Genomic DNA, 60,948 nt, shown 5'->3' on the forward strand with positions numbered 1-60,948 from the left:
ATGTTAAAACTCAGGCTTACAGTAAGGTGACATTTTAAATGTTTTATTGGGTTTGGCTTTTGAAAATAAATTAACACAAAGTACAATGCTTCACTTTTATTGCAGACGTAGCAGTTTAGTCTTATGCAATGCATCTCTTTACATGAGAGTTCAGGTTTTTGTATTTTTTTTTTAAAGGGGAACAAACTTTTGCAGCTGAAATGTTCGGTACAGTACAGCTTTAATGAAGTTAAAAGCAGTACAGCTTTTAACATGAAGTCTCTGCGTTTGTTTACAGAATGGCGGCGATGGCGAGAGCCTCGAAGTTGGAGCTTCCAGAGCTCGGTTATGAGAGCATGAGCCACTTCATCATCGATATCGATGACCTCGCCGACACACTGAGAAACATCAGCTTCTGCTGCGGTATGTCGTTAACGTGGTTATATACACATTTTAAATAGTTGGAAAACAAAACAAAATCCTCACATGGACTAAAATCATTGACCTGAGCACATTAAAAACCACACTGAAGTTTCAGCACAAATAAGTTGAGTCTGACGTCACTCTTATATGAGGTGACTTCAACATGTTTGTGTGTGTTTCAGGTGTGGCGGCTGATGAAGAAGATTTTGAAGAAGTTGAGGAAGATTTGGACTTTGGCTCCAGATTTTAAGACCGAAGAGCAAAGAAGCTGATCATTTTTGACTGACTTCAGTGGAGATTTTTAAACGTTGTCAGAGATACTGAACGAACAGCTTCTGCAATCGATAAACTGGAGTTTTGTTTGGCCAAGGCTGGAGAGTGTGTGCGATTTTGGTATTGAAAGTGTCAGATTCCTCACAGTAGTTATTCCACTTCTAGTTCTTGCCCATCAGTCGTAGAAGAACAAAGTTTGCAGAAATATAATCACATTTTCACAATTAGAGGACAGAATGTATTTATGAGTTTTAGCTCCAAGGACCAATTTTAATAGTTTATTTAATACTAAATTTGGGAAATGTGACAAATGTTCATTATACACCTTTCCACAATAAATAGGGAATGTGTTTGAAACAAACAAACAAAAAAAAGTTCCCTAGAGAAGCTATAACAATGTTTATATATTGTAATAATTGTATGATAAAGAAAGGGGGTGTTTGTACTTCTGCTGAGGAGGCTACGTGATTGGTTTGTCTGTTTGTTACCAGGAGTTACTCAAAAAAGTCAACAAACCGGCATGAAAATGTTACCAGAGGTGAGCCTATGATGCAAAATGCCAAAAATTGGACATTTTGCACCATATTTACAGAAATATGCATAAAATAAAAAAGAAACAAAGAAGAAAACCCATATTCACCCATGTCATGAAGAGAATTTTAAACCATAGTTGTACTAATGCTCGTGTTTACTGGTGGCTGTGGAAACAGAGGAAGCTCATTTTTGATGCTTTTTGGTTTAACTTTTTTAATCAGGAAGTGAAACTCTTGAGATTAAGAATCTCCTTTTTGCAGCAGCGTCGTGGGACAAGCAGGATTAACCCAGCATGCTTTTCACTCACAGACTAATTTGCTTTGAAATTGGGATGAGGATCTCAATATTGTTCCCATCCCTGCTTTAGTCTCAGGTGCTGAAACACATTTGTTTTGCTGTCGGATTTTTGCAAATTACTTGCGCATTGGTGAAGTATGGATATTTCAAGAGACCGACATTATGCAGAGAATCCTGAATTAAAATCAGAGGGAGTGTTTTAAAACTGTATTTTGTGGCAAAGTCATTAAACTGTTTTCATGTTTCTTATCTTTGATTTGACTGGATTTGACTGCTGAACCCATACATGTAGTTTTTAAATAGTATTCAACAATAAAATGTCAACTATTTTAGAAAATGCTTCAATTTTCCAGACGTGTTAAGATCACTGCCGAGTGGTGGGTCCTGCTTGTAGAAGGACATTAGTAATGTAACTGCATTTTTTCCTCATGTTGCTTCATTGTCAGTGAATATGTTTGGTGGCAAAGTTCACATATTAAACAAATGACATCATCTCAAAGCTCATCTCAACACCAACACTCGGGTTGTTCTGGTAATATTCCCAGGTCATGATGCTTTTTGATAACATTCAGAATCCACAATTCTGACCAAAAGTATTGACCTTTTACAGAAACTGACAAGAGGCACTGACTGTTGAAGATATTATTACTATTATAATATTCACTACCAGTCAAAAGTTTGGACACGCCTTCTCTTTTGATGGTTTTTCTTTGTTTTTACTACTTTCTAGATTGTAGATATATCAATTACATGAAGCAAGATATTTGGAATTATGAAGAATTACGAATTAATTAAGAAAAAATTGATTACCTCCCCCAACTCTTACATTTTAGATTTCTCAAAGTAGTCACTCTTGGCTTTGACAGCGCTGCAAACCCTTGGCCTTGCTCTACAGGTTCCCACCGTGAAGCATGGAGGAGGTGGTGTGCTACCACAGCATCCTGCAGTGACATGCCATTCCATCTGGTTTGCGTTTAGTGGACCCTCATTTATTTTTCAACAGGACAATGACCCCAAACACACCTCCAGGCTGTGTAAGGGTTGTTTGACCAAGAAGGGGGAGTGATTGAGTGCTGTGTCAGATGTCCTAGGCTCCACGGTCACCTGACCTAAACCCAGTCGAGATGGTTTGGGATGAGATGGACCACAGAGTGAAGGCAAGAGGGCCAACACGTGCTCAGCAGCTCTGGGAACTCCTTCAAGACTGTTGGAAAACCATTTCAGGTGATTACCTCATGAAGCTTATTGAAAGAATGCCAAAAGTGTGCAAAGCAGTAATTACAGAATCAAAAATATAAAACATATTTTGAGTTATTTCCCACATTTTTGTTTACTACACAATTCCATATGTGCTCATTTATAGTTTTTGTACATTCTCACAGAAGACACCATGTAAATAGTCATTTAAATAAAGAAAAACCATTAAATGAGGTGTGTCCAGAATTGTGACTGGTAGTGTATAATTGTTATAGGTTATTGTCTAATATAGAAACCTCTGCTAAAAATCATTATGTGTCTTTGTTTTAAATCAAGTCCCCTCTTCATCTCACAACGATCTTCGTCATAGCAGAAAGGAAACCTGATTGGTTCCTTTTTTTGTGAGTCTGCTATCCAACCAGAATCCTAAACATATTTCTAACAGTTAATAGTTTCAGTTTTATAACATCAAAACGTTTGAATATGAACTGTAGGCTGAATAATTTACGTGACGCGGTGACCTTAATTTTATCAGAGTTTAAAAGAAGCTTATTGTTGGTTTCAGCAGCAGACTGTAAATTTGCAATGGCCAGATTAAGGAGACAACTATGAAAAACGGAGCAAGACTAGAAGAATTAAATGTTGCAGAAACTGTGTGGCAGACACTTAATCTAATTTGTCACACTGGGCATTAACTAGTTTTTGCATTAAAACTATAACTACTGAACAGAAAAACGTTGTATCATACCTGCCGTAGATGAAGGAAACAGTAAAGTTGCAGTTAGCACAAACAGAGTCAGTGAGAAAGAATTCCTGTATGAAATCTTGGTGGTTTGAGGTTAAAAGTGCAGAAACTCTGAAAATTTCTACAAATGCAAAAGGAAAGAAAAGAAAAACATGTCTGATCGCTTCTGACTGAATTAGTGCAAATGTGTCAGAGGCTGTTTGTGGAGGTTCTTGTTGCTGTACAGAGAGGATGTGTGAAAACATCTCTAACAAGACCACTTACGTAAAGCAGCGTGAAGGATTCCCCTCATCAGTGTGTTTATGCTGATTCAGTCAAAAGGCTGCAATCAACAACAGCGTCCTCCTCCTCCTCCATCCGTGCTGCGTATGCGTGGAGTACAGGAACATGAGGCCGAGCAGTTGGAGAGTCACTGGTGATTGTTCAGACGTGGGATGGTGACACTGATCTCATGATATTTGTCTTTTGTTCTGTACTTGAGGTCCCTGCAGTCCTGAGGGAGGGAAAAAACCCACAGAGATGCAAATAGATGTTTTCCATAATCCTCGGACATAAAAGACCACATGAAATCACACATTTATGTACCTCTGTGTTTCCTCCTGCAGCAGCAGATGCAGGGAGGACTGACTTGGCCACATATCTCTCCTCCCACATCATTTTGTTTAGCAGAAGAAGCCAATGCATTGTGTGTAAATATATCTGTGTGTGTGTAACTCACAGGAAATGCATCCAGTGGATTTAGCACTGTGTTCTGTGCTGTGGGTGGGAAAGGGAAAAAAGTCTTTTCCATGTGTTTTCTTCAGGATTAAATCTTTCCAAAAGCTGCAGTACAGCTTTTAACATGTTAGGTAAATTTTAAGAGAAAATAACGTAGAGATTAAAGTCAGTGGGACCAAATGTGTGTCTGTATGTCCTAAACCTGGAAATACAGCAATAGATGATTTTGTTAATATCTGGAACAAACTGTTTTTAAATATGTAAATGGCAGGATATAAGCAGGGATGCTTTATCTGCTGCTTTTAGTTAAAGAATGAATGATCATTTATATCGTCACTGGTAAATATGAAACAAAACCAACAAAGAATTGATTTTCCTAAAGACAAATACTCTTTGTGCATCCCAATTCTGAGAGATCTAATTCTTCTGTGGCATTCCAAAAGCTATTAAAAAGGCATCAATGAGCAATGCTGCCGGAAATACCCACTAGAACACCAAATGTGTATTAATCCGTGGCTGAAACTGGTCCAACAATCGCACAAATTTAACATAAAAAGCCTCAGAGCCAGGATGATTAAAGACATTCGCTCCATGGGTGGGAATGTTGGTTGATTCACCACTTTGGTTTAGACCAAAATATCTCAACATTTATCAAATGGATTGCTGTTGGACCATGCAAAGATGTTTATAGTTCCAAGTAGAGTTACTGTTTTATTATCAATTTTTTTTTTTTAGCATTTTTGAAGTTACAGAGAAGGATTTGAGGGTGGTGCAGGATATGTCTGAGGACAGTGGTGAGGTGTGCTGTAGGAATGACAGATGACAGGCTTCAAGGTGAAGGTGAGGATTACATTACGGATTGACTCAGAGCCCCTTCTTGTTTACGATGGTGATGGACAGTTTGATAGTTGAGGGCAGGCTGGAGTGGACGATGATGTTTGCAGATAATTTTATAATGTGTAGAGTAAAAAGCAGGTTGAAGAAAGCCTGGAGAGGTGGAGGTGTGCTCTGAAGAGTGGAGGAATGAATATCAGTAGAAGTGAGACAGAATAAATCTGTTGCAGATGCAAACACATGGAGTCACACATCCAAAGAAAAAGATGAAGTGCAGGATGGAGTGGGTGGAGATTCGATTTTATTTATACAGCACCAAATCACAACAACAATGGCCTCAAGGCACTTTATATTGTATTTAAACTAATTAAACTAGAGTAAATGGTGAGGTAGACCCTACAATAATACATACAGAGAATAACACAACAATCATATGACCCCTATGAGCAAGCACTTTGGTGACAGTGGGAAGGAAAAACTCCCTTTTAACAGGAAGAATCCGGCAGAACCAGGCTCAGGGAGGGGCGGCCATCTGCCGAGAATATTTGGGATGATGAGTGTCAGCGGTGATTTATGACAGAAGGATACCAGCAAGAGCGTAAGAGAAGGTTTTCAAGATGATAGTGAGACCTGCTGAAGTAATTTTTTTGGAGACAGTGTCACTGACAGGAGACTGAGCTGCAGGGGGCAAAGCTGAAAAGGATAAGAGTTTCACTGGGAGTGACCGGGATGGACAGGATTAAAACTGAGTGGACAGCTCAGGTTTAGCAGTTTGAAGTCAAAGTTTGAGGGGCAAGGTTAAGTAGGTTTTGATATTTACAGAGGAGGGTAGTGTGAATATACTTTATTTGACAAAGGATGTCAAATATGGAGCTGCCAAGCAAGAGGAAAAGAGGAAGAGCACAGTGAAGACTAAAGGATGTAATGAAGGAGGACATGCAGAGGGCTGGTGTGACAGAGGGGGGTGGTAAGGAAAGGCTGAGATGGAGGCAGATGATCCACTGTGGCGATCTCCAAAGGAAACAGCCAAAAGAAGAAGTAGAAGTTAATTAGCCCTGTGATAGACTGTCAACCTGTTCAAGGTGTACCCAGCCTCTCACCCTTTGACAGCTGGGATGCCTGTGGGAGTGCCTGGCAGACTCAAACCTTTCTAAACAAAAAAAGAAAAAGAAAACCAAAGACACAAATGTGTCTCTATGCATACTATGTCTATTGGACATATTTTACATTTTATATTGTATATAGTATTGTTGTGATTTGCTTGCCTTTCTTTTAGCACCAATGTGGGGCAGTGCCAGAATGTCAGTGTGCCATTGTACAAAGTATAATTGTGCAATGACAACAAACGTCAAAGTGATGACAGTCAAATGATTAAACAAAGGTATAATCAAGTTACAAAAACACACAAACACAATTACAGTTTTTTCTGAATGCTTAAACCCTAACTGTGATTCCTGTAGCACAATCTCTAAAACTATTCAGACTTATAGCAAAACCACTCACTGAGTTTGCAAAACTAAAAGCACAAAAACTGCTTTGCACTCAGTTTGCAATTTTGTAACACACACTTTGCAAAACTGTAGGCACAATTCACTGCACAACACTCAATTACCAAATTTCCAACACACTCCTAGCAAAAGTATACACATGTATGGCTATCATTAACACTAATTTGCCTACTGTCTGGCACACTTTCACATGTGAAAACTTTTTTAGATAATTAGTTCACTTTGCAATCAGCCTAAGCACTATAATACAGGTAAGCTGTGTGTGCGGAGTACAATGGAGGGAGCAGAAAGAGTGAGAAGTAGAGGAGGCCGAGGAAGAGGACGTGGAGGTGAAGAAGTAGGATGAAGAGGACGACAAGGACAAGGAGGAGCAAGAGGAAGACGAGGAGGGGGGGAGAGGAAGGGTAGGAAGCGTAAGAAATAGAATTGCTGATGACATCAGAGCTACAATAGTGGACCATGTAATCAACCGTGGAATGACCCTGAGGGTAGCTGGCCAACGGGTCCAGCCTAACTCGAGCCGCTACACTGTAGCAAGTACCATAAGGACATCTTGAAATGAGAATCGGTTAGTACAGTCACTTCGCACAAAGATTTGTAGCACTGCCATATGCCAATGAGAAACACACCAATACCATTGATGTAAAAATACTGAAATTGTTACTTTACAGAATTGCTAGATGACCAGATGCTGGGGGCAGAGGAAGCATGTTCACTGCAGACCAAGTAACCCATATAGTCATTATGGCGATTGCAAATAATCCTATACTTGGAAATAAACACTTGTGTTTGTTTTGATGTGTTTGAATAAACACCAGTACTTGAAGTTTGGATCCCTCTATGCTTATGGATCTATGACAGAGTATGAGCTCAAACTGACATAGCCTACCTTGTGCACAGAGAAAGCAAAAGCCAGATGTGTTTTCTATTCATACCATCAGTGTGCAGTTGGCGCATTGTGTGCTTAGTAGATGATGGCTTGTGTGTACTGTTTGATACGGAAACACCATTTTTACGAAGGTGTGAAGAGTTAATCTAGCTGTGTTTGCTTTTGCAAGAGAACTACAATGTTTTGATGATTGGGTGACAGGTTTTCTTATTTGTGTGAAGAGTTTTGCAAAATTAGCCAATAGTTACAAAAAATGTGCCTAAGCAATCAGAAAAAACTGTAAAAATAATAACAATTAGCCACACACTGACTTAAACACAACTTGGGATTATAATAGTATGGCTGATTATCATGGGAACACTTTCATGTTTGGAGAAAGACTTGTAGATGTGGATTTGTTTTCATGTTGTGTGATGAATGTTAGAAATTTTGAACAAAGCCACAGTTTTTTGTTTTTTTGTTGATGCTTTTGTTGTAGAGTGAATTGACTGAACCATGAGATACACAAGGATGGTGGTGACTGGAAGGAGAACTTTCAAAGCTGGTGGCAAAAGTTATTCCATGATTTTACATTTTCTTACCTTGACTGCAGGTTTTGACGTCAGCATCCGTCAGCCCTCCTTCACTGGTTCAAGCCAGGTCACAGTGAGTCAGCTCTGAGAGATTAATGATCATGCTTCTCCTACACCAACCAATGCATTGATTTTTTTTTGTAACAATATTTTCAATTTTTAAGGCTTTGGTCAAAAATACATTATTGATCTGTTTTCCTCTCATTGGCTGGTCCGTGATTGGCATTTCTGGGTCAAACCTGATGGTTTTTGGATATTAGCTTTTGTGGTCAGGACAATCAGACAGTCCAACTTAAGGTACATGGAACTTTTTCTATTTCTGTATCTAAATACCACAACACACACTGTAGATCATCACTTTGTTCGAATCACATTATTATTAATAAATGTCAATATAATTTACTGTACATTTTAACAGGTCTGTGTTATATGGATTCATTTAGAATAAATGGATATTTGCTGAACCAGGGGACAAAGCACTGTCACAAGAAGCTTCTACGTATAATAATATTAATAATATTAACCTCAAGGATGCTTTACAGAAGAGTAAAAATTAACAAACATATATTAATAAATAAAACATCTTAGGATTGCAAAGTAGCATCTAAACAAAACACAAAACGTCTGGAATGTCCTTTAGACAGGCCCGAGCAAAGTAGAAATATGCACAACAGCACAAATACAGCTGTCAGGCTGTCAGGAGGGGTGATGGTTTGGGCTTGTTTTGCAGCCATAAGGCTTCGGTACCTTGCAGTCATTTAACTAAAGATGGACTCCAAAGATCCAAAGCGTTTTAGGGTGAAATGTGAGCATGGTTGAAAATATGTTACACAACCATCCCAATGATTCAAATTCAAATTCAAATTCAAATTTTATTTGTCACATACACAGTCATACACAGTACGATATGTAGTGAAATGCTTGGACAACTGCTCGTGACCTAAAGAAAACAAAAAGGAAAAGGCTATGAATAAGATGGGAATAATATGAAAAATTAAAAAGGGTAAATTAACTAGGAAGGAATAAAATATAAATTAAGATTAAAAATGAAATAACTGTACAACACAAATTAGAATGAAGGGTGAATTTAACTGGGAAAGAATAAGATAAAATATATAAATTAAAGTTGAAAATAAAATAACTGTACAACAAAATACACAATACACAATATAGAACTATATAAGAATGTATGAAGAAATCTAAATATAAATAAATATATACACAATAACAGCAGCTGTACAAGTATTAACCGGAAATGAAGAATATAGTGACCAGTGTTGTGCAAAAACAAAGTCCAGAAAGTCCAGTGTGTGTAAGAACCATATGTGTGGGTCAGTACTGTGTGGTGGTGTGATTGAGAGACCGTATCGCCTGCGGGAAGAAGCTCCTCCTCAGTCTCTCTGTGTTGGTCTTCAGGGAGCGGAATCGCTTTCCTGACCTCAACAGAGAGAACAGTTTGTTGTTGGGATGGCTGAGGTCCTTCACGATCTTCCTGGCCTTGGTCCAGCACCGCCTGCTGTAGATTGAGTGCAGGTCAGGGAGCTCGGAGCGGATGGTGCGCTCAGCTGACCGCACAACCCTCTGTAGAGCTCGTCTGTCCTGCATGGTGCTGTTCCCGAACCAGGTTAAGATGTTTCCCGTCAGGATGCTCTCTATGGTGCACGAGTAAAAGTTCCTGAGCACCTTGGAGGGCAGTTGGAAGTCTCTCAAGCGTCTGAGGTGGTAGAGACGCTGTCGGGCCTTTTTCACCACGGTGTTGATGTGACAGGACCATGACAGGTCCTGCGTGATGTGAACTCCGAGGTATTTGAAGCTGTCCACTCTCTCCACTGGGCACTCGTTGATGACAGGGGTCTGGTAGTTCCTCTCCTGCTTAGTGCTGAAGTCCACTATCAGCTCCTTTGTCTTACTGACGTTTAGAAGGAGGTTGTTCCTCTGGCACCAGTTCTCCAGATTCCTAATCTCCTTCAGGTAGGCCGTCTCGTTGTTATCAGAGATCAGGCCCAAGCACTTCAGCAAATCTAATAGAACGGCTGAAAAAAGAAAGAAAAAAATTGTTACGACGGCCCAGTCAAAGCCCAGACCTCATCCCAGTAGAAATGCTGTGATGTGTAAGTGAATCCTCACAAACCTCAATGAACTGAAGTGTAAACGAGAAAATTCCTCCAGAACAGTGTGAGAGACAAATAATACAATGATACTGAATCATCAAATTATTCATTAGTGAATTCAGATGATGTCATTCTTGGAGAGAGATGAGTTGCCAAATATGCATAAGGGGTGGTTTTAACGTACGTGGGTACACCACCAAAGTAATGTCTATATGTGAGAAACACTGGCCATGTAGAACAGTGCCATCTGCATAAACATGTACATTAAAATTTTTCTTGGCTGAGGTAATGGCTTTTTGTGTGTGGAGTTCAAAAGAGGTCCAAGAATGGATCCTTGTTGAACACCTGTTTGTCTGATTCCAGATAATCAATCAGTAACCATTTAATGGATTGTTCATCTAGTTTTTCCAGTATTATCTATTATCTGATGTATGCAAATGTATTTTTTTTAGAAAGGTCTTTGAAAAATTAGCCACATTTTTAACTATTGTCCAAGGCTTCAGTGATGTTAAGTACTGTTATACTGCTGCTTTTTTATACACACATAATCTACATCCTGACTACTCTGATTTCAGTTTATATGACCCCAGACACATGAGAATTTAAAAACTTTATGCATGTATAATTAAAAAAGACAGGAAATTTTCACCAGGCCCAATCCAAAAATATCTACTATATCATAAATAAAATAATACATGACTTAGCATTACCTCATAATTAAAATAAGTATAAGTATAAATGCTTGTTGGCCTTATTTACTACTTGAACACATTAACAGAGTTTAAAGAAATACGATAGGTTTGTCTTTCCTTTGATGCACAAAGTGAAGTGCGATGGCATTTGTGAGGCACAATGTACACACTCACGCAGACAGCTGGTGAAGAATCAGCCACACACCCACAATATGGACTGAGTCATAGAAACACAGGACCCAGAGGCCATTTTCACTTCTGTGTTTGTTTCTTCTCTGTCTTATCATGTTCAACAACTTGGACACAACTCCACTAACTGTCACTTCTATCAAGCCTGAGCCTAATCAGCTGCTGCTCCTATGATGAGATAACAAACTACTTAAAAATGATGACACATTCTTCGCGGATTTTCTTGATATATTTTACTGGTGTCCTTCAACAGCTGTTCTAATTCAGTACTTGAAACTTCACTTAATTTGCTTATTAGAATTTCTGTCTTGAACACAGTCCCAGGTTAAGACCTAATGAAAACAAGCTTCCCAAACAGAGCCTCCTTGTATTGGACCTAAACCAGAAAGTAAAAGCTGAATGCAAATGTAAGGCTTTTAGATTGGAGTGGCATCAGAGAAAAATCAATGGAGGTCATTTGAATTCAAACTAAGGCACCTTCATGACTGAAAAGTTTAGGGCGGGCCTATGCAATCTTTGGTAAAATGTTCCATTACAAAAAAAAAAAAAAAAAAAAGACTATGAAGAGATGCAAATCCATCAAAATAATCATAAAGTCCTGCACAGTAATCACAAGGAGATGAAATATCAAGATAGGGAGGAAGATTGACTGCCACTTGTTTCATAATCATTCTATGGACCAATAAACCTGCCCATTTCTGCCCTTTGGCCAATGAAGGCAGGAAATAACCCTAAACTACTGTAATGTAGACAGTGAATATGCTGAGGAAAATTCCAAAAATTGCTGTAATAAACACTTGATGACACTTCATCAGAGTATGAGGTTGTATTTTATGATCAATACACACACATAGATGGCAACAATAACAACATCAAAGGCATCCACTTTTACTTCAAACTTTTTTATTACAAAATATAAATGGCAAAAAGCTTTGTTTTTTTTTCATTTGCTAAAACAAAGAGACTGGTGTCAGACATGAATGTTACAGTAAAATTAAGCATTTTTTTTCCTTTTTCTTTTTTGTAGGTTACCATGCTACAGTAGATACAGTACAGGTGATAGTGCTCCCGCTCAAAGAAAAATGACAGAAAGGGGGGAAATTAATGTAAAAGGTAATAGCCATCTGTCTATTGAGCTTGATCAAGAGACAAAGTGATGATATACAAGCGAGTTGGGCCGACAGAAAAAAGTTTGAAAATGTGTCCTCTGGTTCTCAACAGTGACAGAAATTTAACTTTGGGCAAGCAGATACAATTTCTACAACTCTGTACAAACATGTAGTTTGCTTAAACTAATCTAAATGAATCTGAATGTGCATTTGTATTACTTTATACTTAACTAAATATGAATAAATACATATTTTTTAACATTTGTGGCTGCTGGCAACCATAAACTCTTTCTTTTAATCTGTCACATCTACAGCATTCAAAGGTCAAACTAAAGCACTTCTCAGTGGGTTCATAGATTTCCAGGTCAGCTTAGTCTTTCTGAAAACATTAAGCTTACAACACATACACACAAACTGCTTAAACAACTTATTTTAGACATCAATTCATAAAGAAGTGTTGATTTCCAAGTCAAACCACATCCAATACTTCAAATAGTGAAAACGACTTGATATCCAAGGGTTTTCCCTTTTTGCCACGAGTCCACCACAAGTCCAGAGATTAAGAGGATTGTGTGTGTTTGAGATGAGCGGGGTTCTGAGAGGTCCTTTTCCATATCTTCCAATAATGTCTTTAAATAACATTTAAAACATTTTACATTTTAATGACAGCTGCTGTGATGCGTAAAATGGCACCAAATGTGCGTAAAATGATGTGGAGAGGAAGGCAGGCGCACGAACAGAAACTAATGTCAGAGGTCTGGAATATTGATACAGCTTCTGGGCTCTGTTAAGGAGGCATTTTCAAAAAGAAGCAGAGATTTACTTCCCCACCTCGTCGAGCACTTTGCGGTTGAGCTGAGCCTGCTCTCTCTGGCTCTCCATCTTGGCCATCTGGATCATATTCCTCAGCAGGTGGAAGGTCAGGTCGATGGAGAGCGGCGGCTCTTCGCTGCGTTTCAGCAGCTGCGCCGCGGTCCTCATAGCCGCTTCCTCCGCCTCCTCGCTGTCTTCTTCTGGCGGGAGCAGGTGGAGACGATCCGGGTTCCTCCTCTGGAGAATCCTCATGATGTTTTCGCCCAGTAGATCGGAGGCGGCGTTGTCCCCGGCGGCAGCCGCTCTGAGGAGCACCTCGTCCAGTTGCTGCGTTTGAAGGCGACCGCTGCCATTCATCCAGCCAGGGAAGGTGCGCGGTCTGCCGGCGGCTGGACGGAGGTGTGATGACAGGAGGACCGAGGAGAGCAGCAGGAGAAGGGAGACTGGCTTCATGTCCTGCAAGAAAATGAAACATTTAAGATGACATTCAGGTTTAAAAGTACGTTTCATAGTGTATCTGGGAAATGTTGTGTTTTATTTACATTCTCTCTGAGCTAAGCGTGTCATTCATACACTTTTAAAACTTTAAAGTTTGGTTTGGGTCGTGATTCGGCAGATGTAAAGTCTCATGTTCGCTCCAAAGGCAAAATAAATGTTATCTGTCAATCTGATGGAAAACCTAAATCTTCTAAAACATTTACTTGAACTGGAATTAAAATTACAAAAGAATATTTAATGGCAACATTTTCTTTTGTAGCCAAAGATTGTTCAAGCTAAAGCGAATAAGATGACGAGCACCTCACTGCGCGGTTATTAAAAAGTTTAAATGATGAACACAACTTTAGACTGAATGAAAGAACTACTGTTCTTACTTTACTGTCTCCAGATGCTGCAGCTGGACTTTGCGGTCGGCCGGTGAGATTCAGCAGAGTCTGAAAAGTCCCTGTGAGCGGAGACTAGAGGGGACCGGAGGGTTTTATACGTCCTGCCCGCTCCTTTGACGTCAATGTGAGCACAGATAGCGCATTGGAAACCGGACAACTATCGAGACGCAAAGCACAGAAGTCCCGAGGGACAGCTGGGGAAGCTGTGATGGACGGCGAATAAAGGACGTGATTTTTTTTTTTACAGCTTCATTTCTTTTTCATCCTTGGTGGGTCATCAAGTTTGATGAGGTAAACTCACAGGGGTACAGGAGGAAGGTGCCAATAGGTGTGGGATTTCTGGGGCGATTCAGGAACCTGCCCAACTTTTTATTCTTATATTATCAGAATTATTTTGTTGTGCGTGATTATGTTTTTTCTTTGCAACCCGCACTGCCTTAAATTCTCTCTTAAATATGAATAATCTGAATAATAATAATATGAATCAAAATCTGTGAAGAGCCTGTCTCCCTGCACTGCATTGCTAAAGGGCTATTTCACTTTCAGAAGTTCAAATGAAAGAATTAGAGGTGAATTAGAGGCAGAAACTAAGCGCCGAAGTGATGCAAGAAGATGTAAAAGACAATAAATCAGCATTAATTCAGCTCACATTCACCTGCCTGAAGTTAAAACTTTATTTTTCACCAGGCTGTGCTCTAAAGCAAAGTATTGCTTTGGCCAAATGAGACAAAGAAATGACTTTTAAAGATTAAATAGAAGCTGTGAACATGAAAAACGTCTTTAAAGTCGGACTGAATGGGTGAGGGAGCTGTCTATGGTGCTGAACCTTCACGGGATTATTAGTAAAAGCTCACTTTTTATACCAGTGAAACCAGAATATAAAGAAATCCATAGTACATGTTATTTACTCTGAGTGAGTCACAGAGCTGCATAGTTAAATATTATGAATCACGTAAATAGGGGACAAAAGTAAATAAGGCCAAACACAAGTTTACATCCTCAAGTTCAACTTTTCTTTTTACAGACCTGAAACATTTCCCAGACTCACACTTAGCTATTCTTAATACACTGCACATTACATAAAGGTGGTCTGGCATAATCACAACAAAGTTTTCTTCTTTTAAAACACTTCAAATACTTGGGGTTGTTAGCTCTGTGTGCACTTGCTGTTCCCTTCTTTTTTAAAGAGGGAGATTATTTCTAAAGGAGCAGCAATTGTATTTCCTGTATTTGCATTTCCTCAGATTCATTAAACAACTCAGTTGTTTGACTCAATTCACTGTGAGCTAAACAAACCGACTTCTATGGTGTTAAATCATGATAGTAGATGAAATTAAAGAAGAAACTTAAAGAAGTCTAGTTTCTTTTCTTTCTAATCTCCTTAGATTACCTATAACATACACAGACAGAGATGAAATGTACTCCCTAAATGTTATCTTTGGGTTCTACAAATTTAGACAATAAGTTATAATATGGGAATCAAAAGAGCATTTTTGTGCTTTGACACACAACAATGCCTGCTAGCAACAGCCTGTAGAACAGTTTGATAAAGAAAATTTGTAAATATCATCTTTCATATGAAACTATGTTGCTGTTTTCACTTTTTCTTCAGGACAAACATGAAAATGAGGAGAAAACGACTTCTTTCAAACACTTTGAGGTCACAAATTATGTAAATCCACACAAATTATGAGCCAACATCAGTAACTTCAAATTACAGATCAGATCTCATTTTGATCACAGATGTCAGCCCCATCACACACTGTTTTCAGGTTGTGCTGCTAAAAAGCCTACACACTGTATCTTCGTTTAATTACTGGGCCTTAATTCTCAAACACAGCGAGCCTGGGAGATGAATTAAAAAAATGAAATCCAGCTTTCTGGGGAGAGGCTCATTTCCCTCAGGCAGGCGGTGGGGATATTTGGCAGATTTTCAATCGATTCGTCAGACGTTTTCCGCTTGTTTTTCCCTGATATGGACCATGAGTGTGTGCGTTTGTGTGTGTGGGGGGGAACAAAAAAAAAAGAAAATTTGTGCAGTTAATTTGGTTGGCAGCCCAGCTCAGCAGCCTCCACATCTCCCTCCAAACAAACAAACCCCACCCCATCCAAAGCAAAGTTAGCGAGGTCAAACACACCACAGACTCATAAACTCAACTCGTGTAAAACTTTATTAGCTCTTACACCAGACGTGACCTTTAATTATCAAAAATGTGCCCATTATGGATAAAGCGATTCTTCATATCCTGAAAAAGGAGAACGCAGCACTGACATGATCCTGGGTTATGTTGTGGATTAGTGGTGACTCTTCAGCAGCTACAGTTTAACAGAAAAAATGTGACGCTGACTGTTAAAGGAACAGTTTGACGTCTGAGTAAATATGACTGTCCTCGCAGAGAAGACTGATTTCACTCGTGCTTTTATGACACGTTATGTTAGTGTTGCATTAATGTATTTGCACTTGCATTCTGTCCTTACTGAACACTCAGAATGCTTTAGACTAGAGGAAACAAACTCCCGTTTATACAATGGTTTATTCTGTTCACTTTATTTTAAATTCTTTCTTGGGGTGAGGCAGCAGCAGTGTGAACCACTGGACCACAGTGATAACCAACCCAATAAAAGACTGGAAACAGGAGTAAACAGCTGCCTTGCTAACAACCACGATTTTAAAGCAAGTATGTAAATCTGAGTATAAATGTCTGACAACAACTGTCCAGTTGACCGTTTTCTGTTTCCAGCCTTTAAAATAGGATAAGCTTGGTGGTTGCAGACACCAGAGACGTATTGAGCTTGTATCATTCAACTCTCTGCAAACTATTCCTTTAACATTATGTTAAATAAGATAAGGAACAAGGCTCTCTCTTTACATAGCCATGATGTTAGATTAGGTACTTTAACCACAGGAACCTCGACCAACAAAATAAACTCAAAGCAGATAAGAGTTGGTGTAATCTGAGTGAAGACAAACTGTGGCATCTTGTCCATTTATATCAGCTTTTTCCTGAGATCTGTCAAATGTAGAAGAAAAGTAGAGACAGCTGACACAACCTCACCTGCTTGCAAACTTCACAGAGGAAAGGAGACAGTCTGAAGATGTCAAATCTGCTGCAACACTTCTCGAATGTAGAAAAACGTCACTACTCTGATTTTTTTTAAAAGAAAGAAAAAGGCCCCAAGCCAAATGAATTTAACCCAGTAATGCAGCTTTGTAAATGCTGCAGGAGGTTTGACCTCTTCATCTGTCAAATTAGGGGAAAATAAAGTAAAAGATGAGGCAGGTTTAGACAAAGCAAAAAAAACACAACTATGTAAACTAAAATCACATTATTAGAAACTCTGGAATGCACTTAAAATATCTGACTAGAAGTCCATTATTGGAAAAACACCAACACATAGTACAAAAACAATGATGTCAATACACTAAAGAGATTAGAAAAGTTTCCTTTGTGAGCAATAGGTGTTAATGTATGAGTGTGTATGTGCGGATACACTGCAGCACCACCGCCAAATCCCATTTCCATAAATAAGAAACTTTCACAGACATTTCTGCAAATGCAAGTTTGACTTTCATGTGTGAATTTGTCACTCGGAGTAGACGAGCCGTTTCTCCCGACCTTTACGCGTGACTCAGTCACAGCTTTACACATTGGAAATACCAGCAGACTAAGTAGCCTAAAGTAAGTTACGCCCATGTCACACACACTACGAATGAGTGCAAAATAATCATCAGCGAGAACGACACAGGCTGGACTTGTGAGCGTCCTTCACATCTTATTGGCCTTCCAGGTCAGGTAGGAGTTCCAAGCAACAGCAACGACCTGGACGACAGCCAGCCTGCAAGGAGGACGAAATCTGATGTGTCTGGTTTGGATGCAGTTTAAGTCTGAGAGTTTCATAAAGACGGAAATAAAGGCTTTCTGAGACACTTAAAGTTGGTTTCATGTGACATTTTCACAAGTGAAACAAATGATGTCTGATTTAGATGCAGAACTAGTAAAACTACAACTTCAAAACATGTTTTCAGGTTTAAAATAATCCACTAAGATCAGACAGAGTATGTATCCTAAAAGTGCAGAAATGACTGTGTTAAAGCAGTCGAAATGTAAAAATAAAACCCTTAAGATTTGACTCTGTACACAAGCTTCTTCTGCTCTCACTAACCTTCAAATATGATCAGAGCTCACTGCCTGCATGCTAATGAAGCCATCAAACTCTCACCTGTGGTGCAGAGGGATGAAGTAGAAGTTGGCAATCTGGACTGGAGGCCAAAGCTGAAACAACCAGGAAACATTCAACTGATCAGTGAAACATATTCTGAAGAGATAAAAAAAAGAGAGATTACACTGAACACTTACATAGTAATTAGAGATCAGGGCATCTGTGTAGTCCTGTGAACACAGAAAGAGAAATATTATCATGTCGGTACCAACTGAAATTACTTTAATGAAAAACATTCATGCTAAACTCAATTTATTACGAAAACAATAGAAAAGAAATGGTTATTTTGCTGCTTTCTTTTTCAGGTTCTCGTATTGTCTTCTGTTATAATCAGAGCATCACGCTCCTCTCCACTCCTCTGAAACCCCAAATAAACAAACATGGTCCTGACAAAAGTTCAACATGAGGTTTCAAATGTGAAGTTATTGTGTTAAATTAAGCAACTCTAAAACATAATTTACTATCCAAGAAAGAAGAACTATTTCTTTATTAGCTAGGTCTTCATGTGGAAATCAGAGGACGTCCAGAAGAAATGTGACACTGTCCTGTGAGCCTGTAAGAGAAACTCTGTTACAGATTCTAAACATACTTTCTTTTAATAAAAAGTAAACTGACTCAACATCAAAACAATCCCATTAAAGATGTGATTTGGTCCACAGTTAGCAGCACAGATTGTTTTACATAATTGAACAAAGATCTGTTTGTTTCTTTGTTCCTTCATCAAGCTCCTGTTCATGGATGAATATTTTATTTCACATTCACTGCCACAGATCCAAGCTTCTGGCCCCTGAGATCATCAGTTAGATCGTGGATGAACGAGTGTCAGAAGACTTCCTGTCCACCTTCCACTGCAGACACTGAGAGTACATTAATTCATGAAAGCTGCACTCCTCTCCCTCAGCCTACTAAAAAAAAAAAGACAAAAATCTTAAGAGGAAACTTTTAGTTGTATTTAAAAGACAGAAGTAAAGTGTTTCTCCACTCAAACATGACGGACAAACTCGTGACCTCCTGCTTAGGTACGAAGTTCAGCCCTGCAGCGTTTTCCATCAGAACAGTTGAAGCTGCCGGTGGGGGAGGAAGTGAGGAATGCTGATGTGTTCAAACTACAGCTGGTGAGTAGTTTCTGTCCAAACGGAAGGTAAACTGTATGCATGAACACCTTCATCAGCCACACATAAATACACTTTATTTCACTCATTTTGTTAAAACAAGAAAAATGTATTTACATTGTTACAATAAGTAAATAAATATGACGTGTTAATATATTGCTATATTGAAACTTCAGAGTAAAGGTTATATACCATAGTTTCCTTCTGCAGTGAAACAAAGAGCTTCACTTATTTATTTGACACAACATTTATCCACCTGTGTCTGCAAGTCGATTACAGGCTGTGCTGTCAGCACGCTGTCTGATCTATGAAATAAAACATGCTGCCCTCCTCCACCACCGCCATTCATTGAAGTTAATCTGAAATTTATACAAGTTAAAGTTGGATTCTTAAAAGCTGCGTGCAAGCGTTCATGTAGCCACTGCAGCATATTTACAGGTAGGCCCACATATTTTTGGACACTGACACAATTGGCTGTAACTCCTCTATATTTAATCAAATGTCTGCTTTTAAAGCCTTCATTCATCAGGTTCAATATACTCTAAAACCCTGACAATACTTTTACAGACCTAACTGGATATTACAGACGATTTGTGTCTGAAGTCTGTGTGTATTGTCTTAAAGCCCTTTGAATCATTGCTCTGACGTTAATGTGACAAAAATGATGCTGACAATATACCTAAACTTGCACATACCATTTAAAGAAAAAAGAAAAGGCTTCTTTTATTTGTTCCCTTATTTGACGTGGTAGAGCTCAGCAAAAAGATTATGAATTATACTTAAAGAAATGTTTTGGCGTGAGTGCATCGTGTAGTTTAATCATGTTGTTATGCTGGCGATGCAACCTGAAGGTAGAAATCAGGTGTGTGTTCTTAATAAACAACTTTCTCTCTCAAACACACGATATTACAAAACACACACACCGAGAAAAAAACCAACCTGTCTACTTAAAGGTCACCCTGACATCTCCTGGCATATAAAACCAACAAGCCAATGTTCCAGCTATAATATTTTTCTGCCTTTTTTCCAGGGTGAAAACAGTGTTTTAATTACGGTCAAACAAGCTAGTTTGCCACCTGGGGTGAAATTACGTCAATGTCTTTACCCACACAAGACGGGACCTTTCTTACCTCTTCTAGGAGCTTTTTAGGATGCAATAAATATGAAGTTTTGTTGTAAAACTTTAGTGAAATACTAAACCCCAAATTCAGCTAAATTATTCATTAAAAATGATCTAATAAGATTGTCTAAACTTTCAAGTTTTGGGATCCAGGTCTTCCCAGGGCAGCACCTGGAAGCTATATTTGTGTTAGCACTTTGTACACTGTACTGTATATGCAACATCTAACACAGGTCACACTTTTCTGCTCTTCCTGTCTTTACACTGTGCAGAATATTATGAATGTTCAGACTCTGATCAGTTACACAGCACAGCATGTGGTCTGACCCTGACATCGTGGAGTTGATCTTGGAAGAGAATGACGGCAAACGGAACAACATGCTTCAAAACCCCAACCTGCCAAGTGCCTCGAAAAACTGTGCAGTGATAAAGTTGTGATGTTTGAAAAACAGAGCCTCACACTTCTCACCTGTTTTTCTCACTTTTTCTCCAGCGTACTGTGCTTTATTTTTGAGTAATGACCAAGACTCTGACCAAACAGTTGCAGGTAAAAAGCAGAACAGGTAAACAAAAGAGGCAAAGCTGCGACTGGAACTCTGTCCAGATTTATCAATCACAGCGGCTGTTTGGTCAGAGGCTCCATTCATTTTCATCTCACATTTCCTCAGTGCCAGACCCCGTTGTAACGAGCGCATTTGTCATTTATTTTCTGTCCTTTGTGACATTTACCGGGTTGGCCTTTCAGGTCTGCGCCTCTCCTTTTGTAAATAATTGATGGTGATCAGCAGCATGTTGGGAAAGCAAGGCGGCGACGGGCGTTTGAGCAGCTGGCACAAGATGACAGTTAGCTCTGACCTGGCATACAAACACACACTCGCACACGTATATATGAAGGTATGAGTCACACTGGTTATTTCCACACTCCCTCCCTCCCTCTCTCTCTCGCCTCTTCCTCCATCACAGGAAATAGTTTCCAATAATAATGAGAGGTGAGTGTTGGAGGTCAGATGAAAACCAAACTTCCTCTCTGTGTACTGTCGTTTACCTGAGCTGTGTGCGTGCAGGAAGCTTACTGCTCTCTGACCAGTTTGTTCGTCTCAAGTTTAGTTTTAGTGCTTAAAAAGGTCAAATTCATGCCACACAATGACGACTGTAAAACTCTACACACGAAGAACAAAGAAAGGAGGGTTCGACGAAGACTTTGCATCTGAAATCTGAATCATAGATTCTTTTTTCTATGTATTTAAATGCAATTTTAGGGTAACACAAAGTAATTTATCTGTGCAATTCAAACTGATACCTTTCAGGCTTTGGATAAACCTGTTTTTACGTGACGATGTAACATTTCTAAATAAAAAATGAGCTGAAGACACATCAGGTCAAACTCTAACCTTTTACCTCAAGTGGAGTTTTTCAAATTGATCAACGTCACCTGGAAGATTTTCCACATCGCTACAATACTGATGGACTCATTCAACACAGGGTTAAAGGTGACCATTAAAAATGGTCAGAAAAATGTCAAGCAACTGTACCAACACCCCAGTTTATTGCCCTATCTGCTAGCAAGCTTCTTTTTGAGGCTCATTAACGCCTTTTTTCAGACTTACACTTCACAAGGGTCAAAGGGTGAGAGACACATGACACAGAGTTATTTCTAGTGTTTTGCATGTTATTTCCCATTTTACACTGGATTGTTTTTCCGCTGGGTAATGATGTTGGGAATGAATCACGACAGGGTACTGAAATAAAACTCACTCACCCTCCTGAGCTTGGTGACGTTCTCCTCGACTGTCAGTCCATTCAGCGCACCAGAGATGCAGAGGAAGGCTCCCAGAAAGCACGGCGCAAAACACAGCTGTAAGGAAACAAACCAAAAAAAACAAGAAGAAGAATCATAAGTTAATCATAAGTGTAACTGCTGTGGCCTAAATCAGCAGATTTCAGGTCAGTTTTATTTAAAAAGCTCCCCTCTGGCAGTGTGACATCAACCTAAACTGAGCCGTAAACGTGCAACCTAAAAACAGAACATGACTTTTGGTTATGAGAAATTGGGTGATAAATATCTAATTAATCTACTTGTGACAAAATATTTTCCTGCAGCATATCCGGAAAAGGAAGTCTTTAAAGAAACATCATGGAGGATGAAATCTTTCCTTTGCTGTCATTCTTCTTTTTGTCTTACTTTCTTGATGTTTCATTCATTTCGTTCGATTGTATTTGTTTTTCCGAGGATCTTGGGATGCTTAGCTGCTACTCCATAGAAGCTGATGGAGTCCAGAAACAAAGTAACAAACTGAGTCTATAACTAATTAAGTAATAAAATACATACCAGTGATAATCTAAGAAATCTGAAAGACTGAGGTTAAACTGTTCCTAGTATGAATCTTACATGAACAGTCACTCGACGCTACAGCTGCATCACCTTAAATCTTTCAAGTGCTGCTGTTTGTTATGCACACTGAGGTGAAGCGAGCAGTGCAGACAGTGCGACTGGATCACTATTCAAGCGTGCAAGTGAACCCTTTGCTCCAGTAAATATTTTATTCAGTAACAAACAGATACTGCTTCTTTTTTTTTTAACATTGTGCTCTGCTGCAGTTTCACTGAAACACAGCAGGGGGCAGCATGAAGCTACCAAAAATGACTCGTTTTTAGACATTTACAGAAAAGTTGCATTCCAAGTTTATGCTATATAATTTTATTGATATATTTGTGTACCTTAATCTAAAGTTAATGATTCATTCAGGAAGCATGAGGTACAGATTATAGTTATGTGCAACTAGTCGACTGAACATTTAAACGTTGCAGCTTTTGCTACTCAATGCCAAAAATGATAGTCCGTTATATTCAGCAATATTATTATTTTATTAAATTACGACAGGAATTCCTGGTTCAAAGTTGTTCTACCACCATCGGCCACTCGCTGGGGCTGAACCCTGTTTCCTCTCTTTCTATGAATGAAGCAGTAAATAAACAGAGGCTTAAACTAAACAGATGACAGCTGTTCTGCAGCACTTATAAATCAATCAATGCAAACTAACTGTATATCAAGCTTTGTCAGAATAAACTGGAATATAACTAAGCAACCGAAGTCAGGTGTAGTCAAACTGCACCTGCAACTCTTAACTAATCTGACATCACATGTGTTTGAAACATTATACAAAGTAAACAACATTTCAAGTATGTTCTGCTTTAGATAGTTTCTTAGGTTTTTCTATCAATTAGGCTATTAAATCTTTTTTTGGCTGTCTCATGTAAACAACTAAATGAGCAACTACAAAATACCAGTGCTACCACTCAGCACCCTAGTAGATACACCTAAGGTATTAATTTGAAAATCCTCTGTGACTTCCTTCTTGAGTTATCGCATTCACAAACGTGGGTGTCCGCACCGCCCGCTCACCCTGTAGATGACAACGATACCCCACCAACCTACAGCTGAGGGGCAAAAACTGGAGCTCTGTTGCATAACTCAGCCTCTCCGCTCAGAAGCTTCACAAAAGGGGAAAACAGTCTGCTAACAAGAGTTTCCTCCCATCAGGACAACAAAGACTCATCTGTCAGTCAAAACGATCTCAGCAGTCAGGATTCATCCACTCTGTTTGCCACAACTAACAAGCTCAGTGCGAGTGGCGAATACACACTTACACACAGAGAGCTGTTTTTATTGCTGAGCTGGTGTTCGGTTTGCTTTGCTGAGAAGAAGAAGAGGAAGAAGAAGAAGACGACCATTAAGGGTCCTTAAGATGCTCGTCTCACCTGGTCGACCAGCATTTTCTTCATGGCAGCGCTTTTGGTTCCTCCAACAACCAGTCGGTCCAAAACCTTGTACCAGCTGCCGATGACAGGGCCCTTTATTGCAACAGAAATAAAATTACTCTTGAAATCCCCCACTTAATTCTCTTCTAATATCTTTAACTGCAATGGAAGCAGAAGACCGATGATGGATTTCATGAAAAATAAAAACATCAAATCTTTGCTTTTTGGTTTGTGCATTAAATATTCAGCCATTTATTCACAATGAACTCACAAAATGAACCAAAGTTAACAACTTGCTATGTGAACTATACAAACCTTTATGTCTAATTGCAATTTTCTGTAAATGTGTGTCCTTCACAAATCAACACAGGTCCACAAGAGAGAAACTGACACTGACATGGAGTTTGTTCAAAATCAGTCAAAATTTAACAATATTTCTACAAGGTGCAATCACAAAGTTCTAAATTGCTGCTGATAAAATTAAAAAACATGACCTGGCTTAGATTTGGGTTCTCTCCTCAGACTGCTGACAGCTCAGCTGCTGTTTTCAGATCACTCCTCCTCAAAGTCACATTGTTGTGTCCATAAAACTACAGAGTACTTCTTGAAATCAAATTCTCCAGCTTTTATAACGAGGACCATCACTTGTGAGCTCAGATGAACAGTCATTATTGTGAACAGTTGTACACCACTGTGGGCTGTGATCCTCGTTGGCCGGATCAAGGAAAGTATTTATTAACAAACCCATCATACTTGCTAGTTTTGGCCCACTGCAACTCCTTCCTGTTCCCAAAATAAAAGTTACAAAGATGGACTGACATAGTGGGGAACCAAGGAAAGTATAAGACTCCAGCTGAACACCAAACAAAAAACAGATGTCCAGAGGTGCAAAAAAAGATGATGTTGAAGATGAGATTGGATAAAAATCAAGTATTTTTTGTTTGTTTGGGGGTTTTTTTTATGTGCCGAGTCCTGTAACTCTGTGTTTGCATCTTGCAGAAGATGCACAAGTAACAACAGAACAGGAAATTCTTCTCCACTACCAAAAAATACAAAACTTAGGCCATAAAGGTACAAAAATAGTGTTTTATCAAATTTTTACATTAAAAGTTTTACATTTTAAATTAATGTCCAATTTTAAAAACATTTTCCAAAAGAACTCAGCAGCTTTCTGTCAACAGCTTCCCTCCTTAAACGGAAGCACGAGCAGGCTGGCTGAAGATAAACCAAATTCAACCAACAAATGGATGCATTATTTATGTGAAGGAGAACGATACATGATGCATGAATATAGGTGCCAATAAACATGTCGTCTCAAGTCCTGTGTGTGCTGAATAGCCACCCTCCAGACAAGACTAAATATCTATACATCTTGCGTGTATATTTTTGTACGATGGAGGAGCTTCAGATAATTACGGAAACATAAATAAACTTTGCCTTCGTCACAGCGACGTCAGAAAGAAATGAGCTACTTGGAGGGCGAATTGTGCAGCTGTCACAGTTAGTGAAATACTGATGAATTAAACATACAAAGACATGAATGAGTGGTATACAACAAGTAACACAGATCAGACAAGTACATCATGAACACACACACACTTAAAGTCATTGCTTACAGGTGCACAAACAAGCAGGAATCTTTGTTTTTTTCCATGAACACAATAATTTTGCTTTATATTAACTTCCTCAATTTAAACAATTAACCAGACAGTAAAAACCTGTGGCAACATTTCTTCTTCCAGGGAGCCACACTGACATAGATCGAATCAACGGAAACACATCACGCAGTTTAAGTTAAACTCTAAATTTGCACAGCACAGTGTTGTACAGTGTGTTATCTGCACAGTAGAAGGCCTGCCTCTGTATGTTTAAAACTTTGTTTTAAAATGTTGACTTTGTTTTACAAAGGTGCTCGTTTGGTGTCCTCTGAGGTGGCAAAAGAAATCTTACAGAAAACCTTCCATATTGTAAATCCCCTACTGCATTATATCATATATAAATAGTTAGCACTATGTAGCGTAACACACAATTTCGGGACACAGCATTTGGGAATGACTGCTGTGAGTAACTGTGGTTGTCTATAATAAAGAAGCATGATTCAGTGGTTGAGTTTGGGAACGTTTCTCTATGAAATGACTTGGAAGTGTCAGCATAGCGACCACAATAACAAATGTATGAATTTTCCAAATCCTTTGTTTCCCTTATCACCCCCTTTAGCAGAGGACACACTGAACCATCATTTATAAAAGAAAAGGAGATAATGCCTCCCATGATAACAAATTTTAAACACATTTGATTCTATGATGCAGTTTTTATGTCTTGGTGAGCGCTAATTGCTGTTTTAAATGCTTAACATAATGACCCGGGTATGCACCGACAGGCATCACAAAAATGGCTGCTGAGAGGCTAGACTTGCTTTCATACGAACTAAAATATTATTCTATTTCATCATGATTCACACAGTTTCTCTAGATCTAAAAAAAAAAAAAAAAATCAAGCATGTAACACCTTTTTAACAAAATAAAATCAAAAGTATTTAGAAAATTTTAAAAAGTAAATGAACTGAGAGTCAGAAGGATACTTACCACAAAGAAGAAACCAATACTCATCATCTTAGCCGTCCTCTGCACGTTGTGGTTAGCCAATCCTCTCCTCTCGATCAGCTGCTGGGAGATGACATCACCGACACCCACTAAAGACCCTGGAGGTCAAACAGAGTTGATACTGCATCTCAGTCCCCTGAGCACAATCTTCTACAGATATGATCCGTGCAGACATGTAACTCTTCCTGCAGTGAGAATCTGATTAGGCAGCACTCTTGTAATTACTGCATAATAACCGCAGATATGCCAAAAAATGTATTCAAAGAATCAACTTTACTGTTAATATTGAAAATAATGTGTTAAAATACTTTATAAGCCTTCCAAAATTAACAAAAGCTCCCAACCAAATGTGAACTACTAAAAAAATCTGCATTGTCTTAAAGAGAGATCAGCTGAAGTCAAACTCGACCTGGAAAAAAGGAAAAGTTTCTTGAGATCAAATTTTAACACAACTTGTGATAAAATGCTGCCACCCAGTGGTGAAAGTTTAAGTGACATTTTGCAGGGGGCGTTTACAAAAAGTATCTTTAAATGCAACAAAACAGTCCAAAAGTACAAACTCCCACCCGAGTTCAACTTGGCGATGGTCACGCAATGTGTCCCTCAAACAGACTCAGTTGTTTTTCTTCTCTGTAATTTATCTTATTTATACGAACAAATGAGATTTCATCACCGAGCTCTTGTCTTCATTTGTTTCACACTGTTTATTAACAGGCATTAAAGGGTTGTCACCAACAAGCCACCATTAACTCATCATCATTGTGTTTTTACTTTGAACTTGGCGCCATCCATGAATTTCCTGAGTCACTGCTAATTTTTTATTTATAAACCAATTTTAGACAAACAATCCTGCTTAACACTGCAGAGATTTCACAGAGGTCCTCTTCAAGTCTTCTGTTTGTTTCTAACAAAAATCCTTTAAAAAAAATAATAAATTGGTCCAGCAACTCATTTAAAGGCCTTAATATCTCCAGCTTGAGTCAGGACCTCAGTAAGCTCTGTGGTAAATTACTCCACTTATTAGCTTTTCACTTTATTATAGTGGGCAGCTAAAACTTCTTGGGTTTGGTACAGACGTGTCACCTCTCATCCATGAAGCTTCTTCAGTTCTAAAGAAAAATGGTGGAGAATCCTAAACATTTAAGTCCTAGTGAAAGTTGTGCCCCTTGGAGGCAGCCCCGACGGTCGTTGACCAACTACTGATTTATGCTTCAGCAGGAAATCTACACCACAGTTATGTAATCACAGTAAACCCCTCTGAACCCCTGTGCTGTAACCTGACGTGCAACCTGCAGATGTAACTACATGTTAGGTCGATGCTGGCTGTTCAGCTCCATTGATTAGGAATAATAATCATAGTATCAGTATAAATACAATTGTCAGCTGATTAGACGTGAGCTGGACATAATGGAATAATAATAAGATAAACTAAATTCATGTGTCATAACATGTAGTTATAACAAAAACAATTTAAAAACAGACCAACTGCTCAGAAATTCATGATGTGTCAACACTAACCTCAAATCTTTCAATAAATTTGGGTTGGGTTTTTTTCCCCTTTCTTTTTTTGTAGGAAACTGAATACAAACTGAAATTAAAAACTTTGAAAATGCATGAAGACTGTCAATAGGGAAACTGATTTTTCTTTTTTTAAATTCCTCAGAGAGGCTCCTTTTAGCTGCTCTAGCTGCAAGGTCAAACCTCTGCCTCTATCTAGTGGCGACTAAATAGTACTGCAAACAGTACTTTAAAACTACAGCCTTCTAAAAAAAAAGTAAAGGGTTAATGCAACACTAACTGCTTAGGTTAGATCATTTACATCTGAAACTTGCTCCAATGTGTGAATCCACCAGAGCTCTAAAAGCCATTTTCAACGCTATGAAATCCAAAAGTGCTACACAACGGTTACAGAAATATTTTTGGTCTAATACCTGCATCTTATTAAACTCATCAGCATGCTTTAGCTCTCTGTATAATGTTTTAGACATTTTGGGCAAACAGAGTTCAATTCAAATGTTTTTGTGTGTGTGTTAAATCAATATATTTATGGTTTCGTCTGGATGTTCTGATCACTTATCCTGTAAAAATATATGCAAACTTGATGTTCTCATGAGTATGTACGACTCTACAACCTTCTTGAATAGATGTACATATCATACACATATTATTGATTCTTTTTTCATTTGCTTTTATTCCTGATCACAGTACAATGACCTTTAGCCTGTGTCTATTTGTACACTAAACTGGAGCAAAGGTTTGTAAAGTCAACCAGAAGCTGAAACGGGACCCTTCATTTTATTTTAATCAACAAAGGTCAGTGTATGGTGTACCCAACTGCACCTTCTCATGTGACATCTGTCTGCAGCTTTTCTACATTTACGTTTGCGCATTCAGCGTGTAACTTATTTTTATGTGCAGTGACAAGGTTGTCCTACCCGCTGTTACTATCTGGACTGTCCAGGGGTATTTAGTCATCAAGACCTGGTAGCCTCTCCAAAGGCCTGCCATTCCTCGTCCTAGGAAGAAAGAAAAATAAAAGCTTGTTGCAAATGCAGACTTTTCTGCTCAATCACCCCGCCCGCCGGTTGTAACGTGATTCAAATCAAGTGATACCACTAACAAGTTCCGTTAAACTGTCCATTAGTGATTGCCAATTAGTGTAAACTTCGGGCTTTTTTTTTTAAGATTATTTCAGGGTTTTAAAACACTTAAATGTATCCAAGACCTATATCGAAGAGGTTAGCTCACTCTTTCAAATTCAGTCAAACGGCTAGCTAATCCTCTCCATTCAGTTACATCACACTTATGGTCAACTGCTGACTCAAAGTTAACATGTATTAAAGTATTCGTGTTTCGGTAAATTTTGTCAATGCCGAATTCTAACACTGGGTCTAACATTTTCTCTCAAGCTACCGAAGTTGTTAATAGATGCCTAGTTTTACGACAGCTTAGATTAACTGTAAAATCTATTTTTTTTATGACGTTTGGCTTGAGGCTCGGTCTCGTGCTGGCTGGCGAAGCTAACGTTGCACGGAACCTACGACTTGCACAGTGCGTCATTAGAGTCTCTAAATCACAGCACTAACTTTTAATCACTCGTTTAGCTTACGAAACCAAACTAAACTGCACTCCTAACACACTGTAGCAACTCACAGTTTAAATCAAGAATAACGAACTGCTGAGTCTTTCATCGTTTCTGTAACTTTCCGTTTAACATTATTGCAGCTGCTGTTTAACTCACCTTTACAGCTCACCGTAGTTAACTTAAAGGTCCATAAACTAGCAAGCTGCGGATAATGTAAATAAAACTGTACACATGCCCGGCTTCCCTGAGGAAACAGGCGGAGATGCTTTCACGGCACGGAATCAGCTCCGACTTTGCAGTACTCCAACTGTACAGCACAGAAAAATATGAATACAAATTTATGTGGTATACTGTTGTTTCTATTTTAAATACACTTACTTCTTTAGGCTTAGCTCACATCAGTTATATTTTTATAGTTTAAAGAAGTTGTCAATCAAGTTGGGTCTTATTAGTCTCAAGTTTTGTATTTATTATATTGGTAATTCTTCCAGTGCAACAATTTAAAAAAAACCTGGTACACAATTAAAGGTCTTCTAAAAAATTCCAATACAATAAAAAGGGGATCCAGGTAACACAGACATGTAGGCTTCCCAGTCTCAAAGATATTTCCTGAATTATTTTAGTATTTTAAGTACATGATGTTTTTATTAGTTTATATTAACTCTATATTATTGTCATTTCAGTTTAAGTGATTTTTACAGATTACTTTAGAGTTTACTTAACTTTGACTAACACAGTATTCATTACATCTGCGTAAATTGATTAGTAATCAACAATTTATTTAGCTTTGTTGCAAACGATAAGGGCAGAAGAAACCGTGATTTACTACGACCTGTGAAGACAGCATAGGAACTGTAGTCTGCGTCAGTTCCGCTGTACACAATAACATAGGCACACCCCTGCCCTCTAGAGGACAACTCCAGAATAACAACATGACAGGAAGCAAATTGCAATGATTTTTATTCTGTTCAAGTGAAGTGGCACTTATGATAAATGAAACAAAAAAGAAAGAAAAGTTATTACAATGGGACTTCTGGTTTACAAACAGGTGTAACTGGCATAAATATGACAATGGAATGGCTTACCAGGAAACCAAAATGTAAATCACTCAAGGAGAGGTCAATACTGTCCCCAGAACACATTTTTCAAGTAACGTGTTGTAATTTGCTCTAACGTGACCTTTTTTATTGACCCAGTTTGCATAAAGTCAGAAGAAATAGAGTTATTTGAGAGCACGGGGTGTCAAACATGCAGCCCGGGGGGACCAGAACCAGGTCCATTTTGGCTCATTTGATGACTTCACAAAGTGTAAAAACTGGGAGAGATCTCAGCTTCACTAGCAAGGAGTGACAACATCTGAAAAGTTAATAGTTTTAAATCTAGACAAGTTAACACTTTCGTCATTGGTAACTGAAATGACAACAGACTCTGTGAATGTGGAAAAGCTGAGGCATACTGTTGAGATTGCACTTTTGTAGGATGCAGAAAATGTAGTTTCTAAATGGATGACCCATTAAACAAGAAAATGTAAATTAACAACAAGTAACGAGGGAGTGGGGTAACTGGTGTGGTGTGCTAGGGACAGGGTGAGATAGGGGCCGATGTGGTGACCCTGAATTGGAGCAGCTGGAAGAAGAAGACAAAGACGACACATACATAATCTTACGGGCGTGGCTCATTTAAGATTATTTGTGGCCATTCGTGGGCTGTGAACTGATGTTTGACATCCCGGCTTTAGAGTTTTGCTCACAGTGGACATTTGGCACATGTGTAACAATATCCACACAGCTGCTGCTCCTGCTCCCCAAAGCCTCATCATCAACTTTACTCGCTTTTTGGTACCAGCTTCTCACTTCACCTCAACGTCGAGAAGAGCAGCCATCACAGCAAGGTGCAACATTACACGAAGCAAAACACATGAAGAGCAACGATGGCACGTATGTGGCTTTAGAAATGCAGAACTTCAGCATTTTCTTAGCTTGCTTAAAACACTAAAAATGGTGGTACCAAGAATCAGTCGCACTGTGTGGTGGAAATGAGGCCTTGTAAGGAGCAGGTACACAGGTGAGGCTTTTAAGCATTGAAGCAACTGAAAGAGCTCAATTTAAACTGCTTTTAAATCTGTGTTTCTCAAATCAAACTGCATTAAATAAAATGATACGACACTGGATAAGAGCACAGAACTGAAAACATATAACATGCAAACAACATTTTCATGATGCAGTTTGAATAAACATCTGTTATGTGTTGAATGTGTGAAGAACCCTCATACAATACAATAAATAAATAAGAAAACATTTTTTAAAAATGTCTGCAAACAGAAGCAGTGTGTGGCATTTACACGTGAAATGCTACTAAGACTTAAAGCCAATCAAAATCTGGGAAATCTGAATGCAGCTCTGTTTTAAATCAAAACGTTATAGCAGCAAAGACCCCTGCTGTCATTTGGTTTAAGACGTTTTCTGTTGATGAGAATCAATAAAATCTCACAGTAACAGGGGCTTCAGGTCAAGAGCTGACAAGAAATACAGTACAAAGCATTCCCTAGTTGTGTGTTGATTCAATTAGCAGCTGAAGCTTGGCAGAAATGTTTAAAATCTCAAAATTTAAATTGCTTCAATAAAAAATAACTAACTGGGATATCCTGGCTCTCTTATTGCTGTACAAGAACCATAAAGTCAAAGACACTGAGAAAAAAAAAACAATTTAACAGGAGAGTAACCGAATAAAAAGGAAGCTAAAACCTTTCACCTTTTCACTCGGTCAGTCTTCTTCAAGTATGAGTCGTTGCTGTCCCTTTCAGTGGAAGTCGCCTGAGATAAAAGTGTTTTACAGTACAGACTGCTGCAGCTTCAGCAGCAGAGCAAAGCTGGAATACACTGATTCTTACGAGAGCTTTAAGCTAGGAGAGAAAAACACCAAGCTACACCGCTAACTAGGCCAGACGCATCACCTCCACGCTCGCCTTTATGTATATGTGCAAAGCAAATGATAACATTATTATTGACTGACCCAGCACCAGGAAGTGACCATTTTCATAAACTGCTTATACATCATTATAACTGAGCGTCGCTGGAGCTGGATCTTCCAGTTAACTTAGCGGCTGGGTTTTAAAATCTGTCAATTAGTCATTTTATTTACATTATGCAGGTTATGAAGGTCAGCTTTTCCAGTAAACTGATGCAAATCTAAACATCACCCCTGAAGGCTCACAGGCTGCAGCTTCAGCAACAAAAACACATCACTGGCAAAATTATTAACACCAGAATTAGTTCTCTTTTTCAATAGGTAGCTTTAGGTTTCCCCTTTTTAAATTATAACTTAATGGTATATCATCTTTTTAGAAGCATCCCGCATCCTGCAGAACAGCTAACACTTTCAACTTTGGCTCCTGACTTCTTTAATAACCAAACTGACCTTAAAGTATATCATTGTGAATGGGAAGCAGTTTGTAGAGCAACAGCTGACTGTTCAGGAGGACATCAATGGCACCAATCAGCTGTCTTCTTCTTCCAGTGACTAAGTGCTTTTGTAACAACCCTGCACCTCCATGATTGGCCCTCTCTCCTCAGAACTCCATCCCCTCGTCGCTTTCACACCAGTCCGACGGAGCATCGGTGCCGAAGTAACGATCTCCGAAATTCCCTGAGAGGAGCAGGTGAAAGAAGACGGGACAGAAAAAGTTGGACTTTTCTTTATTGCGAATATGGAAGATTTTAAAGAACATAACTGCCTTTTTTTTTACCTTTTTCCTAACTTTATAAGATTATAAGCTACACTGTGTACCGAGAGGCTCATTTATAATCACAGTGGGAAATTTCTAAGATCATTTTTGCACCTTTGCTGCCACTGATTTGGATGTGAGACTACAGTGTGTATAAAGAACAGAGCTCTTTCGAGCAAATGTTTACATTGTAAACCTTCCCAATAACTCCCTTTACCTTGCTATTCAAATATTTATAATCCTGGCTAATAATCTACTTTAAATAAACCTAAAACACACCGCTGACTTTTCTGTGGCTTTCCCAAACTCTCAAACACCCTGCAGCCGCTCTGCTGGTGCTAGATTTTGTCTGCAAACGGTAGAGCTTTCATCCATGCAGCAGTGGTTTTGTACTTTGTGTAATTCACAGATGATTTACCTTTTAATGCCTCTTATTGATTTATAGGTGACCTTTTCTTCTAGCCTCCCACTGTTTGTCAATAAAGGCTAAAAATAAATTTCAAGGCCAGAGTGCAAAAAACAAACTTGGTTGTTGATCTCTTCCAGCTCTGCAAAGTCCATTAATTTCTTCCATTAAGGCCTCTGACATAGTCCTTGTTTCTTATCAGGACACTTTACCCTAGATATGCTGTCAGTAAAGTTTCTTAACGCACTGTTTTGTTTTGTTTTTGGCAAAACCAGAAGATTTATGGGGCTAATTATGCTTAAAACTCTATAAATCACGTTAATCATCTATTAAAAGTACAATGTTTTTCAAACAGATGATAAATGAACTTTGATAAAGCCAGAGTGTATGTACTCACCGATGCCTGGTATGATGTGGAACTGGTCGTTGACCTCCTTGTCTACGGCGGTGGTGATGATCCGAACTTTAGGGAAGGCGTAGGCCACCGAATGGACCCCCATCTCAGCCATCAGCAGGGACAACAGGAAGATCTTATCCTCAGCTACATCGTGGTCCTTCATGTGGAGAAACACAGAACTTATTTCTAGATGATGTCGGTGAAAGAACACATCCAAGCAGAATGAATAATTTCATATATTTACATAATAACTTCGGCTTCATTAGCAGCATCACAGGGTAATAAATACTAATGACCCGAGCCTGCACAATGTTTGATAATGGATAAAATAAATGACCTGTAGCACTTTTATTAAACTGATGGTATCTTTTAAAAACAAGCATTTCATTGTTTGCCTACCCCGAAACAGACGCTTCAGCCCTGAAGGGTTGGAGCTGGCCAAACAGCCTAATCCCTGCAGTAATCACACTAAGGTAGCTTAGAGAGAATTTACCAGTTTTCACCTTTATTTAACCAGGAAGTGAAAGTCTGTTCGCATAACAATGTCTTTTTGCTCTTGGGTCAAGAAAGGCAATATTAACCTAGCACGTATTTTGAGGTACGAACAACTGAGCCGTGAAGACGTGGGGCCAACCTACCAGCAGAACTCTGACCGCCATGAGCGCAGCAGCTCCAGTGGACACGGTGCTGTCCATGAGGATGACGTAGTCTTCACTGATGTCTTTGGGCAGACGAAGGTAATGAAGCTGGAGGATGGAGAGGAAAAAACAGTGAGAAAGCTTATTAAATCTATACAACATAAAAATCTAACTTATACAATAATTAGCACTGTGGAAAAAAATTAATCAAACAAGCAACTCATTAAAGAGACAATCCTGTTTGGACAACAGAGTCGAACACGAAGAACCAGCTAGATCTGACATGTAAAATTGTGTTTTTAATGTTGCCACACTGATAAAACTTTTATAGTATTGCCTAAAACACACACACACACACCTCAGGTTCTCCTGTGTCATGATTGGTCTGAATGAGGATCTTTCCAAGTCTGATGTCTTTACACACAGCCATCAGAGCCTGCTCCATGGTCTCTCCCGCCCTCAGGATAGAAACACCCGTTATCTGGAAAACCAGACATTTTTGTGAGGTTTATTAGAGCGATGCAGCTTATCTGGACCAGAAAACACTAAAAGGTTTAAAATTTATGTGCACTTAAACCTTCGGCTCCTCCAGATCTTTACATATGTGCAAAATTATCATCTTAAGTTAAATGTCCTCTCATTATAGTAACTGTTAATGTCATCTTAAAGGACTTACTCTGTTACCGCACAGCCTCTTCCCCTCATAGATGCTACCCTGTGGCGTTTCCACAGACACTGACTGCAGAGGAGGAGAAAGAGCCAAGAGGAACAAAAGGAAATTAAAGGCTGAAGTAAAACAATCTTAGCAAAATCCCAAAACGTTGAATCTGTTCATCTGGACGTAGCATTTTCAGTGGGAGAAACATTTCGTCACTCAGTCTGAAAACGCCACATCCAGATGAATGGATTCAACCTAGCTGGATGACTGAGCATGCATCAAGACAAATCTTGGCAAGAGTTGATGCTGCTACTATTAAAAATGTTATTAGTAGACTTCCTGTTCAGAACAGAAACGCCAACCTGCTACGGAGCATAAGCAACAGTAGAAAAAATGTGCTCTACAGCAGCGGTCTCCAACCTTTTTTGTGCCACGGACCAGTTTATGCCCGGCAATATTTTCACGGACCGGCCTTTAAGGTGTCGCGGATAAATACAACAAAATAAAACTAGTACCGGTACTGGAAAAAAAGAACATTTATTCATAACACACGTAAAAAGACCCAGGAAAACCGAGTAAACGATAAAAACGATAACAAAATAACGCTGAAAACCGATAAAAACCCTGAAAACCATACATTTCACACCTGAGCCTCAACTCTCGCGGCCCGGTACCAAACGACTCACGGACCGGTACCGGTCCGAGGCCCGGGGGTTGGGGACCGCTGCTCTACAGGAGTAAGAGCAGGAGTTCAGTTAAAAGTCTTCATGCAAAAACTCACCTTGAGAGGCAGGAAGGAGAGGGCATGCTCTATCAGGAGCCTCATTAATCTCTTGGAGTAGAAGATAAACTCATCTCGGTTAGTTTCCCTGTTCCTACACAAACGGCAGATGCAAACAGGATGACCCTCTGCTTTTTTATATTTTTTTTAAAAAAGAAAAGATTTTTTTATGGCCTAATAAAAGTCAGCACCATTACACTAGCAAGCTCCTGTTTGATTATAATTTTTAAAGAAATAACTTTTAAATATTTTCTTCTCGTGATCCACATCCCAACTGCAGCAGCTCTATAGCTCACCTGTGCTGACTGCACCACACAAGCACTGGTTTAAATGATCTGCTGCACACTGTTAGGTTTACTAGAAGATATAATGAAACATGATGTTATCGTGTTTATCGTCGTGTTTAACCTGCAAGTTTAAAGTCTGGTAATACTGGGCAAAGAATTGACAGGAAGTGATTTATTTTGAAGTGCAAGGAAATGTCGTCTCCACTTTGTTGCCATCTTCAGTGAATTTATGAAGGCAGCGGGCAGCTTTAGAAAACTGTCACTATAGAAAGGTCCTGTCTCTTATTTTATTTTGAAGTGGTGCCCACAGTAGGCCTGTAAAAACGTGTAAAGTACGAGAGCTTCACAGCTAGGTGTCTCTAAATCCTACTCACTGGCCAATTTTAACAAGACTTTGCTTGTGAAATGAGCGTATGAAAGAGTGTTCGTTCTGACCTGATTATGGTGTGCATGCCACGGACTTGTGGCGTGCTCTCCATTACGCTGAGGGTTTTGGGTAATGGCTGACCCTGGTGAGCCGAGGCCAGAGCCGATCTGCGGCAAACAAAACACATTCATGCATCCAAAGTAAGAGACGTGTCTACATTCATTCAACTAAATACTTTTTCTGGATTTGCAGGTTAACTAATCAGAACCAATCAGTTCATTTTTCATCTCTTTTTTTATTATTCTGAAAGAAAATATTGAAAACAAACTAGTATTTTAGGTTCTGTAACAAAAAGGCTGGGTATTGTACAGCTGCTCAAATATGTACTAATACAAATGTAACCTAAAATCATTTCATTAATTCAGGAATTGATTTAATTTGTACTTATTTGTTTTTTTTATATTTAAGTGACATCTAATAATCATTCAACATAGTGATGTAATCAGTCAGCTGACCGATGAGCCAGAGCTACCCTGATGTAAACAGAAAGGCTTCAATAGATGCACATCAGTTCTCATATCTGCTGTTTAAAAAAGGTTCAAGTGTCATTTTCATTAACTGCCTTGAAATATCAAATCTGTAATCAATGAGCAACTTTTTACACCCAGAATCACAAAATCACACGACACAGAACGATGCTCAAAGAGGTTATATTAAGAAGCTGCAAGCATCTTAAGTCCTACCACTACAGAGAGTGCACTGCTTACAAACACCAACGACCAAACGCTCTGCAAAGCAGACATTTTAAGGTTAACTGATGAGGGGCCGGTTTCACAAAGATAAGCGGAGTTCCCTTTTTTAAATAAATTAGCTAAGACGTCCATCCATCTCACCAGTCTGTGTAGATATTAACTGCTATAATCAGGACTAATGTCAGTGGCACTGCTTCCTACACGAACAATAAACATGTAGAGCGGGCGGCTCTACGGGATTACAGCGTTTGGCCACCCCAGCATAAGCATGAGGCATCTTTGTGTAACTCGCCCCACATTACATGGTTTAGCAAGCCTTTTTGATTTTAAAGCAAAAGTCGAGAAAGAAGCTGATTCTGTGTGTCAGCTGCCAGACTTTTAGAAACACAGCATTAAAAGCCTTGCTTTATTTAAATCAGTGTTCCCCCTCAGACACTTCAGGAATCGACAGCATCGCTCTGAGGGGCAAATTCAGAATGCAAAAGTACATGTCAATAAATGAAGGACTTGATCCTGCCCTGGCTTTTCACCTGATGTAGAGTCTTTAGATTTAGAAACTGTGGACTCTTCAACTCTATTGCTCCATTGTTCGTGGCACTGGAAGCTTTCTTAAATCTAGCAAGGCTTTTGTTCTCAGAACGTTTTGATCATAATGCCAGATAAAAGTTTGCACTTAAATAAATCAATGCGTGCCATGACCTTGAGGCCACAAACAGAAAAACAACAAAAGCAATCATGAAAAAATTAAAAATTTGGCATATGTGGCACATACCGTTTCAAACACATGCTACTTAGAATACTAAAGAGCAATGAAACTATTCTGCTTCATGCACACTCTGCTGCTGAAATATACAGCATGCTTTGTTTTAATTGTGCACAGCTTAGATTAATGGAACTGTGACATTTGTGGAATCAAACCCAGCAAACGTGTCGGTTTAACTACAGTCAGAATATGTAGTGCATAGTTTAACAAGTTAAAAAGGCTTGAGTGCATTAAATCTAACACTACAAATCTGTATCTTTAAAGACTACAACAGTGAAAAAAGGTGCACGAGGTGAGGCTCACATATCCCAGCGCATCTTCCTCTGAAGAAGGTGACAGATATTTGTTTGGTGAGATTAAGTGTTTAAAGGTGAAGGCAGGAGGAAACACAGGGAGGAAAAAACAAAAAAAAACACACACACACACACAAAGGGACAAGAGGAGGAAAAAAAAACAAAACAGAGAAAGGAAGAGAGAGAAGAGTATTAGCAGTGAAACAGCTTCACCACATTGCTGCTGTACAACACCGAAAAAACACATTCCAGCTCTGCACTGAGGAGCACGCTCACTTCAATTTATCTCATGAGTGGGGTTCGCTTAAGGTGACTCAACTTCAGAAACTGGGATTAGTTTCAGTAAAAGCTGTGAGGGCAGCCAGAATTTCTCCACATTCAACAAATCCATCTAAGAGCTGACCTTAGATTTGCTGAACCATTTAACCCACTGAAACTTCAGCTGAAGTAGGCTTGCAAATTCATCTTCGTTCAAGGGTGAACTGAAGCTAAGAACTTCTACTTCTCAGCAGGTTTCATCTCACACATACAGGAGCACATGGCCACTTGTGATCACACATAATTTAGGTCTCCACTCCAGCTTTTCTGCAAGTTTACAGCATCCTGTGGACACCAAAAACTGATCTTTCTCCTCTATCCTGCACCATAAAGTCTATTCTGTGCCTCTGGACCAAAACATGTCCCATTTCTTTTTTTTAAATGATGTGAACTGGCACAGGCTTCGCCGAGCTGGCTGCATGTTGTTGTGGTTAGGTGTGAACATGACCTGAGGAACTTCAGCAAACTAGCCAATCTATGTCTGAGAGAACCAAATCAGAATTTTGCCTAAGTTCATAACCATGAAAAACAGGTTGTTGGTCCAGAATAGAAGACAGGACATAACGACTTGTCTTCTTCTGACCAATCACATTTGTGCTGGATGTGTTTGCATACAATTCATGTGGAGACACATTTCTCAGTGATTTTGCTTTTCTCCTTTCTTTCTATTTTAAAATCTAAATATTTAAGCAGCTTAAATAAACAGTGCACAGAACAGGAAGTCTTGGCTCAGATAGATCCTGCTTCAATATTGTTTTATTTTCCAGACAGTATTACATAGTGGATATTTTTTTCCTCCTCTCTCTTTATCATTGTTGTTTTTAAATCTAAATATTTAAACAACTGAAATAATCAGTTCACAAAACAGGAAGTCTTGGCTCAGATAGCACCTGGCTCTACAAAAACACTCAAATATTGCCTGTTGTCCTGCATTAGCAGACTAGATGATAGTTTTCCAGATTGCTTCTGATCCTATTCACTACCAGGACAAAATGAAGGGAATTTCATTTTCTTTTTCAATTCTGGGATCCTCTATGAGACTTTTACCTGAATAAATAAAAGATAACAAGTGTGATAAACTCATTCATTAACTTGTTATCACAATTTCTAAACTCAAACTATGATCAATGGTTTCCAATGACTTACAGGAAACTATTAAACTCACTATTCAGGTCATATACCGTAGTTATATGACAGTACAAGAAATATTACACACAAAATGTGCCACTGGTCATGACGCTTTAAATGATGTTTAATGACATGTTTTTATTTTAATCCATGACTTGAAAAGTATAGGCTGATTAGGTGTTTTCACAATGAATACATTCAAATATTTCTGCTGAGTAAAACAAATAAAAGATTAAACAGAGACAGAGATGATAAAATCATTATAACCCTCTGACCATTATGAAATGAAATCGTGATAAAACAGAATTAAGTGAAAAGGCAGGTGAAGCACTGACATGTGTATGAGTTTGTAGTAAAAACAAAACAGTTTAGTCTTTGCAAATAAAAGAGTGAGGCATTCTTGAAAATGTAGTGACATAAAAGAGCAGAAAAAAGATGACTCGGAGGATGTGGTAATAAAAAAAAGCACCAACAATCGTACCTCACAGTGATCTCACGCTGGAATGGTTACACAGCATTCAGCCAGGAGAGGAGGGGTCGTGCACGTACAAGGAGACACACACACACAGACACGTGTGTGCAAACAGCGAGAAACATAAGAAAAACAAAACGTGAGACAAGCGGCTTGTCAGAAAAAAAGGATCATTCATAACATAAACCTCTTCCCAAAAGAGAAACAAAAAATTCACAATACACAATAAATGTTTGCCTGTGGAGAGTCGTACACACTTCAAGTGTGAACTTTAATTTCATGTTTGGCTGGACAAGAGTTTAACTGTCATATATCAACTTTTTATGACCACTTCATTTTACTGTAGAAACAACAAGTGAAAACAAGCGAATTATTTCATGAGCTGTCAATTTTATATGACCAAGTGCGAAATAATGTAGTCTAAAACCACAGTCGTGTCAGAAGTACTGATTTAAAAATCTGCGACTTTCTGGATGCACAGCACTATGCAAAGGTCTTGAGCCACCCCATCCTTTATATATCAATGATTTAAAACACAAGCAAAGAATAGTGGTAATACAGTTCAGAAGGCAAAGAAAAGAGTTGGTATTCTTTCCTTGGCCAACAAAGGAAAGCGCATAATGCCAACGTTTTGTACTTTCCATATAAATATAACCATGAATGTGTTTTTTAATTTAAAAAAGGCATATTTTAGTAATTTTAGTAAAGGCAAAGAGAAAAATATCCATGCTGACCTGTGTGTGCCCGTCTATTTCTCATTATTACATACTGCACACCTGCATGCCTGTGAATGTGACAGATGCTGTGGGTGTTCTGGCAGCGACCATGACTGAATGTGCTGAAGGTGGAGCAGAGCATTGTTAGCGGTAGATCAAAAAGTGAGTGGATGACAGAACAATGAGGTGAGCTAAGATGAAGGACACGATCTTTCCTTAAAGGATCATTAATTTAAGGTACCTACTTAAGACCTCTAACCACGAGGTGTAAAAGGAAAAAAAGCATAAAAAGACGTCACAAATCTTCCTCCATCACTTCAAATGGCAAAAGGGAAAAGTGTCCAGGAATTTTACTTTCCTGATTTTTAGTACCCTTAATTACTTTTAGTACTATTTTATCATAAAGGCCACTGTTGCTTAACTTCATCCAAACTACTAAAGCAGAGGAGAAAAATATGACATCAGCTAATGTGCTCTACCATCAGACGGGAAAAATAGCAAAATGGCGGCTGAGGGAGCAGCATGTGACATCGTGTTATTGTCCACAGCCCATCCTGTTCACCAGGTTTAAATTCCTGCAACTTCTTCCACTTTTTCAAAAGAAAGTTCAAGTCAAAAGTCTGCTGTGTTCGCACAACAGACGCAATCCAGCACAGGACAAATGCACACCTGCAAGTGGTCAAGTAGTGTGTGTCACTACCATGAAGGTGCCAGCATTCAAATTAAAGTGAAGTGTGTTTTTCATTTGCTTTTTTTATAATAAGTGCAGTCTCTGACTTAAAAAAAAAAAAAAAAAATCAAACTTCACCTTATTGTTTGTCCCAACTATGGACCTGACATGTCTGATGAATCTTAGATGTTGGGATGTTTTGGTAAATTTGCCTCCATCTTTTATTTCCGTATCATTTCCCCCAAAATAAAAATAAATAAAGAAGAATTTTTTGCCGTCAACGCCCCATAGGCCATGTTCACACTATTCCACACCAGCCAGCACCACACTTACTTTGAAAGGTTAAAAAAAGAAAAAGATTGTGCTGAAGTAATCATAAAGGCATTCCCACCTTAGAGTTTTTAGAAGAATATGTACCTACAGTGAAAGCCGGTCAGCAAAATATAAGAAGCTCTATCTAAACATGTAGGAATAGTTAATGCCAGCTTTAATACATTCCACCTGTCTGCAGAAACTACAGATCATAGTATCCTTTATAAGCCCATGCAATTAAAGCTGCAATTTTCCAAAATAATCCCTCACATCCTCAAATGACAAAATGATAAAAACATAAACATTCCTTACCTTCTCCAGCTGACTGTGTACGTGCTGAACAATCAAATCCAAAGCTACAAAGTTCTCTCCACCTGCACATAAAAAACAAGCAACGTGTAAAGTGCTGATAGAGAAGAGCGCTCCTGTGCTTTTCTATGGTGAACTAAAAATACTGCCACTGACCTCTGGGAACCACAATGTCAGCAACCTGCACAGTGGGCTCAATGTACTGCTCGAAGGCTGGCTTTACAAATTTGTTGTACTGTTTGATGATGCCACTGATGTCCCGTCCACGTTGTGATATGTCCCTCTTCAGCCTCCGTATGAGGCGGATGTCTGAATCTGTATCTACGAACACCTTCATGTCCAGAAGCTGGCAGACAAAAGCCAAAAGGAGGAATCACTCATCGACCTGTAACATTTTTATATGCGCACAGTTTTTTGCTTTTGCTGCATTTATTTGATCATTTTATAGTGATTTCATGTTTCTGTATATGTATATACATATTACACACAATGACTATCATTATTGATATTAGGATATTTTTGTAACTCTTTATGGGGTCAATACATTTAAGGTGCTGGCCCCATAAAGGCACCACCAGTTCAGGTTTTATATCAATACTAATAGCAGGATTTTCCTGCAAAGTTTTTGGGTATCCTTAAAGTTTAAGCACCTGTGCCCCATTTACTACAGTAAGCTGCAGTTCTCCTTGATTTGCAGAAGTATCCATAACAGCATCACACACCCACATACATTAACAAGACGCTCCATCAATGGTCCAGTACTTTTTTTAAATTGCTGGCAGCGGACATATTTATATCCTCTAATAGCATCTGTTAACATATGTCCGCCCCTAGGATTCTGTTATTGTGGCCATTTCCCTGTAAATAATGGTTAGTCGGGCTGAGTACATAAAACTTTGGAGTTTATGTGAACAGGCTGAATCCCATTCAAAGGTACCTCTTTTTGCGCTACACATACTTTACGTATGCAGAGTACTGTTGGATCCACTGAGGTCACTTCTCTAAGGTGAAATATGTTGCAACTTGACTCTATATCTGTATATCTTGACTGTATGTCAAGAAACTTTGACATATAGACTGGAGGAGCTAAGAATCATACCACAAACCTTCCTCATCATCAATGACCTCCTGATCCACAGTTGCCCCGGAAATGTAGCTCTGGTGTGTGTATGTGCTTTTAATTAGAAACTCTGGTGATAAACTAGTGGCTGTAGTGCAGGACACTGCAGTCATTTATGTTTGAAGAGTTCTCTGTAGGCCAAAACAAAGTTTCCGTTCATAGAATTTCTGAAGACAATGAATGAAAGATGTTTTATTCATTATTTTACTGATAGCCTTAGATTACTGTCTGGGCATTAGTAAAAATGACAGAAACAACTCCTGAGAGCTGCATATTTATTTTTTTAAAAGCCTGACCGCTTCTAACAAATGTCACTACTCATCAGTTAGGGAGTGTTTTATATTCCCAGCTCTCTGCAGTAAACACTTGATCTTGATATAGTCAGAATTTAAAGTGGGACATTAAATGTCCCATTTTCATTTTTTATCCTTATATGCCACTAAAATAACATAACATGACTCTCAGTGCAAAATATTATTAATAGTATTTTTTATCTTGCACAAGAAGGATAAATGTATTAAAGAAGAAGAGGAAGTAAAGAGCACAAATTGCAGTGTCCGTGAAAAGGCACTTTGAGCTGCTTCAATGATTTGACATTTTTACATCGGAAGCTTGACGCTGGGGTCGGGACATGCTGAAGAATCTGAGGAAACACCAGTTATCATTGCAGCTTCAAAGAGAAAGTCAGCCCCGATGCACCAACTAAGCTCCACTAAACTGAACCTCAATTCAGCAAAGACAGAAGACAGAAGACAAAAATCAATGGGGCAGCATCACAACAAAGGTGGGACAACAAGGAGGCAAAACAAAGAACTATTGATGACTTTTGAAATTAAAAGAAGTCTGTGTGTGATTTAGAGGAGGACGGCAGCAGGAGCGCAGTTATAACTCAGTTGCACAAAAAGCCACTGGCTGGCAGTTCAAGCTGCTGTAAATCTGACAGACTGACCAACCAAAAAGGTGGCAGGTTGCTGGATAAGCAGTGCTGTCAGCTTGGAGCAGATGAATGAAGAGTGGCCTGGTCCCAAAGGTTAGACAGCAAGGCTGTGGCTCTAGATCATTTCCTAACCTAGGAAAGCTCCCAGTTTTCTTTTGCCAAAGTGATGAGGCTGGAAAATTGGAAAGTTTTCCTTTGATGCAGCTACAAGCCTTGAATGTGCAATGAGCAATGAACACCAGAGAAATTTGTGGATTCGTTGATGACATTTATGATATAGTAAAGAAAAGGTGGAAATTTGTTGATTTTTTTGGTTTAAGTACAAGTGCAGGATTACACAACATATCATACATCAAACATTATTGCTGGTGGGTTCAGGACTGGGCATGTATACAACTGCAAAATGAAAAGCTATATCTGTATCAGGAACAATACACAAAATCTTTTACTCTACACTTATTATTGTTCAATCCAAACAAAAAATAATCTCAAACAATTTTTTTTAAATTAAAACTGCACATTTTTCTACTGGAAGTATGCCTAAAAATGAAAAACCAACAAAGAAAAAACACCACTGGCTTGGTGTCCAACGTTGTCTACGCAGATGGTTTGTGCCAGCATTGCTTTGACTTCAGGAACTACTTCTTTTGTTTTTAGCACGGACAGGTCAGATGTCATTTTAAAGACCATTTGATGTCCATTCTCACATAAGATGGTCTTAATGGTACCACGTGCACCTACTTTGTGTATTATGTATTGTAAGACGAAACCTTGAGCCAAAAACCAAAACAAGAACAGCTACAGAGCAGAATTTGGCACAACTGAAGTTTTATTTTGATTGGCTTGTTTTAGTAATTGTTTGAAAATAAAATTCTTTAAGATTTATTTTGTCTCATGTGACAAATGCATTACTGCAGCCACTGTTTGTGTTTGGCAGTATAGAAAGATAAGGACTCCAAGTTAATACAACTTGATTTTAAATAAAATATAAAATAATATGGAAGGCACGTGTGTATTATCCAAGAAAATCATTTGAATGAACCCTTCACTGATGTAGTGAATCAAATAATATTTTTCTGTGCTGGTAGTGTTTTATTAAGCCTAAATAAATGAACGGGGGAAGCGAGATGGAAAAGATCTATTATAAAACATATGCAAATTTAATCTGCAAAAACAGCTACTGACATTTAGAAAATACATATATCAATCATGATTCAAATTCAGATCAACAACATACAGACAAAAACATGACATCTTTAGAAAATCCAATGAATAAATTATCTGAAAAACAAGCTGCTTCATCACAATAACTGAAAATTCCTCCTACTATGAAGCAGTCTTCCATAATGATCTGCAACACTGGCCACAATGGTTTGATAGCGTGAGAGAAGCACCAAATCCTATTATTAACCATGTCCCTTTGCAACATCTTGGTTTCTTAAAGGAAACCTCTTTATTAGCATATCGGATCTGCAGCTGTAATTGAATTCAATTACAAGAATGGACAAAAAACACCATTGATCACAAGAGACGCTGACTGTTATTAACTTAATCAGATGGTAATCAGCTACACAGCCGGGTCTCAGGAGAGGCTGCCTGTCTTATCATCACAGTCCAGCTCTCCTGCTCTCTCACACTCACTCATACACAATAGAAGAGGCTGGAGAGAGTGACTGCAGGACTGATTAGCAATGAAGAATGCCTCTTTTTATAAGTGTTTATTCCCTCTGACCCTCAAGAGCATTGCAATGATGGCAGTGTCTCCTTAGCCTCCTAGCACTAGTCTTCTCTACACATCCATAAAAATGGATGTAAATATCAGCTTTAGGAGCCTAAAAAGCAAACTTTTAAAATAAAGCTTAATTTGAGTCAATTTCTGCATCACATCTTATTTTTATAGTCCAGATAAATATACACACACCCTCCTACCAGCACATCACCCCTGTTCTTCAGGAACTTCACTGGCTCCCTGTGAAATTCTGGATAATATAAAAACTTCTTCTGCTCACCTTCAAGGCCATTCATAACCTCGCACCTCCTTACCTTTCTGACTTGTTAAGCACCACCTTTTCTGCCCGCTCACTTCAATATTCTTCTATCCAGCTTGCTGTGCCTTCCTTCTGCCTCACCACCATGGGAAGCAGAGCTTTTAGCTGCTCTGCTCCCAGGCTGTGGACCGCTCGACCCCCAGATATAAGGAACACTGGTCCTTTCCCATAGTTTAAATCTTAACTCAAAACCCATCTGTTCAAATCTGCATATTCACTGTGAACTCACTGTTTGTTAATTTTATCTTGTGCTTTTGTTTTATTGTTCTTCATTTTTTCATTTTTCCATTATGTGTTTTATCCTATTGTAAAGTGTCTTTGGGTGTCTTGAAAGGTGCTTTATAAATAAAATTTATTACCATTATTATTATTATGACATAAATATGAACATACACTCAACTTCTTGTAAACACTAACCAGCCAATCACATCTCAACAACTCATTTTAGCATCAACAACGAGCTGAAGTTCAATCCAAGCATCACAGGTGATTTAAGTGATGTGGTATGTGGCTGTTGGTGCCTCAGACACGCACATTTGAAATATTCTAAGGAAGAAAAATGTAAAAGAAAAGTAAAACAGAGTGGAGGGGATACTGATATTCTTACCTTGAGCAACTCCTTGTTGGCGAAGGCTAGGATTCCCTCAAAGATGACAACATTAGCACCATACACAGTTTTCTGTAAGAGAGGACAAATTTAAGGACAGGTTCACATTTTTTTCCCCCCACTTGAAGCTGCACTTGCAGTGTGTTCATGTTGATTGTACTGGTGAACACAATGTTTCTTAGGTTATTAGTTACAAAGGGATAGGGGTCAAAATCCTCCAACCCCGCACTGTGTGGACACCTTGAACTAAGTGGTTCATTAACTAAAAATAATTTCAGTGTCATAAGTGAGGATATGAAAATTATTCACAATTAATGAGCTACAACGAGTGTGAAATTAAACATTTATGACACAATACGGATGCGTTTTAATTAAGAAAAAATACACTTCAAGGTCAGAAAAAAGTTGTTTGCTTTTTTTTTTTTACCCAAATATATTTTTAAAGTATTCATTCTTCATGCTGGTCATTTAATGTCCTTTTACTTTGAAACACAAAAATAAATCGAATGTTTTGTTTATACAGTTAAATTTAAGCTGTTAACTATGGATCGAAGAGAATTAGAGATGTCTGTAAAATAGTCTTCTTCCACACAAATTGAAATAATCCATCTTTACTTTTTGTTTTGGTTATCCAATTCAGAGTCAGAGGGTGAGAGTCAGGGTACAAACAATAAAATAAAAAGAAATATATGAAGAATCTATGCGATATTTTACATTTCAAGGCACATGAGTTCTGGTTTAATCCAAGTTCAAAAACACAAACAGCACCACTGTAAGTTGCAAAATTGTCCTCCAAACTATATGTGATATCACAAAAACCCAAACATCTGGCCACATCTTAGACTGTGACTTAAACAGAGTATAGAAAAGCTTTTCTTCTTCTGGATATGAACATTAAAAAAAAAAAAAAAAAAAGCCTGGATCTACTTGATTCTGTCAAATTGTCCTGGTCACATACAGAACTGGGAACAATAAGTTTAAACTTGTGGGTTGTCTGTGTTTTCTTTGTGAAACTATGACTTGCCAGATGCACAAGCCTGGACAGCACACTGCTGAAATCTGTGACATATGCAAATCTGGTCTCCTGCTCTCAGACATGAAACCCTTTGCTTTCAGATAAACATGATTCCTGCATTAACTCAACATAAACCAAAGAAAACTATGAGACTTAAGCACAGTTATTTTTTCTTTTTAAATTAAAGGAAACACAATATCCTTGGGTAAGGTGCAATAAATGAGATAAAAGACACTGCCCAAGATAACACAAATCTACTGTATATAAGATGAAAGCATAAAACACATTTACAGATGATTTTTATTTACCTTCAGACTTTTATAGATGTCAGTTACACACTGTCACTTGCATGTTTGTGCATGACATACAGCCACTGACGCACAAACACAACCTCAACCCATGTTTGCTTTACTAACTTATCTGATGAAACTCACCCAGAACCAGTTTTACTACCAGGCGTTTGAGAAAGAGGTTAATAACCGATTCAATCACAGACAAAATGGTGCAGAGTATGTCACAATCCTATTACCTTTCCACGACCAGCTTCATGCTAAAGTCAATAGGCTGAACACTTTGCTATTGATTTTGAGAAAGAGCGGAGAGAGAGGCAGAGGCAGTGTGCACAGTTTGAGAGAAAGTGAACTTTAAACAAACAGATGAGTGTTTATTGATTTATTCATTTCCTCCTTCTTTACTAAGACATGATTTAGTGGCTCTTTAAAATACTTAAGTGCCAGTGCTTGAAAGAGAGAGAGAGAGAGAGAGAGAGAGAGAGGGAATGTGACCTAAAGTTTTACCAAAGAAGAAAAACTAAGTTGCTCGCTCTTGTCCATCTGTATAACTGCTTTATAAACACAGCCTGCAGCTTGATGGCCCTCAACACCCTCGAGGCCTGAGTCTTAATTACATCCACCCCGTTACAAAAGGCCCATAAAATGATCTCAGATCTGAGGCGATTTCCCGTGTGGTGTTGTGGCTTTCAGCCATGAAATTACATCGCAGAGAAATAGACAGTGAGCTACGCCGCCTGATTGATTCCTCACAATGCTTCTGGGAGGAGATGCTGGGCTTAATGTACTGTACCCTAAAATCCTTAATAATTAGCAAATTAGCAAGCATCTGAATTTTCATCAGCTTAAATAACTGAAGCATCCCCGGAGGTGTTAGGTGATTTGTAACTGTAATGTTCATTTTTCTCCTCTCAAGTGTTCAGTGCTTTTATTTCAATGAACACAGACTACACTAAACTAACCGAACTCAAGTGGGTGGAAAACTGCTTCTCTTCTCACGACTTTGACACATTTGGGAATATTCTAATAATACACATTTTTATCAAGTCATCAGCTTCAGTAGCTGAAATAGCTCACAAGTTAGTTTAAAGCAACAAAGCCACTGAAAACTACTCCTCTATGTGGAGTAAGGCAGGGACTAGTAGGTGGTTTATGGGAGCAGACCAAGTGTTTCTATGTCTTCCCACTGTAGAAACCTCGCTGGTGTCTCATGCTTAGGCATAACTGATGACTCTGTTCTGGTCAGAGTTTGCACCAATCACATGAAAGTCACAAATGAAGTTTTTTTTTCTTCCTGTCAACATCGTGTTTTCACATTAAAGGAAGCATAGGAGGGGTTTTTTATGGAAAAACAACAGAAAGGTTCAGAATTCAATAGAGAAGTTCACTTGCATCTGAGACCTCTGGAAAAATAGTCACTGTCGAATATATTTAGGAGCACATTTGCAAATATCAAATATAACATATTCAGCCTAAACTGTTTTTTAAAAGGCTGAGTGAGGATGTCTATGACACACACACACAGGCTGCAAATACACGATGTCCCCACCCAGACAGTAAACCCACACTGGGAGGAAGAGAAGCTGAAAACAGCAGCGCCTTTTATTGTGATTGCCATGAAAACCTTTGCACCTACAAAGCCAATAAGAGACAGTGGGGGGGAAAAACATTAAACTGGACATTGCCTGCTGGCAGTGGGCATCCTAAAAACTGAGAGGGAACAACAACATTAAGAACCACTTTAAAAAAAAAGCACAGCAGAAACAAGACCAAGAACAGCAGCGCAAAAATGAAAAGAGCTCAAAACTAAGTCAGAAATTGATCTATATGGTGGGCGGGCTTTTGGAAGATTAAGTTCAAGGAGATTTTTTTTTTTTTTTGATTTGATTTTATTGATTAGCATTCAAATATCTCAGAGATCTAATGTCAAAGACTGAGTGAAGAGAGGAAGTGGTGCTGAGAACAAAGCAGTGAATGTGAATACTCACTGTCTGTCTCACAGGTAGCTGAGATATCAGGTTCAACATTTATACAGTCCTGCATGTCAAAACAGCTGATCCTTCATCAGTAGAACAGCATCCCTAATCTTTGTGTAAACAAACAAACAGCAGCCTGAAGGACCTTTTAGTTCCTGGGAAAAATGTTCCTGAGACAAGCAGTCCTGGGGGCTTTGGATAGGAGACGTCTGCAGATGACTAGCCAAGACCAACCAAGCAAAGTTATGGGAAAAACATCTTCTGTTATGCTTCACGAGTGTAATCATCAATTACACTTAATCTGTTTCATGAGGACTTTGTGGATGGGATTTGATCACGTGACTGACTGAAATTTGCAAAGTGTTCACAACAAAAAGCAGATCATTCTCAACTGAACCCTCCCCACTTTAAACCAGAGTACAGAGCACAATGTGACGACTTAAAACACAGAGGTAAACCAACCAAAGCTGTAAAAACTATGGAGGAAAGTTTGTGTTAAAAATGCAAATGACAGTAAAAATGGTGCTCCGATGGGGGGAAGGTTTCAGTTTCAGTCACGAAACTGAAATTTTCAATCACGACCCAACACAGTGTTAAAGTTAATCAGAGGGTCTCACCCATTCTTTGCGTCTGGAGTGAGTGGTGAAGTCATAAACTGGCACTTTGATGCTTTTTCCCTTCTTCAGCTTTCTCAGGATGTTGACCAGCAGCTCAAAGTCGAAGGCATCGGGGTGATCGAAGTTGTACTCATTTTTAGCTGCCAGCTCCTGCTCTTCTTTATTCAACACCTGAATGACAAAGAGATATAAAGAATTAATGCTATTAATCACAGTACTTATTTACACTTCAGTGCTTTCAGCTGCTTTTTGTACCTTGTAGAAAGAGTCCATTGAAAGCAGAACCACCCAGGGGACATCCAGCGCCTCAATTATCTTATTGGCTACTGTAGTTTTCCCAGAGGCACTTCCTCCACACAGACCTGAAAACGATGGAGAGAGAGAATCACAACACTATTACTGACGGATAACGACAATCTGCTCAACTAGTACAGAAACGTTAGTCTGTTATATTAGAAGCAGACAGCAGAGCTTTCACTGGATACTTTTCTTTAAGTCAAAAGTCCAACACGATTCTTTTGATAATAATTTTACTTCTCATAATTTCTTCCACCACTTCTCTGAGGTGCATGAAAAGGAATAAATGAAATACTTGGGATTAACAATGACTGCAGCATGAAAGGCACCCAGGAAAACTCATGCAGAAACATTTTATTCAACATCTTGATATCAAGGACAGCAGGAGTAAAAACGCAGGACATCCCTCTAATAAATTAGCACCTCAGTCTATTATATGAATGTCAGTCACAGTTATGCAGTTTTATCTAAAAGGCAAAAAAGTCATGTCATTCATAATTAGGGAGACTTATCTCAGACACTACTGGGTCAGTTTGACTAATGGAAAGATGTGTTTTAAAATATCCTTCAATCCTTGAAGGCCACTGACAGTAACGCTGTGCAGAATAATTAGGAAGTCAGAATTTCACAGTTAAAATTACTTGCTTGATTTCCCACTTGGAAAGCCTCAGCAACCCCGTGTGCCCCACAATCCAAGTTGGCGGCACTGAACGCAAACGGTAATAAAACTGTAACACTTTTAATCTGCACTGCCACTGTTATGTATTTGTGACTCACTAAATAAGCCACATCCTCCTGAGAACCGAGGAAAAACATTTTTCAGTTTAACTTTCTTGGTCCACTACAGACATAATGATTGGCTGGGACTCCGAGCACTGACCGAGCTCTATCCATGAATGTGCTGTGGTGGTGTTTTTAAGAACAAAACGAGTATAAAAACATTTATGTATATTGTTAGTGATACCTGAATGGATCTACCTTGCTAAGAACCAACATAAATCCTGTTTTCTGTGCTTTTTCTGGACAACGCTAACACTGGAGTGACATCACTCCTGTGTTCTAACATCCAAGTTTGGAGATAAATGTTACGACGTCAGCTAAAGATAATCCTAATCCAGTACTTTTTTTTAATTGTTATGGGACAACAGACTGCAATGTTCCTGACCTTACTGGTACACTGCTTGTGTTTCCGATTCATTTTCTGTTTTCCTGGCACATAAACAGAGCGTTCTCTTTACAACTTTGGACACACCGTGCAGATTATGACCCAGGTGATCATGTCTGACAATCATCCCAATCATCTATTTATCACTGCTTTCAAGTTAAAAATCGCCAGACCGATAGATTTTTGTTGCATTTAAAAAAAAAAAAAGCAGAAAATACTATTTTGTTCATCAAACAGCTGAAAACCACAGGAAAATGCACAGATTTCTATTAAGCGACTATATGAAGACTAATCATTCTTATATGTAGTCACCACAGCATTCTGACCCAGAAAAAAAACCATGAGACAACAAATGTTTATGCAATTAGTTTAACTGTACGGTTGGTATTCTCAAGCTCTTTTCAAGCCTAACATATGTTGAATGAACTGATGAGTTTGACACAGATGTCCACATGCTCCATTATTAAAACTGTTACACTTCTGTTACACATGTTCTCTTTTCTCTGACTGCTCTGATTGCTATCAGCAAATGTCCCCTGACCACATTATACAGTTCTATTCAAATTATCTGTGAAACAACACCAAAACATAAATGCAAAATCAAAATGTATTCAATATCAAGAATTAACCTGACTGCAGCTGCCTTAATAACTGCTGTCACTATTTATTTAATAGCTGATTGGTTTTTTCATTAATCACTGACACACTCAGCTGTCAGATGCCGACAGGTGGTGAGATAAAAGCATAAAATCAATTATCAAAATTAGAGCTCTTACTGACCCATTACAGTGGCGTAATAATGGCTTTACGTATTTGGGTATACAAATTGGTAAATCCGAGGATCAAATATTCAAACCAAATTATATCAAACTGTTGGAGCAAACCAAACTTAACATTCAGAGATGGATGGATTTTCCATTATCTCTCATAGGGAGAATTAATGTTATTAAAATGAACACTTTGCCTAAGTTCATTTACTTATTTCAATGTCTCCCGACAAATGTTCCTAGAAGTTTCTTCAAAGAGCTTAATAAACTTATAACTTCTTTCATATGGCAAAAGAAAAATCCAAGAGTCAAACTCTCCTCACTACAGGCCCCATATTCAAGGGGAGGACTTAATTTACCAAACATTAGGAACTATTATCTTGCCTCCCAGTATCGATCAATTTGGATCTGGCTACATGCAGAGAGGAGTGAGGTTCGATGGGTTCCAACAGAACAACATGAGGTGAACCCCATACTATTAAAAGATGTTCTATTTTTAGGTACAAAAAAATGTCTATCCAAGCTCACAAACAATTTGATAATATTAACCACCTTCTGCGCCTGGCAGGAATCCCACTCACTTCTGAAAATAAATCTCTTTTCTTAGAAGGATACACCTATGGGGCAACCCTGATCTCTCTCATCATATTGCTGACCCAATATTGCTGGGATAGAAGGACAGAAATATTTGAACTGTTGCTGACTTATACAATAATGATACATTTATTGACTTTCAACAACTAAAGGAAAAATTCAAACTCCCAGGACAACGTTTCTTCAAATTCCTACAAATAAGAGATTGGGTCAAAGAGAAATCCAAAGGGTTATTCCCCGAGATAAAAAGAAACTCCTCTTGAAACGCATCTTTGCACCAAACCATGGAAGTCAATAAAAGGAATAGCATCTTCTATATATGCTATTATCAATGAAAAGTTACCTGACCATAACAAAGCGTCTATAAAAAGAAAATGGGAGACAGACCTGGGCCATGTCTATGAGGTAGAATGGCACCATTTATTGGAACAGGCACAGACCATGTTAATTTCTTCAAAACACAGGCAAATGCAATTTAATATATTTCATAGGATATATTACACCCCTTATAGGTTACATAAAATTGATAATAATTATTCCCCCAAATGTTTGAGATGTAAGGTAACAGATGGTGATCTCCTGCACATGCTGTGGAATTGCCTGGAGACGAGCCATTGAAATAATCTCAACGCTAATGGGGATCCAAATTGAACTGGACCCAAAACTATGGATTCTAGGTGACACAGGTTCTATCAATGTGAATTACCATATGAAATGTTTTATTTTACTTGCGAGTACTGCAGTGAAAAAATGTATTCTGCTACATTGGAAATCTGAAAATTCTCCAACATTGAGAGACTGCATTAATGAGCTAGCGTCCTACTGCACAGCTGAGAAGATATTGCATGGTGTAAAAGGGAAATATGGAACCTTCGAAAATATTTGGGGGCCCTTCCTGGCAGTACTACCGTCTTTGGACCTAATAGATCATAGAGATGACGCAAATCCCCCTGGGTCTGCCTTGATTTGATCCCCGGTTAGGCCCTCCTGACTCGATTTCCTGAATGCTGCAGTTTTATCGTGGGGGATGTTGATTCCTGTGCATGAGAGTTTCTATAGATAGGTGTAAATATGGGCTGTCTGGATACACGAATGTGATGAGGTGGAGAGCCATACAGGGGTAAAGGGGTGGGGGGATGGTGGGAGGGGTTCACATGATGTGTTTTGTGTTTTCTGTTTTGCTCCCTTTTTTTTTTTTTTTGAGTTCTTTGTTTTTTTTGTTTGTAAATTCTGTAATTATCAATGTTGTTATGTTATGTTATTATTATTATTATTATTATTATTATTATTATTATGCTTGTATTTTCTGTGTTTGGTTTTCGGATGTCTGAGGTTATCCTTGAAAGGCATAGATACAAGAGTGTGCACCTGGGAGTGCTTCTGTGGTCACAATGGCCTGCCATGTTGTGGTTATTTGTTGATACTCGCTCTGTCCCATAGCTGTGAGTTTTCTGTTTGTTTGTTTTCCAATTTAAAAATGAAAATAAAGCTTAGGGGAAAAAAAACCCTTGTCCTTTCTGCTTCACATTTAGCCATCATTTGGATGTGAGGTTAAAAAATACTGAACGTGATGGCGATGAACAAAAATCATGCAACACGCTTTATGCTTAAGAGTGCAGAAAAATCTGTGAGCGCAAACATATTTTGAGCTGAGAGACAAAAAAGAAAACATGAAACCAATGGGACAGATGTCTAAAATAAAAGTCAATCCCTGCCTCACCTCCCTCGACCTCCTGGGTTAAAGACCACAACAGCAATCTTTCAGGAAAACAATCCTGGGACGGGGGCCAGAACACCCTGCTGGCTGGCAGGAGGGGGTGAAAAGCAGGATGAATTTGCTGTTGTGTCTTTGTTGGTGCATGTGTGTGTGTGTGTGTGTGTGCACGCAGGAACAGAAATAGCCTACAGAGCTGCTTCAACGACATAAACAACTCTTGGTGAAGTGTTGGAATGGGGTTTTTTTTTTGCCCTGATAAGACCCATCGGGGTCGAAACTGCTGACTAGGAAACCGGTCAAAGAACACTGTGGGGCTGCTTATTTCCCGATTACAGCTCTGAAGATGTTCTAGAAATACTAGCTAATCCAAAGTATCACAAGCTCCTGCATAGACAAGAAATTCTCAGCACGTCACCCAGCAGCAAAGCCTAGCCACTGGAAAATCCTGTTAAAACAGATAAAACTGCTTTTTCTATAAGCAATAAACCCAAACTGTAGAGACAGCAGCCACCTTTGATACCTATGAGGCTTTACAATGTTTTTCTGCCATTCACTTTTGCTCCCATCCCTAAATCCATCTGCTCCTGCAACCCCAGCACTTTATATTCTCCATTGTTTCTTGGGACCAGATCAGCACAGTCCCCCTTATGTTACACAGACTGCTCCTTTAAATTGGGGACCACGGTACAGTCGAGTGTGAAATTGTAACCAGTCATTGTGCGCCATTGACGGTAACAGATTGCCAACTAAAGATAATGTCCACCTCTCCCTCCACCTATCACCAGTCATGCCAGTCTGATGCGTTTAACCACGGTACGCTGGCTCTGCGGCTGTTAAACGTGCACAGGCACACACAGGTTTAGTGTCTCTGTCACGCTCATTTTACTGCTGCTGGGACTTGTCCCGATGCAGATATTTTACTGAGCTGATCAGCAAGATGGCAGCCGGCTGTAAATGCACCCACAATGCACCCAGAGTCTCATGAAAATGTTAGATTTCAGTCTGAGAAAATGCAAAGCTGCTGCCCAAGATAACTGAAATGTCAGTTTGGTAAATAATTGTTTTATCAAGTAACAAGACTAAGAACCAGCAGCCATGCAAACAGCTCACTAAGGATGTATTTTGGCACAGCAGTGTTTAGACTTCAATGCCAACAAGATCTCACATATGCCTCGTTTCCACCAGCAGCGAGTGCTGAGCCAAATTTCCCTCAGTGGCTGTACAAAAAGAAAAAAAGAAAAGACGCCACATTATCGCAGGTCTGATAACCAAATACTTACACAGCATTACCTAGCACGAGTTAGGCAAATCTTTCTGGGAATAAAACAAAGACTGACCAGAATCTGCTGACTGCATCTGTACAACACTGTTGCAAAAGCTTCTCCCAAATTCCAGTGACATCAGTGGTTTTATTGATGGTGCGCCTGTTACAATTTTTTTTGGCAACTAAAACCAGTTTCTTTCTTTTGTGTGTGTGTGTGTGTGTGTGTGTGTGGGGGGGGGGGGGGGGGGGGGGGCTCTACATTCAACAACAGCACAATGGTGGTCAAAAATAATAATAGGATTCTGTCCCCAGGTATAATGTTCATTTTAATGCACTAGCTACAGGAAGCGGACGAAAGTACCTGAGATTTTTAATCTAGAAAAACTCAGATAGCTATATTATTGATAGACTCTGTCATTCACTTCCTCCTCATCAGAATGCCAGGAGAATGCTTGGCATAATTTTAAACAATTTAAATGAAATAAGATGTTCTCTCACCTATAACGAAGGCTTCTTTGAAGGTTGTCCCAGTGACATTATACCAAGGTGGTCTGCCTGCAGTGTAGATCGTCCTTTTACTAGTCCTCAGCAGAGGAGGCTCTGTCTTGGACTGGCTTGTAGTCCGTTTTCGTGGCGATAGCGAAGGGGTCAAAGGACAGCGGGGGACATGGTTTGAGAGGCCATCCAAGGAATCGTCACCACTTCCACTGGGGTAAAAGAAAGGAAGGTAAGCGAGCAACATTTAACCCTTTTAACAGGTTTTTAATTAACAGGTGACATTAATGGGAAACTAGGATTCACATGTAAATAAGTATATATCACGCAATGTGTCCCTTGAAGGCTACACTGGACCGGTCCCCAGGCTGTGATGGGGCAGGACTTATAAAGAGACATGACAACCATTCATATTCACACCTACATCCAATTTAGAGTCACTAATGAATCTAAATATGATCTGATATGGGTGAGATTTACGCCATGGAAAAAACTGGACAGGGGTGGGTCTGTCACATCATATCACAGCAGCAATGCAGTTATGCAGCTTCAAATAACACCAACAGAAGAGACATGTTTGGGCACCACAGGGCATTGTATTTTGAACGCTCCTCTACATTTCAGGTGTGCGGCTTGACTTTCACCAAAAAACAGATTGTTTGCGTATTTTTAGGCAAGCAAAGAAACACTTGTGGGATGTTTCCAAAGTGCCGTGAGATCATTTAACGTAATTGTTGGACTCATACTAAGGCTAAGTCCTCATGTTTGCCTGCTTTTTGAACAGTTTGTGTTTGCAGTATGCCATCAGAGATGCCTTGTTCGCTCATAGTGGACCCCCGCTGCTGCTCCAATACAGGCATTTTCATTTTTACAACATATCTGCAGGTTTATGACCACCATTGTGTCAAAAGTAGCCTTTTTCTAACCAAAAGTAGCTCAAAGATGTGAAGCTATAAATGGGTATAAAAAGGGAAAACATTTAGCTAAATATATTCAAAATATTTTATTTAACTCTTGGGAACCTGCAGATACACTGTTGTCCTGTAGAGAGAGAAGAGGGTCTCTGCTCACTCCGGAGACCCTCTATGAACTCTCCTCTTCACAGGGAAGCATCTGCTGTCGGTGTGGTTGAGGGGGAGGAAGGGGGTACTTGCCGGCCCTCCCCAGGAAATCACACCGCTGCCCTGGACACAGCATGACACTGGGTGGGGAGCCACCATTCACATGAGTAAGGCTGTCATCATTTGGCTGGACTTTATGGTTTACAAGTCACTACAGTTTGAACATGCAGTCAGTTTCTCAGATCGTATTTAGAACACTAAGAAAGCAAGTGTGAAAGCTTCACCACAAGGTTTCACTTCACTAACCAGTGGATGACCACCTACTGGCTATGTCCGTGTTTTATTTATAGTCTATGGTTGTAGCTCAATGGCAGAGAAAGTAGGCCATTAAATATTAACTTGTAAGCGTGCAGAAATAGGCAATAGGTTGCTTTTTGCAGAAGCAAAATATTATGCAAATGTAACACTTTTTAGGCTGATTTATGGATTTTTTAAATTTCCTTTTGGTTTTTTTTCCGCTTCTGTGCTTCATGCACATCTTAGTCCCTGTAAAGATAGACACCTAACGTAGATAACTCGCTGACCTAATTTAAATACAAACTAAATGCAGCTTTGCATTTTATTTACAATCAGTGCAGCCAAGTTAAAAGAACACCTTTACAGTAACCATCAATTTTTTGAGTGGTTGATATGCATAAAAGTATGCAAGGATCCAAGGTTTTTCATTGGTGCAGTGACATTTCAATGATTCAAAAACTCATGCATTTGTGCATAGATTTAACACCCAGCTGCACTACAGCTACACAGCCAGGTCACCAAGCTGCCAGACAGACACCTGATCCCCAGCACATCCTCAGTGCTACGTGTTATGAATAAGGGGGCGTTAGCAACAAAGCAACACTAGCTTCCGTTGTGATACCATATGGTCAGTGAACATCTAGAAACTGGTGGTAATTAACAAAAACCGACCCTGGTTAACAGTAGCCATTCCTAAAAATAAACATTTGAAATACACAATTTGAAAGTGAATATTTTTTGAGATGTGATGGTTAATACGGCCGAATTTAATAGGCCGCACTGAAAAGCTGCCGGATACTTTTAAATGATGAATAAACGCTTTGTAAGTTGAAAACGTTCATAAAATCGTCATTTGTCGCATTAGTCTTGCATACAGAATGAGAGGATCTGTACAGATGCTTATGGAAAGAGACGAGGGCAGAAAGTGTTGATGTGACCACAGATAAAACCTCCATAGAATATTTTACGACCGGGCCCAGGTCTCTCTGTCCTCACTTAGGTGTTTTTTCGCTAATTCTCCCATGTTCTTTATTAAGCTTTTGTTCTCTGCACCCACGACAAAACACAATGCGTGGGTTACACCGAGTGTGGCAGCTAGCTGGACTAGCTAGCTGCCAAGAGCCGTTTCCACCGCGGGGCTCGACAACACCCCCGCGTGCCACAACAGCCATATTTTATTCCTTCCTTTTTTACCTGTCTGACCTCGACATGGATCTATCCCCTTCCGTCCCTCCATCTGTCTGCGGCTCATCCGGTTTGCTGTCGCTGCTGGTTGCTGCCATGTCTGCTCAGTCAGCTCAGCGCGGCGCGGCGCGGAAACCAAACACTGGGAGCGTCGTGACGTCAGCGGGCGTAAACTAAGATTGTGTTCAAGGTAATAGAAAAAAAACCCGAAACTTTTTTCCAAAATTATTTCGAGGATAGTATAAAAGAAATACTATCTCCTGGTTTAAATTTAACAACAACAAAAAACCACTAATAATGTATTTAAAGACTTCTATTTATTTTAGCTACTTCCTTTAAGGGTTGCCACAGTGGATCATCTCCATCGCACCCTATTCTTAGCATCCTCCTCTCATGCCAACTCTCTCAATCTCCTTCTTCATTGCATCCGTTAATCTCCTCTGAGGTTTTCTGTCCGGTGTATTCATTATACCTCCACTGCACATGCCCAAACCATCTGACCCTTTCCTTAACTTTGTCTCCAAACTGCTGATCCTGAACTGTCCCTCTTTCTAATCTTGTCCATTGTGGTTGCCCCCAATGAAAATGTTAGTACCTTCAATCTGCTCTCTCTCTTTTTGTCAGGATCCCCATCTCCAAGCCATACATCATAGTAGATTTCACTGCCATCTTGTAAACGTTCCCTTTCTCTCTTGCTACTATCATTCTGTCACAAATAGCCCCTGACACTTGTTTCCACCTGTCCTACCCTACCTGCACTTTCTTCTTAACCTCTCTTGTGCACTGTCCATTTCTTTACATGGTTGACCCCAGGTGCTTAAACTCATCTACCTCCCCTA

General features: G+C 39.1%; 4 protein-coding genes across 8 annotated transcripts in view; 1 reads left to right on the plus strand and 3 right to left on the minus strand.

Moving 5' to 3' along the window:
- trim54 (tripartite motif containing 54) overlaps nucleotides 1-1,755 on the plus strand; it is a 19,256-nt gene extending 17,501 nt beyond the window's left edge. Inside the window, exons 7-8 of the mRNA XM_040018605.1 lie at nucleotides 278-402; nucleotides 585-1,755. Coding sequence (XP_039874539.1) covers nucleotides 278-402; nucleotides 585-652 — 193 coding nt within the window. The 3' untranslated portion in view covers nucleotides 653-1,755. The remainder of the gene's footprint in view (nucleotides 1-277; nucleotides 403-584) is intronic.
- Nucleotides 1,756-11,977: 10,222 nt separating this feature from the next.
- On the minus strand, nucleotides 11,978-15,744 carry uts1 (urotensin 1). The gene is made up of 2 exons (XM_040017271.1): nucleotides 13,755-15,744; nucleotides 11,978-13,338 (listed from the first exon to the last, which is right to left on the minus strand). Exon 2 carries the CDS (start codon nucleotides 13,333-13,335, stop codon nucleotides 12,889-12,891), a length of 447 nt encoding a protein of 148 aa, XP_039873205.1. The 5' UTR covers nucleotides 13,336-13,338; nucleotides 13,755-15,744; the 3' UTR covers nucleotides 11,978-12,888.
- Nucleotides 15,745-15,919: 175 nt separating this feature from the next.
- On the minus strand, nucleotides 15,920-29,992 carry mpv17 (mitochondrial inner membrane protein MPV17). 3 transcript variants are annotated; one of them, XR_005694005.1, is made up of 8 exons: nucleotides 29,823-29,992; nucleotides 29,017-29,097; nucleotides 26,564-26,679; nucleotides 23,979-24,071; nucleotides 21,979-22,074; nucleotides 18,125-18,157; nucleotides 17,931-18,040; nucleotides 15,920-17,603 (listed from the first exon to the last, which is right to left on the minus strand). XR_005694005.1 is itself a non-coding variant. In XM_040017269.1 (8 exons), exons 2-8 carry the CDS (start codon nucleotides 29,087-29,089, stop codon nucleotides 17,534-17,536), a joined length of 534 nt encoding a protein of 177 aa, XP_039873203.1. In that variant the 5' UTR covers nucleotides 29,090-29,097; nucleotides 29,823-29,982; the 3' UTR covers nucleotides 15,920-17,533. The 3 variants fall into 3 exon arrangements, 2 of the variants coding, with proteins under 2 accessions (XP_039873203.1, XP_039873204.1); XM_040017269.1 differs by having other exon boundaries at nucleotides 17,988-18,040; nucleotides 29,823-29,982; XM_040017270.1 differs by lacking the exon at nucleotides 29,823-29,992 and adding an exon at nucleotides 29,735-29,781 and having other exon boundaries at nucleotides 17,988-18,040.
- A 617-nt stretch (nucleotides 29,993-30,609) lies between these two features.
- si:ch211-243j20.2 (uridine-cytidine kinase-like 1) lies at nucleotides 30,610-60,252 on the minus strand. 3 transcript variants are annotated; one of them, XM_040017265.1, is made up of 15 exons: nucleotides 60,119-60,252; nucleotides 57,570-57,778; nucleotides 51,523-51,629; nucleotides 51,268-51,438; nucleotides 47,370-47,441; nucleotides 42,814-43,003; nucleotides 42,661-42,722; nucleotides 38,743-38,762; nucleotides 36,993-37,091; nucleotides 36,271-36,364; nucleotides 35,508-35,570; nucleotides 35,190-35,312; nucleotides 34,832-34,939; nucleotides 34,194-34,350; nucleotides 30,610-33,311 (listed from the first exon to the last, which is right to left on the minus strand). In XM_040017265.1, the coding sequence occupies exons 1-15, from the start codon at nucleotides 60,205-60,207 to the stop codon at nucleotides 33,235-33,237; spliced, it is 1,641 nt and encodes a 546-aa protein (XP_039873199.1). In that variant the 5' UTR covers nucleotides 60,208-60,252; the 3' UTR covers nucleotides 30,610-33,234. The 3 variants fall into 3 exon arrangements, with proteins under 3 accessions (XP_039873199.1, XP_039873201.1, XP_039873202.1); XM_040017267.1 differs by lacking the exon at nucleotides 38,743-38,762 and adding an exon at nucleotides 40,660-40,676; XM_040017268.1 differs by having other exon boundaries at nucleotides 60,128-60,250.
- Nucleotides 60,253-60,948: the final 696 nt, after the last annotated feature.

Source organism: Simochromis diagramma, unplaced genomic scaffold (genome assembly GCF_900408965.1).
Source record: "Simochromis diagramma unplaced genomic scaffold, fSimDia1.1 OVJJ01000802.1, whole genome shotgun sequence".
In the NCBI taxonomy this organism is placed as follows: domain Eukaryota; kingdom Metazoa; phylum Chordata; class Actinopteri; order Cichliformes; family Cichlidae; genus Simochromis; species Simochromis diagramma.

What these genes read in the sequence shown, in the direction of transcription:
- mpv17 (XM_040017269.1), bottom strand. Translation starts at nt 29,089, where the DNA reads ATGGCAGGCCTTTGGAGAGGCTACCAGGTCTTGATGACTAAATACCCC. An exon ending in GTATTGGTTTCTTCTTTGTG is followed by an intron (nt 24,072 to 26,563) that starts GTAAGTATCCTT and finishes GTTGCAATAAAG; the next exon opens with GGCCCTGTCATCGGCAGCTG. An exon ending in AGAAAATGCTGGTCGACCAG is followed by an intron (nt 22,075 to 23,978) that starts GTGAGACGAGCA and finishes GTTTCCTTACAG; the next exon opens with CTGTGTTTTGCGCCGTGCTT.
- si:ch211-243j20.2 (XM_040017265.1), bottom strand. Translation starts at nt 60,207, where the DNA reads ATGGCAGCAACCAGCAGCGACAGCAAACCGGATGAGCCGCAGACAGAT. An exon ending in CAAAGAAGCCTTCGTTATAG is followed by an intron (nt 51,630 to 57,569) that starts GTGAGAGAACAT and finishes CATCGTTTTCAG; the next exon opens with GTCTGTGTGGAGGAAGTGCC. An exon ending in AGAGGCTGTGCGGTAACAGA is followed by an intron (nt 35,313 to 35,507) that starts GTAAGTCCTTTA and finishes CTGGTTTTCCAG; the next exon opens with ATAACGGGTGTTTCTATCCT.
- uts1 (XM_040017271.1), bottom strand. Translation starts at nt 13,335, where the DNA reads ATGAAGCCAGTCTCCCTTCTCCTGCTGCTCTCCTCGGTCCTCCTGTCA.